At 36.6% G+C, this 72089-nt stretch overlaps 2 protein-coding genes across 2 annotated transcripts; one reads left to right on the forward strand and one right to left on the reverse strand.

Annotated features, from left to right (window-relative positions):
• Positions 1-1404: 1404 nt before the first annotated feature.
• LOC117329752 (delta-like protein 1) lies at positions 1405-59497 on the reverse strand. Its single transcript, XM_033887875.1, has 11 exons — positions 59442-59497; positions 51216-51270; positions 38371-38424; positions 19916-20209; positions 12776-12836; positions 11552-11806; positions 8489-8549; positions 5999-6129; positions 5328-5491; positions 4672-4885; positions 1405-4192 (listed from the first exon to the last, which is right to left on the reverse strand). The coding sequence occupies exons 3-11, from the start codon at positions 38422-38424 to the stop codon at positions 3609-3611; spliced, it is 1818 nt and encodes a 605-aa protein (XP_033743766.1). The 5' UTR covers positions 51216-51270; positions 59442-59497; the 3' UTR covers positions 1405-3608.
• Positions 39235-40554, forward strand: LOC117330181 (keratin-associated protein 10-6-like). Its single transcript, XM_033888404.1, has one exon. It carries the CDS (start codon positions 39235-39237, stop codon positions 40552-40554), a length of 1320 nt encoding a protein of 439 aa, XP_033744295.1.
• Positions 59498-72089: the final 12592 nt, after the last annotated feature.

Consider the following 72089-nt stretch of genomic DNA (forward strand, 5'->3'; position numbering starts at 1 on the left):
AGTTTTCGCTTGTTTTTTTTTTTTTTTTTTTTTAAATAATTATAACACAATTGTGGAAGAATATTAATTTGTTTTGCATTGATAAAGAAATGCGACATATTAACGAAATTGTAATTCTGACTCAAAGTCGATAAAAACGAGTGCAGAATGCGCAGGGTTGATGAAGATCTGGGTAAATATTGGAAGCTATTTCCTTACCCGATGTGTTAGATGCATGTTGATATGCCTGGTGGTTCCGTTGTGGCGACTTAACCCGGATTTGACCTAGATCCGCATGCCGGATATCGTCGATGAAGTAAAAGAGTCTTGTTTTAATCTTTTTGTATTTTTTCAAGTGTTTCCTTTTCTCGCGTGTATCAATGTCAGAATTACGTTTTCGTTCGTGGTTTCGCACATTCTCCTGAATCAAGTCCTTAAAGAAATGTGTTTCTGATGTTTGTAGGTATTTACTTGACTAATTTGCAGATGAAATAAGTACTTTCTATATATGAAATGAAAGTGTAAGGTCTTGAGGTTTGAAATATCAGAAACTTACATTGCTACTTTAATCAAAATGGCGTAGGACTACAGTTGTGAAAAGGTGGGGATTCCCCAGGCGGGGGTTTCCACTTTCGCTGTTAATATGAGGACTACTGTCTTTCGATTAGCAGTGTTGATTGTGTGTTTTCTCCATTTGGGCAGAAGATTAAATAGGAAGGTGAATGCATCAGGGCCTACTGATTGGATATTTAGGTGAGAGAAGTTTCCAAAGTTTTATGTGTGGGCTGGGCAATACATGTAAATGTAAAATATATTGAAAAAAAAGTTTTTCTAGCCTGTTTTTGTCAGGGGGAGTTAATTAAATGTGTATTTTGTTGTAAATTTAGGTGATTTTTTTTTTGTGCTGAATTCAATACAAGATGGTGGCCCCTATATAAAAAAAGTTCAAATTGGTAGAATTTTTAAACATTCTATTTACAGGTTTCCAAGTTAACATTCTTCAAAATTATAGCTAGTGGACCAGTGTTGAAAACTCCATTTCGGGCAGGACAGTGGTAAACGTTAACATTATCGTCTATGGGAGATCATTTGGTTCCGTGGTTCCTATAAGCCATTCATCCTATCCATGTCATAGTTTATCAGGTAGGGAAACCTTTAAACTTTGAACTTTAAATGTGCGATTGAGGGATTGGTGTCATTAGTAATGACATATTGTAAAATAATTATTTGTGTGAGACCTTCGAACGTCTGTAATATAAACAGCGTTACATTAGAAGCATGGCCGGGTTTCTCAACTACGCCCATATCTAAACATCTCACTTCCATTAAATCAGGGTTGCAGTGGTATTGCGATACTCTAGACTAGGTCAAATTAGATGACCGTTTTAAATCAATAATTGACATAAATGATAAAATAAACATTTATACCGAAAACATAGTTTATTCACAAATATAAATTCAACAAAGGCAAAACATTATAAATAAAACAAATATATGTCGGAACGTAACACGACGTCATGGCGTCTCGACGCGATATTAAGTTTGATGTAGATGTAGGCTCCTTCCATGTAATACATTTTAAGATCAGTGTTAGTCATAGTTTGTTATAACCCAGTTTTATTTAAGTGTTATCGTTGTAAGTATCATTTCATTAAAGCGACTATAGCTGTAAAAATCACAGTCGGAAAATATCACAAGGCGTAATATTTTTAACAAATACTAGTGATGGGAATCGGTTTAAATTTCAACATCGGTGATCGGATAAAATCGGTTAGTGTCAACCAATTGATTTTCGATTATTTTCGATTAGCCTACCGTTACACAATTCTTTAAAAAGATATTACTTTTTCATTACTCCGGAACTGAATAAGCCTATACAGTGTGTACATGTATTATCTTTGAAGAAGAGTTTGTGGCCATTTTGATTTTATATTAGCTTTACTTCAAATAGTTTCGTATCTTAATTTATCTATCATATCGTTTCAACATTATAACCTTTATTGATAAACTGTTATATAAATATACATATTTTTTTGTAATGGACTATAGTTAAACAGCATGATTGGTAAGAAGTTGAAGTTAAGAGTAGAAATACACAGAACTTCCGCTTCTCTTTAGTGAAATTGAAAGTAGAACTTGCACTTCCGGTTTTGAAAACAATCAACGATGTTGACATCTCGTAATCGATCATTGAGAATTGGTTGCCTTTCCGATAAGAAATCGATTATAATCGATAATCGAGACAACACTAACAAATATTTCATAAAATTAAAGTCTCTTCAACCGTGTTTTAAACATCTAAATCGGAAACGGCAATAACATTACCATTCGGTAGGTGGCGCTCGTGTCCACGTGACTCCGTTCGGGTTTCTTCGTGTGGCATTCTTTACAAGCATCAATCGCGATAAACAGTGTTTTAAAAGCCTTAAACATATATTTATAGAATATATTTACAGTATTGGCTCGTGCATCGCTATATCGTAGACCAATTTCACTATTCATAACAATAATCAGCGTTTAATAAGTTTGAATTTTACAGCTATAGTCACTTTAAATTAGGGCTGTGTTAGTATAGTTAATACTTATGATATCACGGAGAGGTATGTATCCACCTCAGTGTCAAAACCTGATATTTCACCAACAGGTCACATGATCGATGTTAGATATTCATAGTTTTATGATGTAACTATTGGACAGTATAACTCACCGATGTTGACGTCATACCGTAAGTCTGAGACTGACGTAATAACAAAGCCACGTCACAAAGTTGATTTAGTTATTGTTAAACAGTCAAAGCATATTGATTGGTTAGTTTTTAGATTGTATCCCAACGCGTGGGAAATCTGCTGTTTCGACTACTTTAAAACATATTATAAATATAAATTCCGTGTTAACTATCATGAATTAATCAGGTTTGAATAACTTTATCCTAGAGAAGTGGCCGTGTCGGGACTCGAACCAACGACCCCTCGCTCATGTAGCCTTTCGTCCTATCACTAGATCACTCAGTCTCCATAAGGCCATTTGAGGTAAGGTTGATTTCATTTTTCTGCGAATCTACTCCGATTTCCTTGTCGTATTCTGGGTTGAGAAGAGGAAATCATGCACAATCTCCCGTTAATGTACTCTTTTTCCAGATTCTTAGGACACTAAACATTCCCGACAGGAATCGAACCCGGGTCCCTTGCGTGATGAAACCGTCTTTACATCCTGATCTAAGGAAGCATAAATATCACGCCCACACAGGGATTCGAACTCTAGGTCGTTTAAAAGTCTGATGCTCTAACGACTGAGATACACGGGCTTCATAAGCCAGTTTCAACTGAATTTGGTTCCTTGAAATATAAATTAGTTTAATATACATATGTTTTGAAGTATGAAAGTTACGATTTTTTAATGAAATAAGTAATAATTAGTAGTCAAATTAGACATATTAGGACTTGTTTACCTTTCTCAGTCTTAATTAAGTCAAATGCATTGATTGACATGCTAACACAGTAAAATTGAAGTACTCTACATTCTTACGATTTTTGGATTTTGTTCTTTAAGGTATTTAAAGAATGGCTTTTAGTTATTATAACAAGAAGTCCAGCACTAGTTTAACATATATTAAATAATCAAAGTATATTTCACAGTTTCATTGGTATACAAAAATATATAATTATTAACGTAGTTCCGAGTGTTGTATAAATGGTGTGATGGAGGGTGACACCATTATTCACGTAACCCATATCTCGGTCCTTGTCCCCGAGGGTCGGATGGGTGGCCGACTGGTCCGATTGAAGAAGGGGAACCTCACACTGTTGTCCCTCGTAATGGGGGTCACACACACATTTTGTTGAATTCTCGAAGTGTTTACAAATCCCCCCGTTTTTGCACACAATATCTTGACATAAATCACGTCTGTGTTCACAATAAACTCCGGAATATCCGTCTGTACATTCACAATTAACGTCCAATGACGTTCCCTTACAAGATCCGCCATTTTGACAATGATGATTGACACATAGGTCGATAGTGTTCCGGCAATCTGGGCCGGAAAATTGGTCGCCGCACGCACATACCGGAAGTTTACTTGTACTATCCAGGAAACACGTGCCGCCATTGTAACATATGAAGTCATCACAGAGATCGACAATAATATCACAGTTATCCCCCTTGTATCCCTCTTCACAGGAACAAGTATATGAATCACTCATATTTAGACATCTCCCTGCAAATTAAAAAATAAATTATTTTATTCAAGCTTTGTTTTGAATTCTAAACTAGCAACGTTGCTTATGGCACCAAGTGCTGTTTACAGAATGTCAGTTATTTCAATATCCGCGGGAAAACTTGTCAGGCTCATCTTTCGAAAACGTCCCTTACTTCAATTTTTCAAAGGATTGTAATGAATAAATCTGAGTTGATATAACTTCCTTAAATTTTGTAATGATTTCCTATGGAACATTTACAGTTATGGAATTTCCCAGAGTTCAGAAAAAATTATGATACTAACCGCAATTGGCCCGAAATAGTTCGGGTATGAAAATGAAAACGAAACACAATAGAGGGTCTAGATAACATATATACTATATACATATAAAAGACGAGTTAATGTTTATAGCTTGCAATGAACTTCCCTATCTAATTCACCTCAAAAATCATTTTATTTATCACAGGAAATGTAATAAAATTTTGATTTCGACTCACCGTTTTTACAAGGGGAGTCGTCACAAGGATTGATATACGTCTCACACCTCTTTCCTATAAATGGCGCCAAGCAATCACACGCGGCGCCGAATTCTTTCATTATGCACGTGCCGTTATTTTTGCACGCGATCTCCTGACACGTGGGGACAGGATTTTCACATCTGACTCCGTGATATTCTGGGGGGCACGTGCATGTAGGTCCAAGATCGCTGTCCTACAATTAAGAATCATCATGATTATTGCGCCGATTATAAAACCAAGCTTCAGGTATCTCAATTTATGATCTCAACATATTATATAGCCATTAAACACAGAGGTATGTTTTCATATCATTTTTTTAATTAAATAATTATTTATGTAGCTGTAACACAGTTGTGTATGTACTATACAAAAATATATGCAATGTATGAATGATGAATCGGTCTCTTGCGTGGGGTTAGTTTATACATCATCTATTATATGCTTTGCCTTTTACGAAAATAAATATATCTTAAACCTAAAAAAAAAGAAAGAAAAAAAATAATAGAGATTTTGACACCTGTTCTCATCCAGCCAATCCTTGCTACCTCGCATTGCTATTGACGATTAATGTTTAACAATAAGAAGGTGCCATACTTCAAGGTTACAGGATCAGCCAATGATAATTGGAAACCTACCTGGCAGTGTCCTCCATGTTCGCAGAATCCTTCATAGCATAGACGATTTTCACAGTGAATTCCTGTAAAGTTGTGCGGACACAAGCAAGTGTAATTGGATGTTAAGTTAAACAGGCAAGTTCCTCCGTTCATACAAGGCTGAGTCTTCATGCAGAAGTTTGTATCTGAAACACAAACGAACGAGAAAGATTAACTTGTTGAAAGGCTAACAATTCCTTAATTTTCATAACATCAGTATAAACCCGCGCGGGAAGCAGGAACCTCTAGAATAATTTGATTTGGTTTGTATTTTTGAAGGACGACATTTCGTGTGCGAGATTTCGTGTAGTGTATGCCTGTATGTTTTGGGAGGCGGCGGTATGCTCGTGTTTGTCTCCTTCTGATAGCGCGAGACTGATGCCGACTTGTAGTGCTATCTCACTGAAGCATACCACCGAATACGACCAGCAGGACATCCCACCCGGTCACATTATACTGCCAAGGGGCGAACCAGTCATCCCACACCCAAGCTTGCAGAGCATTAAGCAGGAGCATCAACTACTATTTGTATAGACTCTGGTGTGTCTCGGCCTCTAGAATGGCTAAATGTTGATACACGAAGAGTTGCAATTATCAATGATTTAAATACTTTGCAGTAAAATTTTTTGCTCTCTTTGACTTCCAATACTTACCGACATTACAGTACTCTCCTCGCCATCCGCCCAGACAAATACACTGAGAAGGCTGTAAGCAGTATCCATTTACACATTTAGGATGGGTCAAACACTGGTCACATGACTCGCCCGTCCATCCCATGATGCACCTATAAGGATAAAAAAGTACTTAACGATGATGCGAAGTTGCAGTATAAGGTTTGCTATTCCTTGGTCTTATTATTGTTATTATTTAAAGGTTTGTCTTCAACAGATTTTTGATCAAAAAAGAATTTTAAAAAAAGAAAGATGCTGATTCGGTTGAGGAATTCCAACCAACTTTGAAGTAATTTACATTCAAACAGCAAAATTTCTATTATCACAAAAGCATTTTACAAACATATTTGTGGCATTAAAGCGACAGTCACGTTTAAAGAATTTTTTTTCGAATTTCCTAAACACTTCCATGCTAGCATAATAGCAATATAAGTTTAAACTGTATTTCATTGATTAATCAATACATTGTACAAGCAACAATTAGTACAACATGAATGTAAACAGTCGGATTCAGAAACAAGTACAATGTACTTATATTAATCTGTCTCAGTATCATTATTTCTGGTAATGATTTTATTTTCAAAAGTTGTTTTTTTTCAATACAGTGACAATAATAGTTCATTCGTACTACATATTAACCCTTCAACTCCAAATTGTCTCTCATACTGTCACGTCTCTCATACCATATTAATTATTAAAAAGGGAGAAGATTTTTAATGACTGCATAAAGAAAGTTAATATATCAATTTATATAACACTGTGTTGCTATAAGGAGGAAAAAGAGGAGAAAAAGAAAGAACATCTCCGTGTTATGACTAATAAGCAAAAGGATAGTACTGAAAAAATGATGCTATAAATAGATTCATTAGTGCAGGGAGGGGGAAAGGAAAGGATGCATGGGTTTAAAAGAAGAAACCTTTGTGAATTTAGCAATACAAGACTTTAGGAGCCGAAATTAGTTGCAATTTAATCTTACGGAGGTACTATAACCAGGTCTGTACACATGGATTGTGAATAATATTATCAAGTTAAACTGTAAGAATGTGATGATAAATATGCTCCAGTTCCTACTTAAAACGTTTAATAAATTTTTGAACGTTATCAAAAATATTTTCATTATACTGATCTGGCATAAAATCAATATTCATGTACAGGTCAAAAAGCCATCCTCTGCAGTTTAAAAATAAAGTACCGTTCTCGTCATAATGTTTTGAATTTTTCAATTGTCATATACCTTTTCTGTATAGGTTACCGTGATTATAAATTGGATAAACAATGGTATAATTAAATCAGATAAATACAAGATAAAGTAAAGCATTGTGCTAATTACTATTATTATCTGTGAAGATTTGTAATGCAGAACAATTATAAACACAAAAGTAAGACAGAACTACGCTTGAAGTGGACAGGAGCAATAGGAGTTATCTCCCTTTACTACATGAAAACTATGCACAGTATTCTGTATTATTAAACTGTTGATCATGGAGAACGTGTCAACATTTTCGTAACAAAATGAAAAGCTGACGAAATGACTGCATTAATGTAAATGTCTTATATTGATTATCTACGTATGGTATATGTTAAAATCATTAATGCATATAGATTAACGTTCTATTCTTGTTGATTTGTATTGATAATTTAATCTTGCTTGTAAAAGGCATTTTAATTGGCTTAGAAATTTATCTTATCAGCAGATAACCTTAAAGTTGACGTCGCCGTTTATAACGTCAATTTTGATTGGCTAATACAGTGCTAATACGGCGTAGTTATTTCTAAGACAAAAGAGTCCATCAATTGATGTAAATTTATAGGGAATTGTGTACGATTAACTTAAATATATTTTTATGTTATGGAGATTTAACACATAAAACCGAAATGAACTCTCATCAGAAACCCTTTTCGCGGGTTTATTTAGCGTACAAACTCGTTTTTTTGTTTGTGTTTTATTTCCATAACATATTGAGGATATTGAATAAAATCCCATTGAATATAACATTTATTTCAAGAGTATGACAGAATATTTCAGGAATAAGAAGCATGATATGTGACGCCTTATCCTAATAACGTTACGCTTGACAACATGACGACGTCATTTTAGATGTGCTGCTCAACGCATTCCATCATTTTATGCTATTACCTGGTAAGTTTTGTTTCCATATCTGTTGTCAACTCAGAGTATTTTATCAACACCTGCTATGTATACTGCAGAAGTACAACAAAATTACCATTGCGGCTAATAGAAAGCGCCGCTCCGATTGGTCAAAAATTCAAAAGTTATATAATCACCGTGAATTCTTATATCACCAGTGCAAAATCTTATACCAAGTTTTCATCAAATTAATATATTCCGATATTTCACTAGTAAAAATATAATTAAAGTGTATATAAATTAATCCTTATTTGACTGAGAATTCCACGACTTAAACAGAAGTCCATTACAGGTCTAGTCACATCACACCCTCGATAACTTACCTACACGTGAAAGGTTCTTCACATATTCCATTTGTCCTGTTACATGTGTCCAGGCAAAGCGCTGCAAATAGGACATATTTCATTAACTACATATATTCATTAACTACATATATTCATTAACTACATATTCATTAACTACATATATTCATTAACCACATATATTCATTAACCACATATATTCATTAACTACATATATTCATTAACTACATATATTCATTAACTACATATTTCTTTAACTACATATTTCATTTACTACATATATTCATTAACCACATATATTCATTAACTACATATATTCATTAACTACATATATTCATTAACCACATATATTCATTAACCACATATATTCATTAACCACATATATTCATTTACTACAATTTCATAGATTACATATTTAATTAACAACATAGTTTAGAAATACATAGTCCATTAACTACATATTTAACTAACTACATAGTTCATTAATTACATGTACAAATTTCGTTAACTACATGTACATATTTAATTAACTACATAGTTCATTAACTTCATATTTCACTAACTAATTATTTCATTAAGTACATATACAACAAGAAGAGTCACGAGGTCAGATTACTTAGTGTGCTGTAATGTCACAAATACACATCAAAGTCCTTTATGATTGAACTACAAGACTTAAGAAATAATTAGATTAAATCAACAACATTACAAGAAATCTAACCGGTGATAGGATTGTATATACTGTGAAAATTATTATAACAAATATATTCATTTGACGATCATTGGGTTCAAAGTTTTTTTTGATAGCACTCCGACACACTAACGTGTGTAACAAGAGGTCACATATATATTATAACAATATGATACATGGCGTACAGTTATACAATCTTACATTATTCTATACAATATATATTTGTGATAATTACTAAGAACATTTAAGAATGGAGGAGCACTGCTTGTAACAGAAATCACTTTAGAATCAATTTACTTAGTTTTTCTGTCAATCTACACATTCTTGTATAAACTTTACGATTAAATATAGTGAACATCCCTTGCATTTTAGATAATTATATTTACATTTGGATATGAACTTAGCGTATTATCTGTACTTCTAATTTGATTATTTACGGAAAACTATCTAAAACCATGATCAATAAATGATCGATACACGCGCATAATAAGTGTGACAGGGTTCCACGTTTTGACGAAACGTAGGTAAAATTGCATCACATTATTGTCACGTGATCTAGAATGAAGTGGACGACCGTAAGTAAAAACTAAATGAAATGCAATATCCAACCCGCTGGTGTTTCTTTCTTGAACAAATACACAATGAGAACGATACAGAATTTATCCTGGCGGGTAGTGTACAGGCGTGGACACATTGTTTACACTGCATTTTCTTTCACGTGAAATGTTTACAGATTGTTCACATATTCTCATTTATAACCCAGCCCTGGAAAGTCTTGATAAAGCCTACCTCTTCGAATCAATTTCAATTCTAACCTGTGTTTAAGTTTGTGAAGAGTATGCTTGTTACCAAATATACATGCAATTAATTGGGAATGACATTTTGCTTTCTTTCTGAGTTGAAAAAATAAACCAGAAATCCAAACAGATAAATGCCATGGTCGACAGAAAACAAAAATAATGGAATTTCGGAAAAAGAAGAAGCCGACGCAAATTGATCATAAACACACACAATGAAACTTCATAAATGGTATATACGTTTGTTCCCGCTGATAGCGACATATTATGCCGTCACCGAACACTGCGAGACACACTTATGTAAGGCGACAAAGGCAGATGTAGATCTTTATCATTTACAAACGCTTATATCAAACGATTACCGTGAGCTGTTTTGGAGTTGATTGGAGCAATACCAGTAAGCACTTATATTTTCCCAAAGACCTCTAAGAGTATATAGATGGTTTTGTTTTGTTTTTGCTTAACGTCCTATTAACAGCCAGGGTCATTTAAGGACGTGCCAGGTTTTGAAGGTGGAGGAAAGCCGGAGTACCCGGAGAAAAACCACCGGCCTTCGGTCAGTACCTGGCAACTGACCCACGTAGGTTTCGAACTCGCAACCCAGAGGTGGAGGGCTAGCGTTAAAGTGTCGGGACACCTGATACAACAGGCCAGTTATATGTTTAATTGTCGGTAAAATATCAGAAATAGCATAACTATGAAATGCGTAATGAACTAGATAGGGTAGACCGGCCCTCTGTCTCTAGAATATTAAAATTATAAATAAAATTGAGCTTTATGATTTTGGTCCCTAGGATATGTCTGATTCCTAAGTTTCAAACTAGGGGCAGATAATTTAGTATAATAATTTATATTGGCAATCCTTTACAAAAAGAACTTAAGGTATGGTGGCCAGTATATAGACAGGGCAGTAACGTTCAAAACAGCCTTAAGCAATAACGTATACGTCGTTTGCCGTCAGCAATGTTACCATGCCAAGTTCCTCATGCCCAAACTGTTTGGGGAAAATTCAAACACCAGACAGCCATTGTTTGGTCTACACCGCCGACATGTTCGTGTAAACTTGACCCAACATGCTGCTTCAATGAAAGGTCGACTGTTCAAACACTCAACCTTTGCTTAATAGTCGTGTACGAATACGTGCCGATATTTCCGTCGGCGTCCTCATGTTTCTTGATTTGATGTCGAAGTTCACTCTCTAATTGCAGACGTTACACCGAGCACCGAGACAAACCCTTTCTTCTATTCTACCACACATTCCCAACATCTCTTTGAAGAGTCACTTAATCTAGCTAGAATATTACAGCAAGAATGAATCAAAACATTAAATATCTAGACATTAAAAAAAACTTGATGTATTTTGAGTTGGAATTACGATATCGATTGCTGGTAGGTGTTTTCTGCCTTTTCCCCCCTCCATTTTAATGAAACTTTTCAGATTTTCAATCATGAAAACAATACATTGATTATTGTTATATCATGTATTGTTTACCTTGTAATACTGACGTAAACGTAGTTCTAACTCAAAATCTACAAAGACTTCGACCAGGAGTTTCGGAAAGGTAAGCGTCAGACATTTTATAACCACTATCTTACCTCGCTGACAGTGTTCTCCCTCCCAGCCAGGTAAGCATATCTTAGTGCCGTTTTCATCACATAGATAATGGCCGAGATTGTCATTCCTAGGTCTGCATAGCGTGTTACATTCAGGCCCATAGTAATTCTCGTCACACAAAACCCGGAAGTTGTAAAATAGGTCAACTGATTCCGAGATCTCCGTTTTCTTCCTCCAAAGAGTAGGTGGATGAGCAGTGTCAATGACCACGGAACGTAATATTCTCTGGGATGGATCTGTGTAGATAAATAGTATCATGGTAAAATGGAGTTTTAAAACCATGAAAATGGCTAATTTTAAGACGATTCGTTGCTTGCCATTCCTTGACTAATTTCTGATTTTTTTTTTATCTATAAAACAACTTTTTGATACTTAGTATATGATAGAAAACTACATATACATAACTGATTACCGAGGATTTACTTGCAGTGGAACATTTATAACATAAATATATCATAGATATACTGTTACATATTGCAATTGGTCCGCACTGGGACTGTTATATTGTATAGTTTTTAAATTTCACGGGGCTAAGATTTCGCGGTTGTCCAAATTAGAAACTAGTTCGCGGGTATAGAATTACATGCAAAACCGGCCTGTTAACAGAATTGCTGCGGCAAATATAGCAAACATAAATCACCCGCAAATATTATCAACTATACAGTAAGAGTTACTATACCCCACGAACATGTTTGACTTTTTACACGTCTTTTATTGCCGCGGGCGTAAAAAACAAACTATTTAATCAAGTTAAATCTGACAGTTAAGACTGTAAATTTTATCACTTTTGCCCCAGCTGAGTATCATTACGAGCAGATATTTCGAAAGATTAAATTTTCATATGTTTTCTAAATATTCATATCCGAAAGGTAATTAGTTTTTCTGAAGCGGACCATACTTGTGTGACGTCACCTATTGTGTTAGGGACTGACCCCAGGGCTCCCCAACCTGGCAGCCTAATAATCTTTGTTTTGGAAAGATAGGTGTTTTGTAAAAAAAAATCTAGAATGATTTTACAATCTCCCTGAAAATGGCAAAAATAAACCCACTAAAATATAAACATTCGCAGTATATGCTATATAGTTTATAGTACAATGTAATACAACCGAGATGAGCTAGAAGAGCGAGTATTCGAACAATAGCATTTATTGTCTGGTAAGGATTGGCTATTCGTTAAACTTTTGTACTGAGGAGATGTATTTTACCTGAAAGTGTTCTGTTGTGGAAAGCGTCATGTAAAACATCTATCACCAGGGTAAACGTTCCCTGAAATACAATAAAAAAAGCATGGGAATATAATATATACAACAATTACAACAAATTTCAGGGTAAGCTTCTTAAAACTGTATGGGTGAATTAGTTAAAACTGTAAGGGTAAGTTAGTTAAAATTGCATGATTAAGTTAGTTAAAATTGTATGGGTAAGCCAGTAACTTAAAACTGTATGGGTAAGCTAGTTAAAACTATATGGGTAAGCTAGTTAAAACTTATATGGGTAAGCTAGTTAAAACTGCGTGGTTAAGCTAGTAAAAACTTTGTTGGTAAGCTAGTTACAACTGTATGGGTAAGCTAGTTAAAACTATATGGGTAAGCTAGTTAAAACTATATGGGTAAGCTAGTTAAAACTGTGGGTATGCTAATTAAAACTGTATTGGTATGCTAGTTAAATCTGCGTGGTTAAGACATTAAAAAACTGTGTGGGTAAGATACTTTAAACTGTGAGCGTTAGTAAAAACTGCACAAGTAAGCTAGTTAAAACTGTGTGAGTAATCAATCTAGTTAAAACAGTATGGGTAAGCCAGTTGAAACTGCAATTTCGATAATAATACCCCTTAAAACTAACGACATTCACAGTAAAACAATGTGAGCAGCATCAAAACTAGGTCACACAGACGGACTGTTACATCAGATTTAACCCCGACGTAGATACAAACTAAACATACTTGTAACTGACATTAACACGTTAGCGAGTTTGGGAATCCCCTTCGCCAGATGTTGTGACATGGCCAATCGCGTTTTAGCCCATGTGATGGAAAAGATCTTGACTGAGATACGTAATAACATCGTTAGTAAGACAATGGATAGGTTTTCAAAATTGCGTCAGAGGTTGGCAGTATTTCATTGATAAACGGATGTAATGCATTCAGCACTGCGGGAAAGGATAAAAAAAGTGACGGAAAAAGAAAGGTTTCATATCATGTCCGATTACTTAACAAGTAAAGAATGAATGGTTTGTACATTCTTTGCCAATCAAACCGTTAACCAGATGTTAGGTAGAGTCCCCACTCCCTTCTGTGTGATAGTCATTATACACATAACTCGACAGACCCTCCCTCTCTGACATGTACTTGATATATGGAAAGTGAAAGTAAGCAGACAGTAAACCAAGATGTAATGATGTTTTACAATATCAAAACAAACGGCTTGTCTTCAACACTCGCTCGTCCTGTCGAAAAAGCCATGTTCGTTTGTCGACAGAGTCTGCACGTGCATAGCTTGGTTCTTTTATTATATATCATTCTCTGAGATGTGTTTTGTACAGATTTGTGCCTCGAGACTGTTATGTTTTACAGCCAAACTCAACGACCCGTTTAACGTCATTCATACCTATCTGGCTTGTCAGGATCAGAAGGGCATGTTGGTGCAAGCTGATTCGAGATAAAACTTTTTGTGACATGTTGGTTGCACCAAAAGAAATTATCATACTGCATTTCTGTCATACGCTGTTTTATCAATGATTACAGAAAAAACAGTTAAGCACACTGAAGGCTTATTTCTATCACTATTTCTTCTCAATACTACACCTTGATATGAATGAACTGAAAAGCAATAGTGACAATTGTATGCAAATAAAATGAAGTTTGATTAAATGTTAACAGTTAATATTACGTGACACGATAAGACATGCGTCTGAAGCCAAACACCGTCTCCTTGAATTAGAATTATCTCTCATCATGCCGCCAATTTTATACGTTTAGTAGAAAAGATGGACACGATTTGACGCGTTATGAAAATATATCTAAATATACATTAAGTAAAGGAAACCTAACTCACACCGTTTCATACTCGATTACAAGAAAAATGAAGAAAGATGAGTGATGTCTGGTTTTACTAGAGTAAGTACGGTGTAGTTAATAATTTTCAAATCCAGTTATAGCTAGTTCTAGGGCTTTGAGTTTCCTGCAACACCGCCTTGTACATTTCGCGTAATATCTTATGACTGCGAATACAGCGAAATTAAATCTCCCGCGAATAGTTTAAGCTATACAGTATGTAAAGACGATTATAAAACTATTAAGACAACTGGTCTAGTTTTACTATTCTGATTTAAAGTACAACGTATCCAAACTAAAGGTTGCTACAACAAAGAATGAGATAAAATCATTGCTTTGTAGCTAGCAACGGAAAGGTTTGTCTTTTTATGAGACATTTAAATGATATGAATTGAAATATATTTCTATGTTTGTAGATCTGTATTTTAGAGCGTACTAAGCGCCGGTTTTTAAAAGATACCGTAGTCTAAACATTGTGCTGTGTAGCGTCTCTGTAACACAATCATTTAAGATATCTAAATATGATATCTTATGGGGCTATATTAATTTGTCTCTTTACCCAGTTTGTTTTCTACAGCAAAACACGGTATTTAGCTCATTATATGCCGGTTGGACTCCTAATACCGGTATTTTAATATTTGGTATATATTTTTGGTTAAGAACAGCTTCACTATCCTTAATACTCCAGAAGGTTATGTTCACGCTCTTTCTCTGCACCATTGGAAAATGTCCTTCCTCGACATTCAAGGAGTTATTTTCACATTCTCTCCGCCCTAGGGATGGAATATACGATGACTTTTGCTCTCTGCATCCCTGGAATATCTTGCTACTTCAGGAGTGATGTTAATATTCGCTTTTTATATCTATAGAATATGTCCATCCTTGATACTTCATTGGTACACACTGTAACATTCACTCTACCACTCTACACCCCTGGAATATGGCCAACCTCTATTCGCCAGGGGTTACGTTCACTTTCGCTCTCTGTACCTCTGGAATATGTCCATTCTCTATACTAAAGGGGTTACGTTAACTTTCCCTCTCTGTACCTCTGGAATATGTCCATCCTCGATACTCTAGGGGTTACGTTCACTTCCATTCTATTCACTCCTTGACCATGCATTGAGAGTTATCTCTAATCACAGCACTTTTATCCGGACATATGTCACTGCAGAAAGTTTTCATCTTACTTTCTCATGACAATTAAGGAGGATGAATTACTGATTGGCAATCCGTAGTTTAACGATATCATGAATGGTATTGTAGGTAGTGCATGTAAAATTAAGTTATCTTTGATTTTTACTTCACTAAGAATTACAGGAGGCAAATAACTTTCAGACATGAGTCCCAAGAAAAAAATATAGAATTGTTTTTACCATGAATTGTTAATGAATACTTTTCTCATTTCAGCCATAGATCAACTGAAAATCAATGTTTCTTTTCATTTGAAAAACATTAGGAACTGAAGTAGGCAGTATAAGTGCCTTTTAACGATAGGACTTCGTAACAAAGAAATGTTATATCTTGATTTTTTTCCACACAATATTCCATATTGATATTTGATCAAGCTGTGTGTCTCACGAGAACAGGAAGGTTATCAAATACTTTTAAGGAAGTCATTACACTTTTGTTTTATATTGATTTAGTTCTCAGTTTGAGATGAATATATTAATTATCCTTTCATATTACAGATTTGGTGTCATTGACCACGCCAGCATAATGTATTGGAAACAGAGAGCTATAATGAAATATTCTCCCAAGGTTTGTAAGTATGTATGTAGAGAAACATGGATTAAGATACTTTTTTAAGAGCCAACGGACCTAGGATGTGGTTATCTTTAGGGGCGAAGACATTTTGAAAGAGGGAGTAGGATAAAAATAGAGAGCATACGTTTAAAACATTGAATCAAACATACCCTAAGACCAAAACCATAAATCTAAATTTTATTTATCATTTTAATATTCTAGAGACAGTGTGCCAGTCTAAACTCCACCATACTACCTCAAGATGATGGGAACTGCTCTAGTGCTCTTTAGCCTAGTGGTAGGGGGTCTGCTTAGACATGTCGCTAGTTCGAGCCCCGAAATATCTTTTATTATTACTTCTTATGACATTGTGACTACAGGACACAGAACGTTCCTGATGATTGTGTTATATATGTACTTCCTAGAACGTTTAGGGCAAACACTCTGACGCAATGATCTTACTAGAGAAGAGCAACAAATGTGGTTAAAAAACAAAACCTATTAAGATATATAGTTTGCACTGATAGTACACATGTTTATCATGACAAAGAAAACCCTACCGAAGCAGATAAACATTTTTGCCGGAATAGTAACTCTGTTGTGTAAGCATGCTGATGTATCATTGTGAAGCACATATCTCGCTTGTCACTCGTTTTTTTGGTGAAATAATTACATTACCACTGTTCACATATACAATCGAGCAAAAAATTTACAAGCAAATGTACTTTTTTCCTGTTTTACTATTACGTAAATGACAGAAAACCACGTTTTAATCAATTTGAAGGTAATATCCAGCTAGCAGTGAATCTTGCTAAGATGTAGGTGGTCCCATATCCCTCTGATAAACATCTTTGCGGGATTCTAATCAGATGGTACACTTGTAGTCTCAGTGCTGAATGTTTATCGCCATTAACTTTACAGCAGACTTATATAATTGTATATAACCCGGTTTACGACAAAACTATAGATTTATAAGTATCCCACAGCGCAGGGCAGAGACAAAGCGTGGCGTAGGCGATAATCCCAGGTGACGTAAGGTTCCACCGATAGTATATAAATATGGTATTATGAATGCCATTCGCGCCATCGTTACTTTTTGCTGCTGTCTGGAATAGCTAAGGGGAAGCGGGGGTTATGAAATAGTTTAAGAAAAGATTAGGGTTTAGGGCGGAATGAACGGAAAGTTTAATTGGGATAGGTAGCGGGCGGATATCTTATAATCCAATCGTGGGGATATGCGAAATTCATCAAATCAGTGAAAACTGGACATTCTAATTGTATTGAATTAAGAATAACTTAAGATCATCTCAACTTAAAGGGGACGGATCATTGACTACATTCCCGTTTCATTGTAAGTTTCCGTTAGAACTAACACTTGTTAAATACTTCCATTTGTATATCGTTACTGAAAATGATTAAGTATAACATGTTGGCTATTCAAATATCACATTTTCGATATATGAATATAACGTTTTCAATTTGAGTAAAACATTTTCGTTTTTTGAGTATAAATATTTCCTTTTTTTGAGCATAACATTTTCGGGTTTAGAGTAAATCATTTCCGCTTTTTGAGTACATTGTCAATCGAGTTAATATTTGCTCAAATCTAGCAGGATTTTAGTGATTTAATGAATTGTTATATTCAATTGTATTTTCAAATGAAGACGTACATTGTATATGCAGTTTTTATTATCATCATTTTGATTCCGACAATCTGTCCTCTGATTGTCAAATTTATTTAAAATCACCCAATTTTGACATTGTTTTATTTTAGTTTATTTCGTGGGTACTCTTTATTCACGAACTAATATGTCCAGAAATTCGTAAGGTACTGAAAATAGCCAGAAACTATTAGTCATTGAGTGGATTTCGTGATGGTTAACAATCTATAGAATCAAGTATGTCAAATGATCGTTTTGGAAAGTTAAGACGTTCAATAATAAGTTTATGCTATTTCAGAGTAAAAATAATACACACATTCTGCGTATTACTATAATCAAGTGTTCTCAAGATGATACCGAACACACAGAACATACATCTTGTAGCACAGTTTAAAACAATATATCACTTGTAAAGTTTTTTTTATTGTTAATCAAGTATTATTTGAAAGGATACCGTTACCGATATATTAATGTTCCTGGAATAAAATGGTATTTCATCACTAGCTCCTACCAGGCACGCCATCTTAAGCCGTATGTTTCCAATTAGTATTTTCAGCAACAAGATTGTATTTCAATCTGATCCCGGAGTTGATTACAAAAGCCAACAGAGATTTATATACATTGGACTACTGCGATAACACGCGCTACCGAACAATTCCGAAACCCAATCAGAGTCTTAATTACAGAATTTTACAAATCTAAATACAGTTATATTTGTGGAATTACACTGTCCTCGATTCTCAAATCATTCCAGTATTTCAACATACCCTAAAATAGAACCGAGTTCCCAGCGTGTCTAGTGAATACATCTGTAGGGTGTGTATACTATCCTTCAAACCATACACGCCAGATGCCCACACATCGCGTTCAGATTGGTAATGTTACAATACTTTGAAAATCAATTAGCTTATTTCTGATATAAATCAGCATGTCGGCTTTTGACGATAAAAGTGAAAGCGAGATAATTTGATGAAATCCGATATGCAAAAAGTTATTTATTTGTATGTTTTTGTAATGTTTATCATTTACAATGGGGCAAAACAAAACCTCTTCAGATTTTTTTTGCGGTCCTGTTTGTGTATGAGTGCTTTGGTGTGATGCTGTTATATTATCGATAGTGAGTAATAAAATATTTCGTCTGCAAAGTCATTTATATGTATTTTTTTTCGTTCTATTAACAGCCATGGTCATTTAAGGACATGCCAGGTTTTGGAGGTGGGGGAAAGCCGGAGTACCCGGAGAATAACCACCGGCCTACGGTCAGTACCTGGCAACTGCCTCACGTAAGTTTCGAACTCGCAACCAAGAGGTGGAGGGCTAGTGTTAAAGTGTTGGGACACCTTAACCACTCGGCCAACGCGGCCCCCATATGTAATATGTGTAAATTAGTTATACGCATGTAAATGTAAATGGGCAAAGTATTTTAATGCTTAAGTTTTATATATAAATACGGCTGTAATTTTAGTCAATATGCGTTAAACTACTTTATGATATAAACATTAAAGTAGTTTTATTGTTTCAATACTTATAACAAAGCTATAACAACAGAGTATATACATGTACATAAGCGAGCTAGATTAATAGTTATTATTTACGAATTGAGATATTTATATTACGATAAGTACTTGTAAATATATTATTGCTAATAAAAATAAATCAAGATAAGGAGACGTTATTCTTCACCAGGGAAAGTTAAGTCAAAATATTGAGATATGGTATTTATTTAATGGCCTCTCTAAGCTTCTGTAGTGTTCTCAGCTTTTAAATCTGGAAACTGTATATGATCGCAAGGACGATTATTTGTTTATTTTCTGTGTTTTGTGCTTGATTTCATTTTGACAATTTGTTGTCGGGATAGGATTGGTATATAAACTAATATTACTTACCGGCCAGCCATAAGAAAATGGTATCTGTAGTGGAAAGTAGTTAAGAACTGCCAGTGCTGTTTCATTAATAGTGTTTCCGCCCAGGACTGGCGTGAAGGTGTGTCCGAACGGACATGATGGAGTTTCCGGTACATCCGTGATGTAGTGAAGAAGGCAAATTGAGAAGAACGTGCGGCACTCCATTGTACACGGAGGACGCTCTTGGTTACCATCGCAACAGCGGCCATTGTCTTTTTGTCCGCGATAGTTGTATATAGCCATGATTGACACTTGGAACATTCCCATGCTGAGCGCCTGAAATAGAACATCAAAGTATGAGGTTTATATATAACACTGCATTAAACTGATAGTAAAAATCTCAGGTGGGAATTACTATAGCTAAAAATAGCATGAAACGGTAACTTCAAAGAAGAATTTCAATTATCTTGAGAAAGGTTTAAAATTTAAAGTATGTGTTGGTTATAAACCTGTATATGCTAACTTGACATCTTGTGACCTTTCTTACATCTATTCTGAGATTACAATATAGGTTTTTGTAACGTTGTTACGTGCTTGTTTTGCTGTTTCAGATTAGACTTTCAATTACACATTCGGGATATTTAGACTCGTTTGAAATGTTATTTTCATTAAAACACCAAATCACCTATCTTCTAGATTTAACATAAATAAGTTTGTTTAGATATAATATGGAATTTATTGAACAAGTTGATGGTTTGATTTGCCGAGAGCCTTGGAATAATGACTCATTTAGGTTAAACCAATTCCATATTATACTTCAAAGAGTGTAAGATAATATTTAGCACATCACCAATATTTGTGAGAAAATAAGCGAACACTTTTTTTATAGCTGGCTAATTTCGACCCAATCGGTAATCACCAAAAACATGTGACGTCATCACGGCGTCATTTATTGATGACATTACATTATTGTTCTTATACGTAGTTTTGGTTTGTGTACATAGTTTTGATTTGTGTATATAATTTTGGTTGGTGTATATAATTTTGGTTTGTGTACATAGTTTTGATTTGTGTATATAATTTTGGTTGGTGTATATAATTTTGGTTTGTGTACATAGTTTTGGTTTGTGTACATAGTTTTGGTTTGTGTAAATAGTTTTGGTTTGTGTAAATAGTTTTGGTTTGTGTATATAGTTTTGGTTGGTGTTTATAGTTTTGGTTGGTGTATATAGTTTAGTTTGTGTATAAAGTTTTGGTTTGTGCAAATAGTGCTTGGTTTGTGTATATATGTTTGGTTGGTGTATATAGTTTAGTTTGTGTATAAAGTTTTGGTTTGTGTATATAGTTTTGATTTGTGAACATAATTTTGATTTGTGTACATAGATTTGGTTTGTGCAAATAGTTTTGTTCTGTGTATATAGTTTTGGTTTGTGTATATAGTTTTGTTCTGTGTATATAGTTTTGGTCTGTGTATATAGTTTTGGTCTGTGTATATAGTTTAGTGTGTATATTGCTTAGTGTGTATACTATATAGTTTGTTCTGTGTATATAGTTTTGGTTTGTGTATATAGTTTGGTTTGTGAATATAGTTTTGGTTTGTGTATATAGTTTGTTCTGTGTATATAGTTTAGTGTGTATACTATATAGTTTAGTGTGTATATTGCTTAGTGTGTATATAGTTTTGGTTTGTGTATATAGTTTTGGTTTGTATATTAGTTTTGGTATGCGTATGCCATTTAGGTTTGTGAAGATCTTTTTGTACAAATGTTTGATGCATGTATATTTTTGTTTGCTAAAGACATGTTTGTGGTCAGGTCTACAGCAGAATCACTTTACCACACACAGAGTCACAGACTTACCTCTAAACATACATGTAAACATCATAAGTTTGTTTTAAGAGTTTTATTCTTATTGCTTCTAAATATTTTACATTCAAAACAGTAACAGACTTAAACTGAAGGAATTGGAAGACAGTAAAACCCCGAAGTGCACTACAAATTAACTTTTAAGTAAGAAAATGATACAGTTTATTCGTATACTTTCTCGTAAACCTGATTTCAACCGTCTGCTTCCGAAATTTAAGAAAGAGAATTGTTTACTTTTTGTATTGCAATTCAAGATGCCGATCTTCATTTCCTAGCTGGAATTAGTTTACCTTCAAGAAGCAGGTTTTTGCAGACAGGTTTTCTGTCTGACAACGCAAAATTTACTTCTACGTCAAGGGCCGTGGGAGCTTGGTTGATGTCTCTGGCTTACAAACGCCCATTGATACAAATACTACACATATCTTTCGTTATTTATTTCAACCATAGTTTGTTGTATTTATCTACATGACGAACAAATGTATATATGTGCTAATTGTAGAATGATTACAAGGCAGAGTTGCGTGAAAATTAATAACCGCGAATAAGGTCTGATTTCGACAACCGCGAAATATTAGCCTAGTAAAATATAACAAGTAGCAGTAATTTATCTTGTACTGTATTTTGATTGTAAAATAAGGGCGTGATAATATGGAACGAACACGAGCGGGTTCTGCAGAGTGTGGATTTACACGAGCGGGTTCTACAGTAGTAATTCAGTATAAATCTGAGTGTGGATTTACACGAGCGGGTTCTACAGTAGTAATTCAGTATATATCTGAGTGTGGATTTACAAGAGCGCGGGTTCTACAGTAGTAATTCAGTATATATCTGAGTGTGGATTTACACGAGCGGGTTCTACAGTAGTAATTCAGTATATATCTGAGTGTGGATTTACAAGAGCGCGTTCTGTAGTAGTAATTCAGTATAAATCTGAGTGTGGATTTTTCCAGTAGTACAAACATGAAACTATACACGCGCGCGGTCTGTGATAGTAGTGTTTGCTGTAATACAAAAGTACGAAACTAAGCATGAGAGAGTTCTGTTAAAGCGATGTTTTCAGCTCTACATAACTAACGACATGCTGTTCCTATCTTTCGACATCAGGAAAAATCATTGAGTAAAAAATTAAGTACATCTAGCAAACGGAGGGTGATATGACAGGTCGTTCCGTAATAAATTCCTCACCAAATTGAGCTATGCATGGCAGTTTCTTATCAAAACAATTCAAATGAGTAAACTGTTGTTTATAGAGATCAGATCTGTACGGATTACTAAAACTTGATTTATATTTCTAATTCAAAAAAAGATATATACATATGAATACTGCAAATGTATTAATTTTCGTGTACTTTTATTTCAGCGGATTACCGAATTAAAATAACTAGCGGCATGATGTGCTGGTGTTGCCTCAATAGTTTGCATAGAAAACAATATACAAAAATTACAATTACCGAAATCATAATTTAGCGGAATGCTTCTAGCGTTGAAATCGCTAAAATGTAATCACTGAAGTATATGTGTCTACAGTATGTAACGTCTCAAAATCGTCATCCAACGGATTGGGGTATTCTTTAACGTGTTATCAACGGTCAAGGTCATTTAAGGACGACGCATCCGACGTTCAAATTAGAGGAAAACAAATTATATTGTATCAACAATGAGTCTTAAAAATGAAACGAAACAAATATAGGTCAACTTAATTTTATCTTGTTCTGGCTGAATATGTCAGAAACTATAACAGCTCTGGGTGTGAGAATCCTAAAAGTGTAGACTGGAAACAAGCTCGGTTTGGACAATGGTCGAGGAATAAATAGATTGTTTGGCAAGACCCGATCACTGTTCATTGTGAATGGTTAAGCTATGATTGAGATATCCAATGTTAACTGATAAAAAAAATGTGCCGTACAGTAGTGAAGTAGTGTGTGTGTAAAACATATTTGATTGCTCTAACGCATATGAATTCTCGACCGATTTCTACTTTTATTTATTTTGAAAAGTAAAGCTTATCTAATTATAAATCCCCTACGCGTACAATTCTCTCCCGAACTCTAGGATTAAGTGACGAAAGGGCGGAAACTAAAAGTACACTTATCATAGAGCGACCTGAGTATTTTTCAAGAAAACAGAAAAAAAAAAAAAAAATATTGTCCGTCTGCGAAGTTTCACCAAGAAGACCCAGAAATAGACTTGTAAGTCTGTAACTTATAGTAAAGATGGCAGAACCCCAACGTGGTTCCGCACAAATATATTTTTGTTATGTAATTATTGTGTTAACATCAAATTCAGTTGACGACTGAGATATAATACAGATGTTGATGGAAGGGCCAACTGGGGAAGCTACAGAGGCTGATTATCCAGGGTCATCTTACTTATCCTGTAACTGTTAAGATACATGACATTCTCTGTTTATTGCATTAAAAAAGGCGTCCGTTAATGTAAGTACAAGGATTAGATTCCAAAAACAAAAACAAAAACATGAGGGTTACCAACAGCATTATTTATTAATAAGCAGCCATTGTAAAGTTAGAGATAGTGGGTATGTTGAAGCTTGCGTTGTTTAATATTCTGAGAATTTATTTATGAGAGATATACTTTGGTGTTAATTGTATCCAAGGAAAACTGTTAACCTGCTAGCTAGTGGTCAGTTGAGTTTCTCTTAGACGCATAAATATCTCTCTGATTTGATCGATTTCAGATCATTACCAGACAACAGCGCCACCATGCGTACAATATCAGAACAATGTCCAAAAATCCTGTTTAAACACTCGGATCTCTCTGGTTTTTTCAATCAATTTTTTTTCTTTTTTTTTCTTTTTTTTTTTGGGGGGGGGGGGGGGGGGGGGGGATAATTGCCCCTATGGTACCTCTACGAATGATGACATCACAGACAGCAGATAACCAATCACTGCGTGTAAATAATGCTAGCGAGCCAATCAAAGTAGACAGACTATTTATATCCATGTGGAATCCCCACAATATGGCTGTTACAGCCACAAATTATAATGCTACCATCCTTGGATTGTAGCAATAATTTGTTTAATGATAAAACTACTGAGATGTAATAATTAAAAGTGTATAACATAATCACTTTAATTGGTTTGAAGCAAGTTGGTGCTTGTCTGATAGCGGACCTACCCGCGCGGGGAGAAGTCATATAGTGTACAAATGTGTTTTACATATTCAACAAGACAATTAAACAATTAATTTTTATTTGATAATTAAGATTATAATCCTGACGAATCTTCTTTGATTATAAATCCAAATGGCCAAATGAAATACACTTTAGAGTTTTTTCACTCCTTACAAATTTTTAAACGCCTTTGGTGCAAAATTGAAAATTTAACAAATATCATTAAAAGTAATACTTTAAGTCTAACAATATTAAAGTAAAGGTGCAAAGCATAAGGTATTAATGAATGTTTTCTAATTTTTAAGCCAGTGGAAATTATAATGAGATTTTGTCTACATGGCAATAGTTAAGTAAAGCATGTATGTATATAAAAAAAAAATATCTTTAAATCATATAAACGAACTTTTCTCTGTTAGAAATAGCGTTTTATGACATTTTTACCAGTGAAACATCGAGAATTATTCATTCTGTAAAAGTGATATTTTTACAAACGACAATGGGGAAAATTAAGATTTGCATATAGCCCTCCGTCATGTTATATGACGTCATAATGTAAGATACATGTAGAATACATAACCTCACGATTTGGCGTACATTTGTGAGTCGTTTACGGGGGCCGCAATTAATTTTGAGAGAGATTGAGCTGCCTCGGTATATTTTGCTACAAAATGTAATAAACAGAATATCCAATACTAATTTCAGTGCTAATATTTTTATGTTTTTCAGCAACTCGTGTGGCTATATTTTTCACTATTGCTTCGCACTCGTGAAAAATTTCAAAATACTAGCCCGAATCGTGAAAAAAATTTGGTATTACTGAAGACTGATATCCTCTATACATTAACTCTGATAAGCGCAATTACATTTATAAGCAAAGCTTTCAGTGTAAAAAAAAAAAAACACCCACTAAAATAAGATAACCACTAAAACGAGTAAGTCTACAGTATATATATATATATATATATACTCAGCATATGTACTAATTATTGTTTATCACAGACGACGTGAGGCTCTGTAACCGTCGTATCCACTATGGGATACACGTCTTTTGTCCCTATTATCATAACACTTATCAGAGCACGTGAGCCTTTGTTGTATTTGGAGCAGATGGGCTTTTTACGATGGCACTTGACCCTCTCCGCAAAATCACAACGAACCTTGTCTGAGAAGTAAGATACAAACAATATATGGAGGATCTGCTAAACGTGATATACCAAATATTCCTCGCCCAGCTTCCAAAATCAAATTCATCTTGAAGGCTGACATTTATCAACTTAAATACGTCGCTCAACATATTAGACTCCATGCGTCTGTCTGCGTTATGCAAAAACGTAGGATAGTGAACCGCCGCCGCATTGACCGTTTAGCTTTTAATACATGAACTAACATTTGTAAATGTACACTTCTATAAAACATTATTTACACTCATTTATCAATAAATGATTAATCGTTGAACCGTTGAATGAGAAATGACTGATAAAAATGTACATACGTCAAAACGTGGATGGCATATTGGGTGATCTACTTCGCTTAGTTTGATTTATTTTGTTTAACGTCCTATTAACAGCCAGGGTCATTTAAGGACGTGCCTGGTTTTGGAGGTGGAGGAAAGCCGGAGTACCCGGAAAAAAACCCACTGGCCTACGGTCAGTACCTGACAACTGACCCACTAGGGTTTCGATCACGCGACCCAGAGGTGGAGGGCTAGTGATGAAGTGTCGGGACATCTTAACAACTCGGCCACCGCGACCCCAAACACAGCAACTTTATGGCCTAATTTTTTGTTATAGAAACTCGGTAGTATTATATGGAAAAGAAAAAAAATGTTTTTTTTTTTTATCATATCAACTGAGGTTTACAACAGTAGCTTGCACGTGCATAAATACGCTGATCAAATAATAGTTTCGGAGTTTACGCACGAGCCAGATGTCCTTAGTTTTCGACAAGTTGCTAAAGTGTGAGCTCTTATCATGGTTCACATAGGCAAAATAAACATGCTTTAGCTTCTTAAGAAAAAAGTGCAAATTTGAGAGACCGATAGGTAAATATTTAAGATGTCCTGTCTACCAATAAAAAAAAAGAAAAAATAATTTTTGAAGTTTTGAAAATGTTGCCTCCATACAGTACATGAATATGAGGCCCTGCCTCGCGTAGATAAATGTCCATGTGATAGTTGTCTCACCCAAAACAAATAATGAAAGATCTTATCAAAACATTCGTTTATCCGGAGATTTTCAGACGAGACGGCCCGGATGTTAGTTTGTACTGTTACACATGGACCACCGTACGTGCACAAATACTGACCCTATTGTGTAAGGTTAAGAAAAAGGGAAATTTATCCATCGCACTGACATGTTGCGATTAAGTAAAAAGAAACAGTATATGCCATCTATATTGAAAAATAAGATGGTGAGAAATTCAAAATGGAGACTAAAACAGGAGGGTGTACTCTGTTCCATTGGGTTTCACGATAACTTTCTGTTTCGTTTACCAGTTAAATTTCAGAGTAATGTAAATGAATTGTTATTTCTTTTGGCGAAATAAAAACTGAAAACTGGTATACTAACCATGATATCCATAACTTGAATAGGGTTACTATATTGAATCGTATGGCGACAATGCACCTGCTTGCTGTATTGTAAAACAAGTACTTGGTTTTCACTGAAATCTTCATTATGTTATTTTAGCGGGAGAAAATTTTTATTTTATCGAGATTATGACGATTAAATATCCAAGGATAAAGGGTTTTAAGTTACTGTATTGTTCGCAGGGTTAATAGCTCGCGGTTTTCCCAGTCGGCACTGATTTACGGGTATTTAATTTCGCAAAACACCGCCTTGTAAACATTCTACAATCAGCAGATGAGATATTTATCAAATGACCCCGAAATTAAATATCCCGCGAATTTTACCAACCGTACAGTATTGATGTAACACCCAAGTTACCTTCACCTTTTCACATTCAGAACTCTTGGAACTCGCTGGAAATGTATCATCTTATCATACATCATTACTAAACGTCATAAAGCAAGATGTTCCCTTGGAAAATAGGAATGATAAAGCATTGATTTCTCTATGAAAGAAATTATTATGAATTTATTAAAACAGATTCTTCATTCATCGCATCACAAAGGTCATTGCATCACATAGGTCATCACAAAGGTCATCACATCACAAAGGTCATCATGGAGGTCATTACATCACAAAGGTCATCACAAAGGTTATCACATCACAAAGGTCATCACAAAGGTCATCACATAACATGGGTCATCACAAAAGTCATCATACCACAAAGGTCACCATGAAGGTCATTGCATAACAAAAGTCATCACAAAGGTAATTAGATCACAAAGGTCATTACAAAGGTCATTAAATCACAACTGGCATCACAAAGATCATTACATAAAAAATGTCATCACAAAGATCATCACATCAAAAATGTCATCACAAAGGTCATCACAAAGATCATCACAAAGGTCATCTCAAAGGTCATCAAAAGGCTAAAAGCTCCTTCACCCTCTTAACACCATTCTGTGAGAAGGGAAGGAAAATCAGCTAAAATCGGTGGAATTATATAGGTTTTCTTATCACATATCTTTATCAATAGAGTTTATTTTATATTGGATAAATATCCTCACGTATTTTCTGACCTGATATCACTATGCATAAGACAGTGATTCTCGTGTTATTGAGTTGAACATTGAGAGAAGGAAACTGATACTTAGCAGATAATGACGCTCTTTATCGCGTACGAGGAAATCCGAATTCCCAAAAGAAAATACAAGGTTTCTAACAAGCTTTTATAATGAATCCCCCATCTTGGAAGATGTTGGCTGATTAAATCAATATATGTTACAGATGCGTCCTTCCGGAAACTCAAGTCTCTTTAAAATAGTCGGCGCCATTTTGATTTTTAATCTATAGGTACACATGATTTCCTACGTCGAGTCTGTGTATTCGGTCATTTCCACACACCATCCTCAGTGCAGTTTATATGTACATAGTGCCAGCTTGTTTTCAGGAGATATGCACCCTAGAGCTAACGAAATGATATCACTCTCGACGATATTAAACACAATATGGATTTGTTTTTATTATTAGAGTGATTATGAAAGCGAAAACTTCAATTGTCCTTTTATATATATTCTACTGATATTTCTGTATTTAAAATATGCACGAAAACAATAAAAAACGGCTAAAATAATTATATTGATAAACTTTTTAAAAGCACATTTTCTTTTTTTTTTTTTTTTTTTATCGTCAAATCTACTTTTATTATTTTATTTCAGTTTACCTTTCAAAAAAAAAAAAAAAATGCGGGATTGATTCAAAACATTATCACATTGTTTGCAGAGTGTTGCAAGGTTAAATATTTTTATCAAAAGTCAATACATTTTACTGTTACTATACAGCGGGCAATATTACTGTTACTATACAGCTGACAATATAACCGTTACTATACAGCTGACAATATAACAATTACTATACAGCTGACAATATCACTGTTACTATACAGCTGACAATGTTACTGTTACTATACAGCTGACAATATTACTGTTACTATACAGCTGACAATATTACTGTTACTATACAACTGACAATGTCACTGTTACTATACAACTGACAATACCACTGTTACTATACAGCTGACAATGTTACTGTTACTATACAGCTGACAATATCACTGTTACTATACAGCTGACAATATTACTGTTACTATACACCTGACAATACCACTGTTACTATACAGCTGACAATACCACTGTTACTATACAACTGACAATGTTACTGTTACTATACAGCTGACAATATTACTGTTACTATACAGCTGACAATACCACTGTTACTATACAGCTGACAATATTACTGTTACTATACAGCTGACAATATTACTGTTACTATACAGCTGACAATATTACTGTAACTATACAGCTGACAATATTACTGTTACTATACAGCTGACAATATTACTGTAACTATACAGCTGACAATATTACTGTTACTATACAGCTGACAATATTACTGTTACTATACAGCTGACAATATCACTGTTACTATACAGCTTACAATACCACTGTTACTATACAGCTGACAATGTTACTGTTACTATACAGCTGACAATATCACTGTTACTTTACAGCTGACAATACCACTGTTACTATACAGCTGACAATATTATACTGTTACTATACAGCTGACAATATTACTGTTACTATACAGCTTACAATACCACTGTTACTATACAGCTGACAATACCACTGTTACTATACAGCTGACAATATCACTGTTACTATACAGCTTACAATAGCACTGTTACTATACAGCTGACAATACCACTGTTACTATACAGCTGACAATATTACTGTTACTATACAACTGACAATATCACTGTTACTATACAGCTGACAATACCACTGTTACTATACACCTGACAATGTTACTGTTACTATACAGCTGACAATATTACTGTTACTATACAGCTGACAATACCACTGTTACTATACAGCTGACAATATTACTGTTACTATACAGCTGACAATGTTACTGTTACTATACAGCTGACAATATCACTGTTACTATACAGCTGGCAATGTTACTGTTACTATACAGCTGACAATATTACTGTTACTATACAGCTGACAATACCACTGTTACTATTCAGCTGACAATATTACTGTTACTGTACAGCTGACAATACCACTGTTACTATTCAGCTGACAATACCACTGTTACTATTCAACTGACAATATTACAGTTACTATACAGCTGACAATACCACTGTTACTATTCAGCTGACAATACCACTGTTACTATTCAACTGACAATATTACTGTTACTATACAGCTGACAATATTACTGTTACTATATAGCTGACAATATTACTGTTACTATACAGCTGACAATATCACTGTTACTATACAGCTGACAATATAACTGTTACTATACAGCTGACAATATTACTGTTACTATACAGCTGACAATATAACTGTTACTATACAGCTGACAATACCACCGTTACTATACAGCTGACAATATAACTGTTACTATACAGCTGACAATATTACTGTTACTATACAGCTGACAATACCACTGTTACTATACAGCTGACAATATAACTGTCACTATACAGCTGACAATATGACTGTTACTATACAGCTGACAATATGACTGTTACTATACAGCTGACAATATTACTGTTACTATACAGCTGACAATACCTCTGTTACTATACAGCTGACAATATGACTGTTACTATACAGCTGACAATATTACTGTTACTATACAGCTGACAATACCTCTGTTACTATACAGCTAGCAATATCACTGTTACTATACAGCTGACAATATAACTGTTACTATACAGCTGACAATATAACTGTTACTATACAGCTGAAAATATCACTGTTACTATACAGCTGACAATACCACTGTTACTATACAGCTAACAATATAACTGTTACTATACAGCTGACAATATAACTGTCACTATACAGCTGACAATATGACTGTTACTATACAGCTGACAATATGACTGTTACTATACAGCTGACAATATTACTGTTACTATACAGCTGACAATACCTCTGTTACTATACAGCTGACAATATGACTGTTACTATACAGCTGACAATATTACTGTTACTATACAGCTGACAATACCTCTGTTACTATACAGCTAGCAATATCTCTGTTACTATACAGCTGACAATATAACTGTTACTATACAGCTGACAATATAACTGTTACTATACAGCTGAAAATATCACTGTTACTATACAGCTGACAATATTACTGTTACTATACAGCTGACAATCCTTTTGTTCCTAGATATAGAAACAGGTTTTTCACGGCGAACAAAGTCTGATTAAAAAAATATGAAAAAGATGTCTTCCTGTATAGATACATGTCACTGTGTAACGTATATTTGTGTCTTTTTCACACCAAATAGATAAAAAATAAATGCACCCATGATATTTTAAAGTGCTTAGGTGTTCTACTGTTTATACTGAAATGTCTCTGACAAAGAGGCACATCCCTCTACATGCCATCGAGCAAGTCTGCGTTTCCTCGTTTCCGTGTCATTAAATTGATATTAGCAAGGTAAGACTGAAAAACTGCTTCGTTTATACGCTTGAATCGAACGTTAAAATATGCTTTATAAGAAACAACAGTAATTTGAAAGACGTCAAATGATTACTGCTATTTCACCGCTGTCTATTTGTGTATCTAGAAAGTTAATGCATGACAAAAACTAGACATTGTTCGTAAATCTGAAATCTTCGAAAGAGAAATATGAATGTAAACAAATGACAAAAAATCAAGCCTAACAATTCTGAGAATTGGGTCTGTATTCCATCGTAAACGATCACTCAAAGCTGGGGAGATGTAATCATTAAAATTCTTACACGGGGTTGCTTTTTCCTCATTCCATTTTTTTTTCATTGCAATTAAGAATGCCTTGAATTGATAATTACACATTGAAGAGGTGTTTTTAGTGCCAGTTCGCGCTTTTGTGTCTGAGGAATGATACTTTCTCATTTGTAAGGCCTATCGTGATAAGAAACAGGATAAACAGTTTCAAATAGAGCTACACACAACCTGCATTTGTTATCACAAGTTTTTACGAAATGATAAAATATCTAGTCACACGTTTCAAGTGGTTAATTTCTTAAAAATTCTCTACCATTCAGAGGTATTCCATTTAATCCTTTGCCCTAATTGCTCCCGATAGCATACGTCAGGCCTTCCTTGTATGTTGTTCTTTTATAGGGAGATCCTGCCTCAAAATGACTCTGGCTGTTAACGGGGCTATAAACCCAGCAAACAAACAAATAAACAAACAAACAAACAATGGATTTCTGGCATAATGGCCGGGATTTATAAGTATAGTTTTGGTTCGATTCAAGTCAATTTGTGAAAAAAATACAGCACGTACTGGCTCGTACTCACTAGCTAATTAAAAAGCCTGTCTCGTGAGATAAGAAAGAAAAGAGTGCACGTGTATTATATATACAAGTGTTAAATACGGCCAGTCAGTGTCAAAGCATGCTATCTTAGCTGATTTTCCCCAGTCCGTTCGGAATAATATGTTTAAGGTAATACGTATTTCACTGTCTTTCAATAAATTAATACATCTTTCAGCAACAAATATATTTCTTCTTTCATGGAAAAGGATAATGCTACATTTATATTGTACGTTGGAATATCCCTCGAGGTAAGAATTTAGCCGACTTATCTTCATTTTAACACATATTGGCTGCGTCCCCACTACTAGAGTTCGGATGGTCGGGTTGCACAGTGGCAACACAATTGCCTCTCAATAAGGCGGTCGGGGTTCGATTCCCCGATCGGACGTGAAAAGGTAAGGCCACCTGCCCGACCACGTGAGTTTTCCCCCAGGTACTCCGGTTTCCTCCCATAGTAAGACTCCCCGCGCACTTCCAACCGGGCCTACAAGCGTGACTAATATCAATTGATAAATCTTGTTTCGCAAATGTTGTAAAATAAATAAAGATATATTTGTACCATAGTTCTGCTATGTGCAAGCTCTCTGCTGTCTATACAGGTGTAGCAGTCTATTTACACTGCTACACAGGTAAATGCATATTAATGTGACGGAATTTTCTCATGATACAATGTATTATTACCATCGTGTTATTTATTTAAACATATTTCCTGTTCGATAGTTTGTTCAAAACCGTCATTTTAATACAGACTGATAGAGTCGTGGATTATCACGCCGCAGACCCATTTTGCCCCTTTTAATTTAACTCTAGCGGTATACTATATAGCTAGCTATGTCTCCCATACGTGTAACGACCGTAACGAACTCGCCCAAGGAAGGCTGCAGATGTCGCCACGACTGACCTATCATCAAAACATGGACACCGATCTGGTGGATCGGGGAGTGTTTACAATCAATAACGGGTGTTGCATCTACTAATATTCTTAATCAACGAGACATTTAAACGTCCTTTCATGACTTGTGACCGACCGTTACATGTAACCCGTGAGATTTCCCCGCTAACAATACACCAGATTATGTTTTAAATCTCAAATAATTCAACGTGTATTTTTCTTCTCAAACCGGGTTCTTTTGATGGAGTGCTTTTAAGAAAATATGATCTTTCGATTAGACAATGCAGACCCTTAGTTTTAAATCGCCTATGAAGATTCACATACCTCTACGGCATGTATTTGTTTCTCTACAAAAAACAAAATACCTCTTTTGATGGGTTGTATTTCTATTGTTTTGTGCTAAGACAATGTAAAAAGAAAAACAATAAAAAACTCTAGTGTCTGTTATAGGGTCCAGACATTCACATACCGATATGTATAGTATACTTTGCTTTACCGATCCCGTGCCGAGCCTACTTCAAGTCGTTGAGGAGAAGTAGAAGGGTTAGCAATCACGGTATCGTGTTCAGGAGGACAGGGGTTGGTATTATTCCGAAATAGAGATTTAATGAGACCATTTCTTTGTTTCATAGTGTCAGTTTACAATTAGAATCGCTTAGTTCCCATGCTGAATTCACACACCAATAATTTCGTTTTCCGAAATTCGAAGCGAGCATATTTAGTACAAGATAAATTTCTCACGCAAATTTAATTGCTGTATGAATTGTATTTACAGTCAAGTAATCGAGATGAAAGAGAATGATAAGAGTATGAATACTCAATTGAGAAATATTACATTTCGTTAAAGTACTGTAGTGGAGTGAATGAATGAATCAACGAAATATTTTATTTATGAACGAACGAACGAACGAACGAATGAACGAAAGAATGAATGAATGATTTCATTTGCGAACGAAAGAACGAACGAACGAATGAATGAAAGAATGAAAACTGAATGAATGAATTCATTTATGAACAAACGAACGAACGAACGAATGAATAAATTAACAAATAAATTTATGAATGAACGAATGATTGAATGAATGAACGAACGAATGAACGAATACGTAAGTCAATGAATGCATGAAACAATATGAAGGATGTCATAATGTAGTAAATAATTAAATCTAAATTATTAAATACCTTTCATACAGTTAATTAGCATCCTGATCAATTGTTTACAGACAACACCATACACTGGTGTAGATACAGTATATACATCAGTGTTCAGTTAAGTCACAGAAATATGCTTCCAACATCTGCCTATTGAGACAATGAAATTGCAAACGTTCTAATTAATCGCCAAATGCGATCATGCCGCTAGATACAGTGAATTATATCTCTCTTTCTAGTGCGTCGAATTAAAAATTTTCAGTTCCGAAGCATAATTTCCTTACTTCTGATTTACTAGTTATTTTTACGCCACAGTCAAAACAGTTTCTGGTGGTGATTATGACAAATATGAGTTTTTTAAGTTGGTAGTGACACTGTAAATTAAATTTGGTATGATTTATTTGACATTGTAGTTGAATATAAGACATATGACCTTATTTAGGTTTTATTGTCTCATTTGCTGTATGTCTTCATATAATTAACATCTTAGACAAAGATTACAATTTTTTTTCATAATCAGTGCTAATGATGAGTCGAAATGAACGAAATATATCTTTATGAATATTTAGTTTGACTTACATATTGGCATTACTAGATTGCTTACATTTATATGAATAAATAATGTTGGAGACTCACGGCAAAATACGCAGAGGATAAGAACAAGTTTTCAGACAGTTCTATATGTTTCAAATAATGTCATGTCGTCAAAATGGGAACCGGGGTACATTTACGATTTATTTGGCTAGTACAGCTGCTTGATCATTTCTGAGAGCAAAGTGACCGTCAAAGAAAGTTAACTTCATAGCTATGTTTAACCTAGAAAAAATTACAACTGTTCCGTTATCACAACCCTCATCATCATTTTAAGAATGTAATGTAAACCAAATTTGACCTAGATTTGTGTGACGGTTGTCGTCGATGAAGTAGAATACGCTCACCCTCCCCGAATACCTGGTATTATTCTTCTACTTTTCTAAATGTCTCCTTTCATTTTTATTTCGTTTTTTTGTTAATATTTTGCGCTTTTTTTTATTGATTTTGACTAAGAATAAGGGTTTCGTTATTATTTCGATATACTTTATTGTATTAAGAAAACTGAAATGACGTGTTATGTTATCAAGTTGTACCACAGTAACACACACAAAAGAAGTTAACAAAAGCCACTATTCAAATAAAAATCAAATCTATTACACTTAACACAAGGAGATAGAGTTATGGCCATCGAAATGGCAAGTCTGAAAAACCGAGGGGTTGATTTTCTCGAATTTTTCCGATTGCAATCGATATAACGTACTCTAGATTTGATTAAGTTTGCAAGTATTGTACAATATTCTACACCAGTTTAAGAACTGAGAAAAACCTGGGTAGTACACAGTTGAATGTATGAATCAAAGTAGACAGTCGACCTTTTATCGTAGTGAAAATATTCCCCATCGGGAATTTCTGAATTTGTAACAGATCGAGAAGACTTAATACTCTAAGGCATTCGGATATATTGATAAAATTAGATTTCAATACACCTGTCAAAATCATTTCAGTGCTATGACAAAATGGCGGCCCATTAGGGAGTAGGTTCGCCAAAAGCAATATCGCTATACACTGTGTATGTAATTGTGACGTTCCAATGTTTCTTTATTCTAGAACCATTTGAAATCACGAACTTGTCTGTTGCTCGAGATTGTTGAATTGCGATGCGTTAGTTAGAGAATTATATAAAAAGGACTGTTCAGTGTATGTTTCAGTATCTCAAATTTAAACAGTATTTTATCAAATATAACGGCATTTAAAAAAATTGAAAGCAGTATTTCTCAAATTAATCAATATATACTTGATTATAAGTATTTACTAAATCAAACAGTTTATCTCTAATTAATAAATATTTATCGATTAGAACAATATAAACCAAATTCAAACAGTACTTTATCAAATATAGCAGTATTCGCGAAATTAAAAACTACACAATTTGCATCTCAAATTAATCAATATTTACCTGGTTAAAAAGTATTTACTAAATCAAACAGTTTATCTCAAATTAATCAATTTTAACCTGATTTAAAAGTATTTTCGTAATCAAACAGTTTATCTCAAATTAATCAATATTTATCAATTAGATAGTATTTAAAACATACAATTATCCAAAAGTATGTCTAAAAGGGACACCAACGGCCAGTGTCATATCAGGACGGGTGTCTAGTTGGGCATGAACAGCCCGGATTGTCTGAGCAGCCAGGGTCATATCACAAAAGCTGTTTGTTTGTTTGTTTGTGTTTTACGGCCCGTCGACAACTAGGGTCACAAAAGCAACAAATAATACTGACATAATAACGAAACCGTAACTCTAACTTAAAATTGATTAAACAAGAGCAAAATATCAGCACTAAAAATGTAGATTTGCATATATACCCTTAAAAAAGCACAAGGAGAATAGGACCAGGTGTTCCAAAAGAGTATGCGTCTCCTGCTTCCTCGACGACACCCACGATACAAATCTAGGTCAATCTGCGTTAGTCATATACTCAAACTGAGAGCTAGGTTGTCGGCAACTGAATCACAATTTTGCCTCTAAGAACGCTATGTCAACGACATAGACTACCTTTTTGTGTTATCCCTCAGATTCGTGTCGATTTCCGTGTAAACATTAATTATACATCCATTTCACATAAGCAGAATCTGCACTATAAAATGCCCCGGAATACACAAACTGCAGAATGAAATTCCCCCGTGAGAACAAACTGTGAATCTTAGAGTGACAGTTAGGTTGGTGTACTTTAAGTGTTTAAATCATCTTTGCTTGTTTACATTAATATCTTAATTCCGTGTAATTTTCCATACACACTTGGTATTGAATAACCTCGGTGTTTGGGCTGGTTTCGTATCGATAATGATCGTTTCCTCAATATCTGACCCACATAGGGAAAAGGTGACGATTCTCCGTACATCCATATGCTAGTTTTAACTATAAACTGTAAATTGTATAAAGTCTCGTGCATACGCGCGTGTATATGTAGTAAAATATACACACAAGTATGCGGCGATAGGTGCTAACCCATATATCACGTATGTGACATAGATGTATGATGTTCATTGCTGTCAACGATCAAATGCTGATGAACTGCAAAATGTGTTATACCAAACTATAATATACATATTTACAATGTAGCTTTGTTTTATGAACAATTTAAACCGTTATAGCTTTATAGCTGAAACAGATGCTATCATTTTACAAGAATGTGGAAATTATAGTAGAACGGAGGGAAAAAAAGATATATATATATATTGAGAAATGGAACGAGCAATATTTCCTGAGAATTTTGACGCCAATCTAGGCGTGGGAGTTAAACACTAGCGGTAGCATTTTGATGGGCGCATTCAGAATTCGTGCATTTTATACAAGATATCGCAAGTTTACATGTGAGTCTAGATTTAACTATGAGTGTTTATCGATGGTAAATGATGTCTGTGTGGGGTAATAGTTCAAAACAATTCTCTTACCTGTACTGCAAATGTGATCACGAGTGTCAGACCAGCTAATGTCCTTCCCATCATCTGCGGAGTATAAAACACGTGTTTTCGTATTTAATCCGACATCTTAGTAAGACCTGTTTCACCACTCGATAACCGATAGACAAATACTCTGTGTCAAGTACCGCCTTAAAGTATACATCGACAGTCACGTGACTCCAAGTTTTCTGTTTTAAACATTGGGATACTTTCATTCATCATGCGCTGCTCAATAAATGATTATCACATGGAGAGGGGGGTCTCGGCGCACGCGGCTGGAGTATTAAATTTGGATTACACATGATCCGCCTCTACCACCTATAAGAACGCTAGGCGAACGGTTACGGTCTAACACACTCTGACATATCGCCCGATAATCATGTTCAGGGATAAGATTTGCTGGTGACAATTAAGTAATTACAGACAGGATTCGGCGAGGAGGGGAGGTTTAAATTCTCTATCGTGTAAACAATGACATCTATTATGAATTAGGCCATGATAACTTAACCCACTGCTCTGGAAAGGGGCGAAGGAAGCTAGACTATAGTTGTATTAAACAACCGCCTACTTCACAGTCATTTAAGGTTTTGTTAGTCAAACCCTTGTGAGCGTACACATTAATGTTATAAAACTAGCTCGTCGAAGATTGCGAATATGTCTTGAATCGACATTTCATTTTACAATTGTTACATCTCGACATAAAACATCTAACTTTTACTATTTCAAAATAAATCAGATTTTCTTCTTTCTTGTGAAAAGTCATTTGTTTAAATGTCTTCTATATGGACTTTGAAAGCGTGTAATTACGTCACCGAGAAGTTTCGAGTGTTATGTATCTATTATTAAGCCAATTTGATGTTAAGGTCTTTAAGATTATCTCGAGGTGACCAGGCGCGAAGCAATAGTCACTTAAGTCCTCGGAAAACAAGTGGTCCCCTCCAAACGACACTTGTAATAAGGACGGAACATGTCTGGAACAAACCTCACATTAAGTGCCCCGGCTGTTGTCTCACATCAAGTACCCGGCTGTCGTCTCACGTCAAGCGCCCGGCTGTTGTCTCGCATCAAGTACCCGGCTGTTGTCTCGCGTCAAGCGCCCGGCTGTTGTCTCACATCGAGTACCCGGCTGTTGTCTCGCTTCAAGCGCCCGGCTGTTGTCTCGCATCAAGTACCCGGCTGTTGTCTCGCGTCAAGCGCCCGGCTGTTGTCTCGCATCAAGTACCCGGCTGTTGTCTCACATCGAGTACCCGTCTGTTGTCTCGCTTCAAGCGCCCGGCTGTTGTCTCACATCGAGTACCCGGCTGTTGTCTCACATCGAGTACCCGGCTGTTGTCTCGCATCAAGTACCCGGCTGTTGTCTCGCGTCAAGCGCCCGGCTGTTGTCTCGCATCAAGTACCCGGCTGTTGTCTCACATCAAGTACCCGGCTGTTGTCTCACATCGAGTACCCGGCTGTTGTCTCACATCGAGTACCCGGCTGTTGTCTCACATCAAGTTCCCGGCTGTTGTCTCGCTTCAAGCGCCCGGCTGTTGTCTCATAATAATTACCAGGCTGTTGTCTCGCATCAAGTGCCCGGCTGTTGTCTCACATCAAGTGCCCGGCTGTTGTCTCGCATCAAGTACCCGGCTGTTGTCTCACATCAAGTGCCCAGCTGTTGTCTCGCATCAAGTACCCGGCTGTTGTCTCACATCAAATGCCCGGCTGTTGTCTTACATCAAGTGCCCGGCTGTTGTCTCGCATCAAGTACCCGGCTGTTGTCTCGCGTCAAGCGCACGGCTGTTGTCTCACATCAAGTACCCGGCTGTTGTCTCGCATCAAGTGCCCGGCTGTTGTCTCGCATCAAGTACCCGGCTGTTGTCTCCCGTCAAGCGCCCGGCTGTTGTCTCACATCGAGTACCCGGCTGTTGTCTCGCTTCAAGCGCCCGGCTGTTGTCTCACAATAATTACCAGGCTGTTGTCTCGCATCAAGTACCCGGCTGTTGTCTCACATCAAGTGCCCGGCTGTTGTCTCGCATCAAGTACCCGGCTGTTGTCTCACATCAAGTGCCCAGCTGTTGTCTCGCATCAAGTACCCGGCTGTTGTCTTACATCAAGTGCCCGGCTGTTGTCTCACATCAAGTGCCCGGCTGTTGTCTCGCAGTCTCGCTTTTGTATGACAAACTTACACAGGCTTGATCATCAGCCTGTCTATTGTTTTTTTAACGCACGTGTTCGCCTATTGTCTCAACGCATGCTCGTCAAGCATCGCTTACACAAATTGCTGTGTACGTCTGTCAATCACAGCGAGCGAAGTGATCTTGTGTTTGAAAAAGTTCTCACGGATAATGTCTCATTGACGAGTTATTTCTCCTAACTAACATAATTGTGTGTCTCATAGCACGTGTCTGCTCTATTTCTTATAGCACGTGTCTGCTCTATTTCTCACAGCACGTGTTAGTTAAACGTCTATTAGTGCGTAAGTTGGACATCTCACAGCACGTGCATGTTTACATGCACGCGTATCTCTTTTGTTACCACACATGTGTAAGGGCCACACCACCGTGACGACCTTTATATATACCCAAATGTATACGTATGTGATACAATAATTGCACTAAATGTAAATGTAAATAAATATTCTGAAGGTTTTATCTTTTGAATCATTTAAGGACGTGCCAGGTTGGATTGGAGATGGTTAAAAGCCGGAGTACCCTGAGAAAAACCCCCGGCCTACGGTCAGTACCTGGCGACTGCCCCACGTAGGTTTCGAACTCGCAACCCAGAGGTGGAGGGCTAGTGATAAAGTGTCGGGACACCTTAATCACTCGGCCACCGCGGCCCCGTTGGACAACTCAATGTCGAAACGGTGCATACCATGCGTTTGTTTCAAAACATTTGTTTTCAATATTGTACTTTTGCTGTCTATCGAGCACAAAGTTGCATATGCCTACCGCATTAGAGGATTATATAATCAAATGATATTTTTAAGAAACTAAAACACATACTTTTTATATACATATATGGAAATTAAAAACACCTATAACTTCGTTCCGGCCGGTGCGTTGTGAACAGCCTATAAGGTGTTTGTTGTTGCCACCTGGGAGTGGGTCATTCGAGAACTCCATTCAGGTTTTTTTCAAAGTACGTAATAGTGGTAGGGCACAAGCTTAGAAGGCATTGAATTTCATACCGGTGTGTTAATTATCGATTTCGATCAACCTCATACAATTTGCACTGCATTCCATACACAGTGCATATTTCATTACATACATATCCAACGCCATTTAGAAACGAAGTGTGCACTACAAAACGCTCTCTAGTTGGCTAATTACTACGCTTTGGGCATGAATATCGAGATCGCAAAATCATAGGGGAATCTTTTTCGTTTCCTCTGAATCTAGGAAGTTTAACGGTGATATGATTTATCGAGTGCAGATCATGTACAAATTCAAACTTAATTTCCCTCAAAGCCCCAAATTTTATCTTCGACATTAGAGATAGGAACGCTGTATAATTGAGTTGCCTAGATTCATTGATAACATGGGAAAGATTAGCCTTATCATCGTAACGATAAGCCTGACCCCAAAAACCACCTTGTCTATGCACGCGTAATTCACGCGCATTACAGGGCAAACGGCCGTGCGAGATAGCATACTATAGCAGTGTGGTTATGACGTAACTGGCACCCGGTGTTTGGACTTTTTACAAATTCTGGAAGCTTAATTAATTCGATTATTTCGTGTTTCTATTCACACTTTCAGATACACTTTTCTAACTTTCATGTTTTTAGGCAGAGGATAAAAAAATACATGAGACTGAAAAAGCATGTTGTTATCGGCTAATTTGTCAGGGCATCGACGTCAATACAAAATTTGATAGTTTCCCACAGAATATCGTGCATATTTCACAAGTATGACAGAATCTTTGTATGTTTACCATGCATTAAAAAGTGTCTGAACAAATCGGAGGAATTCAATGCGATGAATAGAATGATAGTTGGTAAGCATGGTTTCTAATATTTCATTGTATACCGGCTAATCAAACGAAAAAAAAAAAAATATATATATATGAAAAAAAAAAAAAAAAAAAATCTGCAAATAAAATAAAATGATAATCATCAAGAAAGCAAGGACATTATCTGCAATTTAACATTTTTAGAGAATCCATGAAAGAAGAATAACTTCTATTATATTGAAATAAGAAAACAAGGCATTTTTTTTCATACTAAATCCTGTTTTTTTCTGCGTTGTCGTCCACGAGAAGACTTTAAGAGACAAGCACACGGAAAACTAACACTTCCTTGTATCATAAATATATAAAGTTGGTCAGGTTTGGAAGAGGCAGTTCGTAAACTCAGCGAGAAGGTATCTGGTTATTGTTGAAACAAAGATAATGAAAACAAAGGGCAACAACTTCTTCAATAACAATCGAATCAAACTATTGAGCATTTGGTTTATTTGTTTAACGTCAGGGTCATTTAAGGACGTGCCAGGTTTGGAGGTGGAGGAAAGCCGGAGTACCCGGAAAAAACCCCATCGACTTACGGTCAGTACCAGGCAACTGCCCCACGTAGGTTTCAAACTCGCGACCCAGAGGTGGAGGGCTAGTGATAAAGTGTCAGGTATAGCTGAACCAATCGGCCACCGTGGCCCCCATATCGAGCCGGCAAATACATCTACATGTCATATTATAATGTTAACATATTTCAAAGATCGAAGACCAAGTTTTAAATACATCAACATTATTTCGACTATTTTCAAATCAAAAGTCGACCAGGAAAGCACAAATAATTAAAAAAAAACACTTTAAGATATTGGACGACAACTGAGGAATTTATCGCCGGATAAAGAATATTCCGACGGACATACAGATTAACATGTCCATAATTTAAAACTTATTAAGTATAAAGCTACGAAGAAAAAAAAGCTAACAAGATTGACAAGGCTCTTCCTTCTATCCTCTTTAGCAACGGCTGTTAGTTCTAATTAGGTTTCGTTGATTTTAAATGAAACAAATTTCTGTTTCTGTTTTTGATCACGTGTAATCTTTAATCGGACATGAATTCTATTTATTATGTGATAAAACCGTCAACGTGATAATCGTTTATCCTACAGCATACAATACGGTTCAGAGATTAAGCACATCTAAATAGCTTTGAGATATCCCCTGACAGGTTAATGTCTTAAAAAATTGCTGATTTTATTAGCTTTCATGGTGGGTCGTTAACTAGATAAATGTCAGCAGTTTGAAGTAGAGCTACATGTACATGTACCCGAGATATCTATATACGAGGAAATATTCTATTAAAATGAATTTAGGTAGGTAGGTATAGTGACAGATCAGCTTAATGTTAAGTGAACTCTAATCACTGGTGTTTAAATTTTATATCAACGCAGACAAAAAATTAAAATTAAAATGATGTTAAGTGAAAACGTCTGCACCAACAAAAACGATAACGAGAAATGGAAGAAATGGAATAAAGAAAAGAATGTACAATAAAAATTGTAGTCTGCACATACGAATAAAACATTATCAGGAGAAGCGAAATCAGTGTTCAGACAAGTTTCATCTGTGAAAAAAAATCTGTGCTAACAGGTCAACGCCCTTATTATACGCCCCCGTAAGCATGCACATTTACGAGATCGTTGATAGTCTTTAGTGCGGCCACTCGGAACTCCTCGGATGTAACTACGCAACATCACGCAGCCGAGGAGTTACGATTGTTAGTGCGGCAGTATTATACTCTGAAAATCGGACATCGAACATTTCCGGAATGCTTCCGAGAATATCCGAGGTTTCTCGACTGACGTACAGACTGACGCTCGTCGGACCCTTATGGTCATACAACTGAAAACTATGCGAAATAACACGTCACAATACCACGGCCCAAGAATGGCAAAGAGGAGGACATGATACAATGGTTTCCTGTCGTCATGGTGCGGGGGAGGGTTTACATGTCCTCAATCCAACCCCGTCTACGTCTCCGATGTCGTCATGGCTCTGAGCAGATGTTCAGTCGGGCTTGATGTGATTGGCGTTTTATAAACACAACTGCGTGTAACGTAAGCAGTGCATCAGTAACCACAAGGACACGACGCGGTGTCCTTATCTAGATCGCAAAAAACGCGTAGAAAAACAAGGACACGTTACTATCAGTTAGCACAAGGCCTCGGTGCGGCCGTTAGTATATCGCAACCATTTAGTGTTACAACTCAGGATCATTGAACTCCAAGGATATTCCCATAATGCAAAATGTCAACTGCGTACGCGAAAAGACCTTCACACCAAATTCGGCTGAGCGCTTCCAGCATAGTGATATACATTCGATATTGGTAGGGCACTCCAGCTTCTTACAAGTGAAGAATAACAGATTTTAAGATATACACATTTACATATTTTTAAATATATATAAAATGAGTTGTTATGTAATATTTAATATTGTCTAGGCCATTGAATGTTGTATTGTTTAATTGTATATTGGGACAGGGCTTTTATAAGTTGTAAAACAATTGTGCCCTATTCTTTTTTTTCAAATGACAATAAAATAAGTTTAAACTAAAAAAAAAAAAAAAAAAAAAAAGAAAAAAAAAAAAAGAAACGGGTTAGATGGAGAATGAATAAACATATTGTATATCCTGAATTCAAGAAAACAATAAGACAGCATTGTCGTGTAAACGGAATTGTAAGTCATCGATAACATGAATATAGAGGACATCTAAAAATTACTAGGGGAATAAGAACATACCAAATCATACCGTTAATTAAGATAACGAAACTATAATTCAAACTACCAATCGATAAAACAATAGTAAAATATGAACAATAAATATCGATTTTTGAGGAGACTTGAATAAGTACAAGGTGAATACGACCAGGCGTATCGGCAGGGAATGCGTCTTCTGCTTCGTCGACGTAATCCACCACATATAGTAATTTAGGGTCAAATACAGGTTAAATCACATTCTCAAAATGAGAGTTAAGCTGCACGGAACCATTAGACATAGTAACAAGCCTCGACCACGTCTACCATAACATGACCAGGCGTTCCCGAAGTGTATACGTCTTCTTGGTCTTAAAGTTCAAATCAAAATAACGGCCGTAAGTCGTAAGCGGTGAGAAAAACCCGGAACTCTCTATGGTGTTTTGTTGTTGTTGTTTTTTGTTTTATTTTGTTTTTGTTTTTTTTTTGTTAATCGGATATATCCGGAAAAAAATGTATGCGATAAACTGTATGAATATGAATGAAAATGGGAAAAATAAATCTCCTCTCGCGCGCGGACACAACTTATATATATTTTCATGCTTACACTATAGGAACGCATTTTATTGTATTCTTTGTTTTGTTTTCCAGTTTGATTCGTATCATATCCTTTGACCAACAGAAAAAAATAAAGTGTTGTTTATTGCAAAAGTAAAACTGAATAACAACTTGACAAACGTATCTACTGTTGGTGAACAGTAAACCTGTTATAATACATTATTAATGAAACATATGTCAGACTTTTCCATTTCTAGATAGTTGCATTCCTGCTCCGGGCTCCGGTACTCAAGGACTTGTTCTCATTGTCACAATTTTAATGACAAATGCCGGGTTCTGGTGGAAAAGCTACACGTTATGTTGATGAAGATTTTAGATTTATTATTGTCGACATTACGATTTTATTAGGAATCTTCGATTTCCTGTGCGATATGAAATCAGACATGTCCAATATGCTTATTGATGCTACGATCAGTCAAACTGTAACTACACACTGGTTCTCGCTTTCAGGATGTGAATAAACCCCGAATTTGACGTATATTTATCGATGGTTGTCGTCGATGGAACAGAAGACGCTAACCCTCTCGGAACGTCTAGTCTTACTTACCTTATATTTTTAAGGGTCTCTATGCAAATTTAAATTCTAAATTCTAAATTTAAATTTTAAATATTCTGCCCCAATTTTGTCGGTGTTGATATAAAATTACGGTTGAATTTTAATTTTCCCTGTTGTATTTCTATCCAGACGTCTATAGACATTAATCATATTTTACATTAAGACTTGTGGTTTTATGTATCAATCTTTTAATACATATATACTCTTAGGTAAACATCCGCGCTTAAGCCTCGCATGTATTTGTATACTCGATGCATCAATATAGCACACGTTTCGAAGTATCAACATCTGTATTCGTATTGTATGGTTCTTTAAAAGTCGAGTGAATGTTTTATATACAAATAGATACTTACCATACCACCAAAACAAATTGCGCATTACATTAATGTGTTTTCCAAGAAAGAGATGAATTTGTTTGATAACATTTATTTCATCTCCGAAGAGCTCTTATCCAATGCCACACCGTTAGGATTCCTCATACGGTCTGATAACCTTCTCGATGTTGACAGTTTGTGAGCCAAGCCACAAAGATGCTTTTTATCCACAATGATAACATATACCTTTATCTCAATAGCCTGCACTGCCAAAACTGAAAGACAACCCCGCTTTCTTTAATTAATCTTTGATATTATATCAATATTTTTTGTTTGTTTGTAGTTCTGGACACTTTTCGAAAGCTTCGGATAGATTTGAAAATATGTTTTTGCCGTCGGAAGGAGGAGATAAATAGAAGATGGCGATGACCCGATGGAGTCATCTAGTTTTTGACTGGTCTCTATCACAGACGCTGTGTAATTACTCGCCCGGGAGCGTCCGACATTGAGCATGTCGTTTTCAGGGTCTATCAATATTTTGTTGCTGTCAAGATGGAAGAATGATTATAGATATCTGTATAATGTAAAGAGGGTATATGTCATTCACCCGAGCCATAATTCTCTTTTATTTGTTATACGTAGAGTTTGAAAATGTCGGTTACTCCAGCTATCAGGAAAAACCTCCTTGTACAATCATACTGCAAGTATTCGGTAGAGACATGTCGTGGACGTATTTTTCTTTTCTTTGCTTCAGAGAAATGTCAGAGTTTGTCTGCATTCATACTCTACTAACTCAAGTGTTTCACAAAGCAGGGAAATAGAGAGACGTTATGAAGAGGGACGTTATGGAGAGGCGATATGGAAAGGGACGATAAGGAATGGGACGATATTGAGAGGGACGTTAGGGAGAATGACGTTACGGAGTTAGACGATATAGAAAGGCGATATGGAGAGAGACAATATATAGAGAGACGATATGGAGAGGGACGTTATGGAGAGGGACGATATAGAGAGGGACGTTATGGAGAGGGACGATATAGAGAGGCGATATAGAGAGAGGCAATATATAGAAACGATATAGAGAGAGACGATACGGAGAGGGACGTTATGAGAGAGGTACGATATAGAGAGGGACGTTATGGAGAGGGACGATATAGAGAGAGCGATATGGAGAGAAATGTTTTAGAGGGACGATATAGAGGGGGACGTTAAGGAGAGGGACGATATAGAGAGGGACGTTATGGAGAGGGACGTTATGGAGAGGGTACGATATAGAGAGGGACGTTTTGGAGAGGGACGATATAGAGAGGGACGTTATGGAGAGGGACGCTATAGAAAGGGACGCTATGGAGAGGGACGATATAGAGAGGGACGCTATGGAGAGGAACGATATATAGAGGCGATATGGAGAGGTACGATATAGAGAGGGACGTTATGGAGAGGGACGATATAGAGAGGCGATATGGAGAGGGACGATATAGAGAGGCGATATTGAGAGAAATGTTATAGAGGGACGATATAGAGAGGGACGTTATGGAGAGGGGCGATATAGAGAGGCGATATAGAGAGGCGATATGGAGAGGGACAATATATAGAGGGACATTATGGAGAGGGACGATATAGAGAGGGACGCTATGGAGAGGGACGTTATAGAGAGAGGCAATATATAGAAACGATATGGAGAGAAGTGTTATAGAGGGACGATATAGAGGGAGACGATAAGGAGCTAATGGATATAGAGGGACAATATGGAGAGAGACGTTATGGAGAGAGACGTTATGGAGAGACACGTTATGGAAAGAGACGTTATGGAGAGAGACGTTATGGAGAGGCGATATGGAGAGAGACGATATGGAGAGGGACGTTATGGAGAGGAGAGGCTATATGGAGAGAGACGTTATATAAAGAGAGACGATATGGAGATAGACGATATGGAGATGGAGGTTACAGAGAGAGAGAGACGTCATTAAGAGGGACGTTACATTATTGAGTAAGACTATATGAAGAGAGACGTTATTGAGAGAGACGTTCTGGAGGGAGACATTATAGAGGGAGACATTATAGAGAGAGACGTTATGGAGAGAGACTATATTGAGAGACGATAAGAGCCACGTACTTAATTAGGGACGAAATGGACAGACTGCCGTGTTCTTGTGAAAGACGAAAATGACAGACGGCCGCGTACAAATGTTTTGCACACACGTCATGCCATTTGGAAATGGCGCAGTAGACTCCACGGGCTCCGGCCACGTACCTACCAGTATACCGACCATTTATTTCATCGTCCTATTTCTTTAAGTTGCATAACATTGACGGGAGTCTTGATTCTACAACAGACATATCTTTATGTTAGACTTAGCTGCCAGACCCCACACGTGACCTCGAGTTTGACCCCGGAGGTTATTGTGGCAGATACGAGAACAGACTAGTCATTTTCATCTGTTTTAAAGGTCAAGGTCGGCACACGTTAAAGTCATTACTCCGTGCTTGATAAATAATGACGCAATCTTTTACATCACAACAACGCTTGATTGGAACGTGAAACTATACAACTTGATGGTAAGGTCGGAAGACCAGAAGTGGCGTCTTTGTACTCTGTATCTCCGGCGGTCTGATTGTCGTCATCAAACGAACATCCATCATTCATTACACTGCGCTAAAAAACTAATAAATCAATGGCAATCACAGGTACATGTGGTAAATATAAACACAGGAGCCGTAAATCATGTACGTATAAAAATTGGTACATATTGTTATATTTGTCTAGCCTATAGTGGGATGATGTCCGCTATCGTTAACTCCAGCCCAAAGCGCGCATAGACTATTTTACAAATGTCGTCTGGTATCTCCCAGATTTGCATCTGATGTCATTGATTAGATATTGACGTTGCGATAAACTAGCTGTCCGGGCATTTGTACACATTCTAACAATCAATTATTTAGTTTTTTTGTTTTGTTTTTGTTTTTGTTGATTTTGCTGTTGTTTTTGTTTTTTTTTTTTTGTTTTTGGGGGTTTTTTTTACGGAGAGTGCCGATTGCTCCCGACTACTGAAGTGTCGAAAATTGATCACACTTCGGTATGGCTCAGTCAGGATTTGAACACAGAATACAAAATGGGGTTGGGTTTAGGTAAGATATTCACGATTTTTTCGAGCCGATTGTCCCAATTTTTGACGTCGTAGCAAGTCGGGAATTATTTCGTAGTTACGTCGTCGTATTGGCATCTTACAAGTTGTGGTAGTTCGGAGGGTATCGGCTTGCTTCCCATATGGCTTTAAACGTATTCCATACCTTCGGCATCCTCGGGAGGCACCGTAGGTTTCTAGGCCAGTCGGGGTGGGTTTTTTAATCCAGATTCTATATCACCAAAATACGATGTACTACGACATCGATACAAGCACAATATGCTGCGACTTCCTGACGACGCTTCGCGTCACCAAGGCATCCATGACTTTCTAAGATATTGCCAAAATCTTTGAACGTTATTGAGACTGTTTCTCCTATGACATAACACGACTCACTCCAAAACCATGATAAAATCAGGAATATGCTGAATGAATTTACACGATTAGGCATGAGTTCGTGACGATAACAATACGATTATTTACAACAGAGTTACGACCACGACGATAGCTCGTGACGAGAACAATACGACTATTTACGACAGCGTCACGACCACGACGATAGCTCGTGTGGATAACAATACGACTTTTTACAACAGCGTTACGACCAACGACGATAGCTCGTGAGGATAACAATACGACTTTTCACGACAACGTTACGACCAACGACGATAGCTCGTGACGACAACAATACGACTATTTACGACAGCGTTACGACCAACGACGATAGCTCGTGAGGATAACAATACGACTACTAGTATTTACGACAGCGTTACGACCAACGACGATAGCTCGTGACGACAACAATACGATAATTAACGACAACGTTACGACCAACGACGATAGCTCGTGACATTTTCCCTCTCCTCCGGACCAGGCAATATTTGGGGAACCAATGATTACTTCCAATGTCATTCATATCCAGCATGAATCCAGTTCAACTTACGCAGCTCATCCAAAACATCCTTTAACTAGGGCAAGATATATTGCGTAGCGCAAACGCTGCGATCCAGCCGGAAAAGCGACAGGGAATGAAATGGTGACAAGACCCTGGCTTCAGAGAAAACCTCTGTCAGAACCAAATAATAAAGACACATCACGGACAGTCGTACTGGAACTACCATCGCGCTGATACAGTGTATCGTACAATTATCACAATAAAGAAAACAGGGGGCTTGTGGATCTCGATAACCCTGATTTAGGCTTCGGACAGCAGTTGTAGGCCGTCGTGAACATGCTTTAAAAATATACGGCACATGATGAATGTTATACCCAATGTGACTAAGGGCGGAAGTTACTGTAACACTTTGGAGGTGAAGGTCATTGATGTCGGTCTTATTCAAATGTCGTATACGGTACATTTTATTGTATGATATACTTGTATATAAGTATGAACCAATCTATAATTACTCGTCGTTATTTGTTCGAACTTTTACGTCCGTGCTACATCCAAGCTCAAACGAGTGTCAATGAAACACGGGCATTTTTGTGGTTTTGAAGATGATCTATATCTTTGATTGATATTAAAACAAACACTTTCTGCTTACCTTTTGAACATTAGAATAACTGATTCATGCTTCCTAATCTCACATTGCCACGTGCCTACAACGAAAAAGAAAAACATAAATTAGTAATGTACCATATGTCTGTGAAAACAAAATGAATAAATCAAATAAAATAAATTAACAATAAATGAATAAACATAAACTCTTTCATTACTTCCACCGATGCTGTCTATTTATACAGCTACTCAGACTAGAAAATATATCGTTAGATTTAGAAACAACATCACAATGTTATCAACATATTTGAACAGCATAATTTAAAAATAAACGATGAAAAAGTTAAAAAGTGGAATAATAAGAGAAAACTTTTTATTTCATTTAATTTTTTAGAGAAATTGGTTAATCATACGGATGTGTTTGAAGTGAACAATGTGTTCCAGATGGCTTGGCTGACGGGAGAGGGATGGCGAGATGAGCATGGAGATCGAGCATGCATTCAATAAACACTAGGGGAGCGTTCCTTCCGGTGTATAACAATGTAGCCAGACAAGGGAGGGGGAGTTCCGGAATACAAACAGGAAAACTATGGGGGAGGGCATGTTATATACATTTAAATCTAACTGTTCAAAAGACATCAACAACTCGCCGGTATTCCAAAACAAAAATACATGAAGCATAGGCAATGAGACCGAATCTTTATACAGAAAGATATTTGCCCTTTGCACATACGCATATCGTATGATTAATTGAATGATAAATACATATATACATGTATGAATCAATGAACGAAAGTATGGAGATTTTATTCCTTTTTAATATTCACAAATATTGGTATATTTATATATTTTTTATTGTTACCAGCACATCAGAAAGAGTAGATCTAAAACAACACATCCGAGAAGAGAAAATATGTTTTCTTTACCTGTGCGAAACATCAAGCAACTTATACAATTTATGCCTAATCCTCTTCTCAACTTTGGAGCAATAAATATGTTTAAATCATTAACCAAAGATGGGGATGCTGCAGTATTTTAGGGGGTCCAGCAGAGTGACCGGAGGTTGTGTGTCTGTCATCACTACAATTGTAAATGTCTTTCAGTTCAAGTGACCGTGACGAGTCCGTGACCAGATCTGTGTTCTAACTGACGGGCGTGCCCTGGCAATGATATGGTTGATGATCACAGATGAGGCGTGTCAATGCCGTTTACTCCAAGGAGATTGTTAAAAGGAAAACTGATATCCATTTTGTTTGGATTTATTCTTCAAGGAAATAGTTATATTGTATATATACATTAAAAAAAAAAAAAAAAAACCATTTCAAAGTCATTTGATTACCGGTAAAGTTTTAGCTTCTTGAATAGATGATTCGGTTAATAACTGCTTTGCATTGTTAAAAGACTTAGGCCTTTGTGCTAGATGACCTGTACTGACCACTGCCCATTTACCTCATTAGTTTCAGTGCATGGTCAAGATGAATACCATAAAATTGACTGTTTTGAAATGTCTGAATGCATTTGGTCTTCAGTTAAACCGGTCTTAATTGACCATGACTGGCTGGCCTTTATTCAATCAAGTCCATCATACTTTGAAACTCGAGAGCATTTTCACAAGTTTACGGCTGCACTTCAATACACGTGGCGCGCGCCACTAATTAGATTTTGCAGTGGATTTATCGCGCGTGCCGGTTCTGGTAGCTAGTTTTCTGCACTTCCGTTAGAACATAAATTGTGTTAGGATCTAACATGTGTTTTCTGTTGAGAAAAAGAGCGGAAGGTCCGTGATATTTAAATAATGATATTCCAAACAATACCAATGAGTTTTCGATGAGTTTACATTCTGTATTGACGCACGTGCGTTCATTTTTGAATTACAGAGAACTTAAGTAATACAGCACACGCGAGAATGCAGTATAATCTTTTTTTTTTTTTTTTTTAATCTGAGGAAATTAAAGAGGATTTATTCGACATTTATAGGTATAATGTAAAGACAAATTAATTTGTCAGACAAAACATTAGTCTGTGGATTTTGTGTGTTTAAATGACTGTTACAGATGGACTATTTTGAAATAACAAATGTGACATCTGGTACGCATGCAAACTACACAATTATAACCTGCATTCAATGCACGTGTTAAAGTAAAGTTGCTTTAAAGAAATAAGATTGGAAGTCAATCAACGTGAAAATCCTCCAACGTTCTAATGTAATTTTTTTGTTAATTTCGAAGTAGATATCAAAGTTTTTCATCCGTGTACTTATGTATGTACTATCATAGCCCGAGTTTCCTCTGGCCCTGACACACGACTTGCACGTTCTGACATCTAGATGTCTTGTGCAGGGCCAAAGCGCACTTCTATATGAAAACGTGGAATTCTCGGACAATGTTTGGTGTCGCTAAGATTGTTGTGCAGACAAAATAAACATGGCATGGCAGAACGCCTAGTTTACATATCTGGGTAAATTAGATACTTATTTACCCAAAACCTCTCTTTAGTTACGGTGTCGAGAAGTCCACGTTTTCGTGTAGTAGTGCGCTCTGGTCCTACGGCAGACATCTAGCTGTCAGAATGTCCAAGTCTGGTGTTGGGGCCAGAAGAAACTCGGCTTAGTACTATTAGTGAGACAGACATTGTGTATCCACATTTCATTTATCAATTCATTGATTGATTTTTAATTTTATTTATTAAAAAAAAAAAATCGATGTGCCTTACTGTGTTATCCGTATACACGATATTTTACACATTTTGTAAACGTAGTCCTAAGAAAATGGAGTGGTCATTATCGTGGTCAAGCGGCATTGAACGGTGTGTAACATTCAAAGTTTATTTCGTTAAAGAAAACCTTTCATAATATTTTATCTCATTCTTAGGAAATAAATACACATAATCTGATGACATCATCAATGATAGCGTACCAGCAAAATGCATGACGTAATGAAATAGTGAAAGTATAACGTGAAATTGAAATATCAACTAGAAGTAATATGCACATGTACAGGTGCGACTTATACGTAACAAATCCGTCAATCAGCACTGTTTATGAAATTTATGCAAAGGTACATAAAAACAGCATCTTGATAACTTTATGCTAATATACGGTAACTATAAACCTACATGATATATGATCTTCATGTTTTTAAGTTTACGATGACATGGCGACAGGTGACATTTCTAAAACTTCACCTGTACACAACACACTTGTTAGACAGGTTTTCGTGCACCTGCCGTTCACGGGGGAAATAGTAATTAAAATATATTATGTATTTGGAGTATTAATAGGCGTTTCAAAAGTGTGATAAATATTTAATAACATTGATAACTTTCGATACTATTTATAGACTGACATCTTCACTGGTCAGCAATGTTAGTGACTTTTGAATGCGGGGTGGGGCCGCAGTGGCCGAGTGGTTAAGGTGTCCCGACACTTTATCACTAGCCATCCACCTCTGGGTTGCGAGTTCGAAATCTACGTGTGGGGCAGTTGCCAGGTACTGACCGTAGGCCGGTGTTTTTTCTCCGGTTACTCCGGCTTTCCTCCACCTCCAAAACCTGGCACGTCCTTAAATGACCCTGGCTGTTAATAGGACGTTAAACAAAACAAACCAAAAACCAAAGAATGCGGGGTATTTGGCCCCACTTTCACCCAAAAACACGTGACATAATTAACAATAGAATCGTGGTATAATTGCTTCTCAAAATGACTTACAAGTGAGTTTCTAGTCAAAATAAAGCAAAAATGTCTTTGATATATCAGATTATTTTATTGTTCTTACTTCTCAGGAAGAGCGATTTCGGGTAAAAGTGTAATATTTAAGTGAATTTTGAGAATAAGTGATTTTGCGAATTTTTCTTATTTCTTCAGCAATGTTTACTCGTGTCCATACCATATATCGGAAGTGCTTCCATACCGTTTCATAACGAGTGTTTTTTCCTTGTTTTTTTTTTTTAAACACACATGCTTTTAGTGAATTACGTGTAATTCTTGTTTTATGAATAATATCTGTGATATTGAACTTTAACCAGTTACCGTTGGCACGTCTCGTAAATCACGGAGATTGCCGATCATCTCCGATCACACCAGCAATCCTTCATCACCTTGTTTTCGGCATTGTGGTTCCTGAAATCAACTCTCAAGAGTGCAGTAGACCAAGTTTATCAATCCACGCTGACAACGCGCCCTCTCACGACGTTTGTGTATATGTTAACGGACTTAGGACGAAGAAAAATATTTATAAATAAATTTGACATACAAAAGAGTGCAGCTGAAATACGTAATGTCAAATTGATTTCAATCACTGCCTTAACGAACACCGGCATCCACAAAATTGAAGAGTTCCACTCTACACGTAGATACAGAGGGCGGAACCCTTGAATTTCAGAGGTGGTAAAGTGATTACGAATGTCAGGAAGCCCAAGTGTTATGGTACACATTTTTAGATGTCTTTTTTTCTGATTTGGTCTAATAAACATCCAAGATATGTTTGACCGAAAATTGTAACTGATCAGAGCAAGATGTAAGCCCACAAATTATAAAATCATAGACATTATAGTCCCTTTCTAACACCGTATGTTGTATATTTTGCATTATATATTTAGATATATATCTATTTCACTATCAGGGGGTGACTCTTTACCGACGGGAGTTTATTATGCTACTTACGGATGTCAGCCAGTATTCAGATAACCTCATACGAGATAGGGTGTTATCAAAATTCCTTAAATTCTAAATGATTAATTGTAGCTACACTCTAGTGGAATTGTTTCTTTGTTGATGTTTTAAAAAGTGCCCCGTGCTTAAAATATAAAATTAATCGTCTCATATTTTAAAATATGTGTAACATTCTGCCAGAACTAGATGAATCGTTAATTGACAGTTGATTATTATATACTTATGTACAGCTTATGGTATAGTTCATTATATTTGATTGGACCACAGGGGCTTGGCATGATTTTACAAATGATTGTCCACATATATATGTACTATAGTGACAATAATACATAATATATATGGACTGTCATTTGTAAAATCGTGTCAAGCCCCTGTGGTTTAGAATAGTTTTCAAACGACGAGACTTTCCGAAATTCCACACAACATATACAGTCAAACGTCGTTATGTCAAAGTCTAATTTAAATCGAAAACCCCGCTTTACTTGAAGTAAAAAATTCAGTTAACATTATTACATGTAATGATTTATACACAGTAACCTCGAATACACGGAATATTTTCAAATACAATTGACTTCGACCATATTTTCTAAGTCGTCCATCACCGGAGAATAAAATATATATTCAGCATATAACACAATATGCTTGAGAATTCATTTAAATATTACTATTAGTGCCTTCCTCATAATTATAAACAGTTTTCCACGAATTATTTTTTGTGAAACATTTGATAAAAAATTGATATAAACTGAAATACCCCTGTATATCTGGTGTTCTGTTAGTCTTGTTTGATGTCAGAACTCCTGGCGAATTCTAACATAGATCCAAAGGCGAACACACCATGGGTTATAAACAAGACTACCTAAAGCAACGTGTCAGGTTTACAAGATATTAACCATTTAAATCTCCATGAGGTAAAGCAGACTATTTAAATTTTATCACTTTAAAATTCAAAGGATACGTTGAAATGAGACGCTACGATTTTTAATGATGATTGGTTTGGATTGGTTAAAGTCTCAAGCTGAGTTAAATGTATCTCGGATTTATAACTTTTCGGATCTAAGGCAGTTGGTGAATACTTGACAGGAACAGCATGCATGTCGACGAAAACATCGATTCATCATGCAATAATTTACTTATAATTATCGTAGGGGTTTATTTTGACTGACTGGATTACACAATCAAGGGAGATAATTTTTCACACAGATCTTCATCAATCGGGAACCTTCGACACTTTCCGTAAACGACGTAAATGAGATCTTCATATGTGTAATTTCAACAAGCACGGCTTGTTCACATAATATGTTACAGTAACCTTTCTGAATTCTTCACCTCTCTTTACGTCATCGTCGAATCCCGTGGGTATCCGACGATGTCTTTACTAAACCCCAATGTGTATGGGAGAGGGCGTTGGATAATTTGTACAACTTGTGGGAAATCCCTTTAATTGCTATTAATAGAAAAAGACGATAAGCTGTGTTTTAATGAAATCCCCATCCAATGTGCAACAAACATTTAGAAACTAACTTTAAGGCGTTTTTGGTCGAGTGGTCGTTCATGTAGGATTTTTGATTGTTCGATGTTTGATTTCGTGAATTTCACTGATATACATGTATGTTTACGACATTACGAAATAAGGGATTTCTGATACTTTATCAGCCTTTTGAAAAATATGATATTAAGTCGGTCCATATCAGATTTTTAATAGGACGATGAAACATCAGAAACCTTCAGATTAAGGTCAATTGTATCCCAAAATCTGCAAAAAAAAAAAAAAAAAAAATTCAGACTGAAGCAATCGGGGATCGTCGGTACTTTCCGTCTGGAGTCTACGGAAAATACCGACGGTTTCGAAAAAAATGGGCCTCGTTTGTCATTTTCTCCTCTTGTGGTGGTACTAATTTATGTAAACATTATGTCAACAATACGCAAACATTATGTAAACTGTTTATGACTTGTTCTGTCCACACCAACCGTACCCATGTAAGATGTGTGTAGCGTTTGATTAGACATAAGTTACACTATGTTATGTTCATCCGTGTATGCTTACAACACAACTGTACATCATTAATTACTGTGGTTTTAAGCAATTTAAACAGGACGATATTTACTTAACGATTTTGGAATGCATATGCATCCTTAGGTAATCAAACGGTTTAAACTAAAACGCAATGAAACGCGCGTGCTCCAAGTAGTAGGATTATGTACAAAACGACCTTCATTACAGATCGCCAGGAGTTACGGGAGCCAGGTCGATAAAACCTACCGACGGTTTGACGGTAGCCAGACCCCTCCTTACCAAGGTTTTGATAATTTCATAAATGTACTCTCTGACCGTGTCTGAAGTCTACTCTGACATCAAGGATCTTACACATTCAACCATAGATTGTGCGGGCCACTGATATACAGGGCTTAAAGGTATACCTTTAATAAATAAATAAATAAAAAAATTCACGTAATTAAAAAAAATGCAAAAAAATGAAAAAAAAAAAAAAAAAAATGAAAAAAATAGACATATCATATTTTATTGACATTTCTTAATTCCACGTATGCAATGGCGTACATTGTTGTCAAAAAGCAATTGAATTATATTTATCGTCTATCATCGAAACCGATACCCGTGCAGGTGCAGCTTGCGATAAAAACCGGTATTGTTACCAAGGGAGCCTGGACAAAGACAGACCTTTAATTACACACACATCTGTTAAATTCCTAAATATAGGTAGATGTATTTTTTTCGTTCTTGAATATATGATTTAATTTAACACCTGTGTGATAAAACGAAGCATTGATTTCGACAAAATTTCTCCAACATTAATCGTGCAGATTGTGTTTCCGTTACGATTCGCACACGAGGATTTGATATTTTGATTCCAATTAGTTCAGAGGACGATATGAATTGCTGATTAGAAAAGAAACTTTCTCTTTCCGAAGACAACATTTATATTTGCAGAGCGGTTAAGGTGTCCCGACACCTTTTCACTAGCCCGCAACCTCTGGGTTGTGAGTTCGAAACCCATGTAGGTCTGTTGTCAGGTTCTGACCGCCAGCCAGTGATTTTTCTCCAGCTACATGTACACTGGCTTTCCTCCACCTCCAAAATCTGGCAGTCCTTAAATGACCCTGGCTGTTATTAGGACGTTAAACAAAATAAACCAAACCTACTACAGTAGCCCCTTGACCCGCCGGTGCAATAGGCGTACGCTATATATTATACAATATTTAAGTACAGAGTGCTGGTTATGAGTTTTGATAATTTGATGCGAACAGTTTATGCTACAATCTTATCAGCATAATATATTGAAATATTTTACACTTGCCAATGAATTCATAAGACGAATTTCAGTGAAGATGCTTTAACAGTGATTTGTATTTAATTTGAATTTAATCTTGGATGAAATGTATTAAACGATATTTACAGACAGCCAGACAGATCTGTTTCAAGACAGACAGACAGACAGACAGACAGACAACCGTTATTTTACTCTATCTAAGTTAACGTATTTTTTTTTCTTCTACAAGACTCCCCACAGCCAACACCGCCCCATGATAGTAAACAAATCATCTAGAATGATATATATATGTATGTATATATTATATACTTACCAAAACACGATGATTACACGAGATCCTGATAATTCGCCTCCACGCCCAAAACCAAGCAGAACAAGTAAAATGTATAATTTATCACAAGCAAACTCCTACAATTTCTTTTACCCATAAACCAGATGCGCGTGACCAGCACGCGAGGTTTTTCCATAATTAAAACAGACAGAGATATCATTTTCCGCCATTAATAGAAGGGTTACAATGTGCATAAATTCTCCATGCACCACGAAAGGTAAGATTTCACAGCTGCTAAATGTATCCCGCAATCTCATTGGTCAATCGTTGGACGTAGTACACACGGTGTGTCCGGGTAGGATATTTTTGATACCCTGGTAACAAGCGTCAAAATGATTGACGATCTTAATAAAACAGTGAACTGACCTTGATCTGCGACCTTCTTACACAGGTAGCAGGTGATGTTGTAGTTACTAAAAAAAAAGGAAGAAGAAAGAAGGAAGGTGGTCTCCACACAATTGGTTTTAGATGGAGACGACTATCACTTGATGAAGATTAACAACAAGAAATCTGGAGAAGCCAGGGAGCTGTTTATTGTCAAGTTATCGTTTGTGCCTATTAATAACCATATGTAAATATCTGTCACGCCTCCACCTAGGAATGACAGGAATGTGCTCAGAGGAAGAATATATTTCTGATGTACAAGGGGATAATTTTAGAACAATCACTCTGGTTTTAGCTTTAAATGTAAACGCCGGGTGCTAGAAAGTTTTGCCTTAATTAAGAATTTTTTTTATCATTTAGTACAAAATAAACCCGGATATCATCCGTCAATCTTACACAAGGATCTTAAAAAAAAAATCCGAACAATTATTATAATTCGTTCTTTATTTATTTATTTTATGAGGATCACAAACAGCCCTAGGGCTACAAGATGCTTCTAACCATTGTCTGTAAGAAGTGTTTCAAGTGTTGATCCATTGTTGAATCTTTAAATAATTTATCAATTCTATATGAAACGAGATTTTACAAATGAAAGTGATAAAAACAATACTTACTTAACAGGAATGCATTGTTTAGCTCGCGAATCAGTTTATCATCTATAAACCAACGGGAGAATAGCGTGACGTCATCTATTTATGACGCCACAATAGAGTTGTACATGCGCTGAATAGTACAAGACTCTTTAATATGTGGATACATTTTATGAGAATAACGAAGGAGCACGTGCAGTAAAAATTTAACAGAGGCGAGGGTTTTATCACATTTTGAGATCTCTCGGACAGAGTATCCATATCCTTTGTACCCACATATGAACGAGTATTTTTTCTGTCATCTGGATTTTCTATCACAGTTTTCCGCAATTCCTCATCTCGTCATTTTGAAAATCATTAAACTTTGTAATTCAAGGAAAACGTGACTTGAACCGATTCTCTCTACTTGAAAATGGCAACCTAAGAATCCTCAATTTTTCAACACTTTTGACGAGAAAATTTCCATTTTTTGACGCCATAATTTAACGTCGTTGTTCTTCACTGTGACGTCACAATCAAATCACGAAGCTTTATTACATGACTAGTTATACCGATCAATGTTTGGACGTCTGACCCCAAGGTCAAGGTCACATCTGCTTTAAAAAACTGCTATAAAAGTCTAAAGTAATCTTATAATTCTCTTTACACACAGATCCAAACCAAGTTCCCATGCCCCTGTGCACTGAAACGTTTCATGTGTACATGAACAATGTGTGTAGATCATTAGTGATTATGTAAACAATGTATCCGCATTGTATTCTAGATCATTGGGATGAGCACGTGGAATGTGTTTATCTTTTATATACATAAGCAATGTAATTCATCTGATTATCACCGTCCCTTATCATTCTCACATTAGTCTGTGCATTTGAGTCCATATCATTTGACCGATTAAGCGTGGCCATGAATTTGATGTCGAAGATAAAGGCCAATCTCGTTGAATATACGAGACTTCGATCAGAATCGGGTATGTAAGCGTGTACAATCCCACGTGACAAAAACAACCTGCCAATCTCACGTTTAAAATATATTATGGGTATCACATTATAGATAATCTTACCATATCACGTGATAAACAACCTACCAATATCACGTGACACGACCTACCAGTATAATGTGGTAAACAGACTATGGGCATCATATAATAGACAACCTTACCATATTACGTTTAAAAAACCTTCCCGTATCACGTGAAACCAGACTGCCAGTGTCACGTTATAAACAACCTTCCCGTATCACGTGATACACTACTTACTCGTATCATGTGATAAACAGCCTGTCAGTATCACGTGATAGACAACCTTCCCGTATCACGTGATACACTACTTACTCGTATCATGTGATAAACAGCCTGTCAGTATCACGTGATAGACAACCTTCCCGTATCACGTGATACACTACTTACTCGTATCATGTGATAAACAGCCTGTCAGTATCACGTGATAGACAACCTTCCCGTATCACGTGATACACTACTTACTCGTATCATGTGACAAACAACCCTCACCGTATCACGTGATAAACTGCCTATACCATATCAAACAACGTTCCAGGTCCACGCAGGGTGTTTGTACAAAAACGAAAAATGTCATTCGCGCTAACAACAGTTTGTTTTCGTTACATGTACGTCACTTTTTCTGAGAGGACCAATTTACGTGTATTGTTGGTATATGGACAAGTATGTTGAACTAAAAAATCCTTGTATCTTGTATATAAAATTTTGCATTGATGGCTATTCCACAGAAATTGTTTGGCTCAAAGCTTAGCGGAGTAAATGTGATTATAAAGTAATTAAGTATTTTATTGCCTCGGTTGAAGAACATATATGGGAACAGAAAATGTCAGCTACGAAGAGGTTTCTAAGTCGATCGGAAGGAGATAGAAATGCGATTGATTAAAGTTTTATTTGTGGCAGAAGTAGCCTTTACACTAAGACTAAATCCTGGTCGGAATTCTTAGAAAGGGTACCGGTGCTGTAAGATTCAGATTGAACATTAAAAAGGTCTCCGAGATTCTCTTCCAGATGATAATAATTTCGGCGATTTCTGACAAAATTCTCTCCCAGATGATAATAATTTGAGTGCTTTCTTACCAAGTCTCTCCTAAATGATAATGCTTTCATTGTTTTCTTACCAAATTCTCTCCCAGACGATACCGCTTTCAGCGCTCTCTTCATTCTCTCCAGATGTTGATGCGTTCAACGCTTTCTTACAAAATTCTCTCCCAGATAATGAAATATTGTAAGTTTTTCAATCCTGCAATAATCTAGACATTTCAGCAGATATACCCTATCAATGGGCATGGATGATTTGCTCGTCGGTGATTAAAATCTTCAACAAATTAGTTAAATGTGGCCATCCACACCTTAAATGTAATTGGTGATTGGACGGAAAACACGTTCTTAGTCATATCTCTCGGAATCAAGCAACATTAAATCCAAAATTGAAGAAAGTCGGACACTGTTTTCATTCAATGTTTTAAACATTTAGCCTCCCACTTTTATCTTATGTGTGAAATTAGGTTAGGTTACAATCAACAGCAGTCATTGTCTACATGCATAACATGGGTTTATATTCTTCAATGTTCTCTTTAAGCTTTATAATCAGAACTGTGACATCCGGAACAAAACTGACTCCTATTTGTAGCACTGATTACTATTTATAGGGAAATATCAGCAAAAAATCAATGTCATGAGAACCGTGAGTACATATAATATATATTGTAGATTAATATCTAACCCATAACTCGATGTCCACCTCTCAAAAAGTACTGGTGCTAGTTATCAAAAGACGCAAGCATCACAGCTATGGCAAGTTAATAGAAAATGTTGAAGGACGGTTCAATTGGATCAGAAAAAGAGAAACATAAAAACAGCAACAAATCAACAAAATAAACAACCTAATGAAACAAGTAGCTAAGACTACTCCTGTCTTTTAGTGGTCCAGAATGGCTTGGTCCCATGTACTCATATCATTTTTTTTTTAATATTCAGTAATGAATGCTAGAAATTGGTAAATACAATAACAACAAGCAAAATGGCACTTTCCCATTCGAAACAAGTTGCAAACGCGCGCTAATTACGTACAATCCATGGGTTTCCGAAGGGCCCCGAGGCCTTCCACCAGGACTTTGGATCCTGGACCAACTCGAGTCCTTGGGCGGTCCCCTGACCCCTGGCCTATTGTAGAGCGTATCATTTGCTATCAGATGAAACATTTCTTCGTTTCTTCTCCGCTGTGTTACCTAGCTCTATATATAAAAGGGATAATTTGCTGAACTTAGACCTCGGATTACTAAATCGAGACCTCGGATTCCTAAACCGAGGCCTCTAATAACTAAACCGAGACCTCGGATCACTAAATCGAGATTTCGGATAACTAAATCGAGACCTCGGATTCCTAAACCGAGGCCTCTAATAACTAAACCGAGACCTCGGATTGCTAAACCGAGGCCTCTAATAACTAAACCGAGACCTCGGATAACTAAATCGAGATTTCGGATAACTAAATCGAGACATCGGATCACTAAATCGAGATTTCGGATTACTAAATCGAGGCCTCTAATAACTAAACCGAGACCACGGATTACTAAATCGAGATTTCGGATCACTAAATCGAGACATCGGATCACTAAATCGAGATTTCGGATTGCTAAACTGAGACCTTGGGTAACTAAATCGAGACCACGAATTACTATATCGAGACCTCGGATTACTAAATCGAGACCACGAATTACTATATCGAGACCTCGGATTACTAAACCGAGACCTCGGATAACTAAATCGAGACCTCGGATTCCTAAACCGAGGCCTCTAATATCTAAACCGAGACCTCGGATTGCTAAATCGAGACCACGAATTACTATATCGAGACCTCGGATTCCTAAACCGAGACCTCGGATAACTAAATCGAGACCTCGGATTCCTAAACCGAGGCCTCTAACAACTAAACCGAGACCTCGGATTGCTAAATCGAGATTTCGGATAACTAAATCGAGACCTCGGATTCCTAAACCGAGGCCTCTAATAACTAAACCGAGACCTCGGATTGCTAAATCGAGACCACGAATTACTTTATCGAAACCTCGGATTACTAAATCGAGGCCTCTAATAACTAAACCGAGACCACGAATTACTAAATCGAGACCTCGGATTACTAAATCGAGACCTCAGATTACTAAATCGAGACCTCGGATTACAATATCGAGACATCGGATTACTAAATCGAGACCTCGGATTACTAAATCGAGACCTCGGATTACAATATCGAGACCTCGGATTACTAAATCGAGACCTCGGATTACAATATCGAGACATCGGATTACTAAATCGAGACCTCGGATTACTAAATCGAGACCTCGGATTACAATATCGAGACCTCAGATTACAATATCGAGACCTCGGATTACTAAATCGAGACCTCGGATTACTAAATCGAGACCTCGGATTACAATATCGAGACATCGGATTACTAAATCGAGACCTCGGACTACTAAATCGAGACCTCGGATTACAATATCGAGACCTCAGATTACAATATCGAGACATCGGATTACTAAATCGAGACCTCGGATTACTAAATCGAGACCTCGTATTACAATATCGAGACCTCAGATTACAATATCGAGACCTCGGATTGCTAAATCGAGACCACGAATTACTATATCGAAACCTCGGATTACTAAATCGAGGCCTCTAATAACTAAACCGAGACCACGAATTACTAAATCGAGACCTCGGATTACTAAATCGAGACCTCAGATTACTAAATCGAGACCTCGGATTACAATATCGAGACCTCGGATTACAATATCGAGACATCGGATTACTAAATCGAGACCTCGGATTACTAAATCGAGACTTCGGATCACTAAATCGAGACCTCAGATTACTAAATCGAGACCTCGGATTACAATATCGAGACATCGGATTACTAAATCGAGACCTCGGATTACTAAATCGAGACATCGGATTACTTAATCGAGCTCGGATTACTAAATCGAGATCACGGATTACATATTTAAATCGAGACCTCGGATTACTAAATCGAGACCTCGGATTACAATATCGAGACCTCGGATTACAATAGCGAGACATCGGATTACTAAATCGAGACCTCGGATTTCTAAATCGAGACTTCGGATCACTAAATCGAGACCTCAGATTACTAAATCGAGACCTCGGATTACAATATCGAGACATCGGATCACTAAATCGAGACCTCGGATTACTAAATCGAGACTTCGGATCACTAAATCGAGACCTCGGATTACTAAATCGAGACCTCGGATTACAATATCGAGACATCGGATTACTAAATCGAGACCTCGGATTACAATATCGAGACATCGGATCACTAAATCGAGACCTCGGATTACTAAATCGAGACTTCGGATCACTAAATCGAGACCTCGGATTACTAAATCGAGACCTCGGATTACAATATCGAGACATCGGATTACTAAATCGAGACCTCGGATTACTAAATCGAGACTTCGGATCACTAAATCGAGACCTCGGATTACTAAATCGAGACCTCGGATTACAATATCGAGACCTCGGATTACAATATCGAGACCTCGGATTACTAAATCGAGACCTCGGATTACAATATCGAGACCTCAGATTACAATATCGAGACCTCGGATTACTAAATCGAGACCTCGGATTACAATATCGAGACCTCGGATTACTAAATCGAGACCTCGGATTACAATATCGAGACCTCGGATCACTAAATCGAGACCTCGGATCACTAAATCGAGACCTCGGATCACTAAATCGAGACCTCGGATTACTAAATCGAGACCTCGGATTACAATATCGAGACCTCAGATTACAATATCGAGACCTCAGATTACAATATCGAGACCTCGGATTACTAAATCGAGACCTCGGATTACAATATCGAGACCTCGGATTACTAAATCGAGACTTCGGATCACTAAATCGAGACCTCAGATTACTAAATCGAGACCTCGGATTACAATATCGAGACATCGGATTACTAAATCGAGAACTCGGATTACAATATCGAGACTTCGGATTACTAAATCGAGACCTCAGATTACTAAATCGAGACTTCGGATTACTAAATCGAGACCTCGGATTGCTAAATCGAGACCTCGGATTACAATATCGAGACATCGGATTACAATATCGAGACCTCGGATTACAATATCGAGACCTCGGATTACAATATCGAGACTTCGGATTACTAAATCGAGACCTCGGATTACAATATCGAGACATCGGATTACTAAATCGAGACCTCGGATTACTAAATCGAGACCTCGGATTACAATATCGAGACCTCGGATTACTAAATCGAGACCTCGGATTACAATATCGAGACCTCGGATAACTAAATCGAGACATCGGATCACTAAATCGAGACTTCGGATTACAATATCGAGACTTCGGATCACTAAATCGAGACATCGGATTACAATATCGAGACCTCGGATCACTAAATCGAGACCTCGGATTACTAAATCGAGACCTCGGATCACTAAATCGAGACCTCGGATTACTAAATCGAGATCTCGGATTACAATATCGAGACCTCAGATTACAATATCGAGACCTCGGATTACTAAATCGAGACCGCGGATTACAATATCGAGACCTCGGATTACTAAATCGAGACCTCGGATTACAATATCGAGACCTCGGATCACTAAATCGAGACCTCGGATTACTAAATCGAGACCTCGGATTACAATATCGAGACCTCAGATTACAATATCGAGACCTCGGATTACTAAATCGAGACCTCGGATTACAATATCGAGACCTCGGATTACTAAATCGAGACTTCGGATCACTAAATCGAGACCTCAGATTACTAAATCGAGACCTCGGATTACAATATCGAGACATCGGATTACTAAATCGAGACCTCGGATTACAATATCGAGACTTCGGATTACTAAATCGAGACCTCAGATTACTAAATCGAGACTTCGGATTACTAAATCGAGACCTCAGATTACTAAATCGAGACCTCGGATTACAATATCGAGACATCGGATTACAATATCGAGACCTCGGATTACAATATCGAGACCTCGGATTACAATATCGAGACTTCGGATTACTAAATCGAGACCTCGGATTACAATATCGAGACATCGGATTACTAAATCGAGACCTCGGATTACAATATCGAGACCTCGGATTACTAAATCGAGACCTCGGATTACAATATCGAGACCTCGGATAACTAAATCGAGACATCGGATCACTAAATCGAGACTTCGGATTACAATATCGAGACTTCGGATCACTAAATCGAGACATCGGATTACAATATCGAGACATCGGATTACTAAATCGAGACCTCGGATTACAATATCGAGACTTCGGATCACTAAATCGAGACATCGGATTACAATATCGAGACATCGGATTACTAAATCGAGACCTCGGATTACTAAATCGAGACCTCAGATTACTAAATCGAGACCTCGGATTACAATATCGAGACCTCGGATTACTAAATCGAGACCTCGGATTACAATATCGAGACATCGGATTACTAAATCGAGACCTCGGATTACAATATCGAGACCTCGGATTACTAAATCGAGACCTCGGATTACTAAATCGAGACCTCGGATTACAATATCGAGACTTCGGATCACTAAATCGAGACCTCGGATTACAATATCGAGACCTCGGATTACTAAATCGAGACCTCGGATTACTAAATCGAGACCTCAGATTACTAAATCGAGACCTCGGATTACAATATCGAGACCTCGGATTACTAAATTGAGACCTCGGATTACAATATCGAGACCTCGGATTACTAAATCGAGACCTCGGATTACTAAATCGAGACCTCAGATTACTAAATTGAGACCTCGGATTACAATATCGAGACCTCGGATTACAATATCGAGACCTCGGATTACTAAATCGAGACCTCGGATTACTAAATCGAGACCTCGGATTACAATATCGAGACTTCGGATCACTAAATCGAGACCTCAGATTACTAAATCGAGACCTCGGATTACAATATCGAGACTTCGGATCACTAAATCGAGACCTCAGATTACTAAATCGAGACCTCGGATTACAATATCGAGACTTCGGATCACTAAATCGAGACCTCGGATTACTAAATCGAGACCTCGGATTACAATATCGAGACCTCGGATTACTAAATCGAGACCTCAGATTACTAAATCGAGACCTCGGATTACAATATCGAGACTTCGGATCACTAAATCGAGACCTCGGATTACAATATCGAGACCTCGGATTACTAAATCGAGACCTCAGATTACTAAATCGAGACCTCGGATTACAATATCGAGACATCGGATTACTAAATCGAGACCTCGGATCACTAAATCGAGACCTCAGATTACTAAATCGAGACCTCGGATTACAATATCGAGACTTCGGATCACTAAATCGAGACCTCGGATTACTAAATCGAGACCTCGGATTACTAAATCGAGACCTCAGATTACTAAATCGAGACCTCGGATTACAATATCGAGACATCGGATTACTAAATCGAGACCTCGGATCATTAAATCGAGACCTCGGATTACTAAATCGAGACCTCGGATTACTAAATCGAGACCTCGGATTACTAAATCGAGACCTCGGATTACAATATCGAGACTTCGGATCACTAAATCGAGACCTCGGATTACTAAATCGAGACCTCGGATTACAATATCGAGACCTCGGATTACAATATCGAGACCTCGGATTGCTAAATCGAGACCACGAATTACTATATCGAAACCTCGGATTACTAAATCGAGGCCTCTAATAACTAAACCGAGACCACGAATTACTAAATCGAGACCTCGGATTACTAAATCGAGACCTCAGATTACTAAATCGAGACCTCGGATTACAATATCGAGACCTCGGATTACTAAATCGAGACCTCGGATTACAATATCGAGACCTCAGATTACTAAATCGAGACCTCGGATTACAATATCGAGACCTCGGATTACTAAATCGAGACCTCGGATTACTAAATCGAGACCTCGGATTACAATATCGAGACATCGGATTACTAAATCGAGACCTCGGATTACTAAATCGAGACCTCGGATTACAATATCGAGACCTCAGATTACAATATCGAGACTTCGGATTACTAAATCGAGACCTCGGATTACTAAATCGAGACCTCGGATTACAATATCGAGACCTCGGATTACAATATCGAGACCTCGGATTACTAAATCGAGACCTCGGATTACAATATCGAGACCTCGGATTACTAAATCGAGACCTCGGATTACTAAATCGAGACCTCGGATTACAATATCGAGACTTCGGATTACTAAATCGAGACCTCGGATTACTAAATCGAGACCTCGGATTACAATATCGAGACTTCGGATTACTAAATCGAGACCACGGATTGCTAAATCGAGACCTCGGATTACAATATCGAGACTTCGGATCACTAAATCGAGACCTCGGATTACTAAATCGAGACCTCGGATTACAATATCGAGACCTCGGATTACTAAATCGAGACCACGGATTACAATATCGAGACTTCGGATCACTAAATCGAGACCTCGGATTACTAAATCGAGACCTCGGATTACAATATCGAGACTTCGGATTACTAAATCGAGACCTCGGATTACTAAATCGAGACCTCGGATTACTAGATCGAGACATCGGATTACTAAATCGAGACCTCGGATTACTAAATCGAGACCTCGGATTACTAAATCGAGACCACGGATTACAATATCGAGACATCGGATCACTAGATCAAGACATGGGATCACTAAATCGAGACATGGGATCACTAAATCGAGATTTCGGATTACTAAATCGAGACTTCGGATTACTAAATCGAGATTTCGGATAACTAAATCGAGACATCGGATCACTAAATCGAGACATCGGATCACTAGATCAAGACATCGGATCACTAAATCGAGACATCGGATTCCTAAACCGAGGCCTCTAATAACTACATATTTAAATCGAGACCACGAATAACTAAATCGAGACCTCATATTACTAGAGCGAGACCTCGGATTGCTAAATCGAGACATCTGATTCCTAAATCGAGACCACGGATCGCTTAATCGAGCTCGGATTACTAAATCGAGATCACGGATTACATGTTTAAATCGAGACCACGAATAACTAAATCGAGACCTCAGATTACTAAATCGAGACCACGAATAACTAAATCGAGACCTCGGATTGCTAAACTGAGACCTCATATTATCATATCGAGACTTCGGATTACTTACTCGAGACCTCGGATTACTGATTATTAAACTAAGACCTCGGATTACTGATTATTAAACCAAGACCTCGGATTACTAAATTGAGACCTCAGTTTATTTATTTAAATCGAGACAACGAATAACTAACCGGACCTCGGTTAACTAGATCGAGACCTCAGATTACTGAACAAAGACTACAAAATAGTGACATCGGATGAAAAAAAATCCTTTGACTCGGATTCAAGGTACTTGTTTATTCCTGAACTTATTCTTTACCTTTTGTACACAGGTTGTTTATCTTTTGTTAACCTGATGTTTACCCTTTATTTACCCTTTGTTTACCTGTTTTCTACCTTTTGCTTACATTTTGTTAACCTCTTGTTTTCCTTTGATAACCTTTTGTTTGTCTGTTGTTTACCTTTTGTTTATTTGTTGTTTACCTTTTGTTTATTTGTTTACCTTTTGTTTATTTGTTGTTTACCTTTTATTTGTCTGTTGTTTGCCTTTTGTTTATTTGTTGTTTACCTTTTGTTTATTTGTTGTTTGCCTTTTGTTTATTTGTTGTTTACCTTTTATTTGTCTGTTGTTTGCGTTTTGTTTATTTGTTGTTTACCTTTTATTTGTCTGTTGTTTGCCTTTTGTTTATTTGTTGTTTACCTTTTGTTTATTTGTTGTTTACCTTTTGTTTATTTGTTGTTTGCCTTTTATTTACCCTTTGTTTACCTCCTTTTGTTCACTTTTTGTTTGCCGGTTGTTCGCTTGCTGTTGACCTTTTATTTGTCTGTTGTCACCGTGCTGTTGTTAACTCCTTTGTTTAACTGTTGTTTACCCTTTTTTAACTATTGTTTTCTTTTTATTGATCCTTTGTTTACATGCTGCATACCTTTTGTTTACCTGGTACCTGTTCACCCCTGTATGATCTCACTGTCAGCTTGTCAATGTCACACTTTCAAACGGAATACATTCTGGAAATACTTGAAACACTAGATTGACGTCTTCGTTACACTCCAGCGTGGTGTTGAAGTATGAAGGGGTGGCTGTTTAGAGCTGTCAATCACCCATAATCTCAACCTCCTTGCTAGCAGATATTTTTTTCTGGATTAATCCTCAGATTACCACTTGTGTGTCAGTGGCACGTTGTTGGATCAGCTGTTTGAAGACATTTACAATCTGTTGTCACTTAAGGGTTTGTTAACAGTCTTTTTTATGTTTTAGATAACACTGCATAGCTTACCAGCATATGAACTGATTCTCGTGTTAATTTGATTTAAACATACTTTATTTGTAATTTACAATCTATTACAAAGGGATTGGGCACAAGTTTTCCAACTTATATTAAGCCCTCTCCCGATACAATTTTACATTGAGAGAAAATTTACATGATGGCAGTTTTATTTACATATTTACAATCTAATTT

This window comes from Pecten maximus, chromosome 6 (genome assembly GCF_902652985.1).
Source record: "Pecten maximus chromosome 6, xPecMax1.1, whole genome shotgun sequence".
Lineage (NCBI taxonomy): Eukaryota > Metazoa > Mollusca > Bivalvia > Pectinida > Pectinidae > Pecten > Pecten maximus.

Bases quoted from the DNA above. Each gene is read 5' to 3' on its own strand.
- LOC117329752 (XM_033887875.1), bottom strand. From the start codon at position 38,424: ATGATGGGAAGGACATTAGCTGGTCTGACACTCGTGATCACATTTGCA. The intron at 12,837-19,915 runs GTAAGTAATATT...ATTGTATTTCAG, and splicing joins CATTTTCTTATGGCTGGCCG to GGAACGTTTACCCTGGTGAT. The intron at 5,492-5,998 runs GTAAGTATTGGA...TTTGTGTTTCAG, and splicing joins AGGAGAGTACTGTAATGTCG to ATACAAACTTCTGCATGAAG.
- LOC117330181 (XM_033888404.1), top strand. From the start codon at position 39,235: ATGTTAAGGTCTTTAAGATTATCTCGAGGTGACCAGGCGCGAAGCAAT.